The 72,089-nt window shown below is 40.7% G+C and overlaps 1 protein-coding gene across 1 annotated transcript; it reads left to right on the top strand.

Moving 5' to 3' along the window:
• The first annotated feature begins 41,857 nt into the window (after positions 1 to 41,857).
• On the top strand, positions 41,858 to 47,684 carry zfp64 (zinc finger protein 64 homolog (mouse)). Its single transcript, XM_079239718.1, has 6 exons — positions 41,858 to 42,001; positions 42,121 to 42,288; positions 42,361 to 42,507; positions 44,422 to 44,484; positions 44,561 to 44,812; positions 46,178 to 47,684. The coding sequence occupies exons 1-6, from the start codon at positions 41,980 to 41,982 to the stop codon at positions 47,479 to 47,481; spliced, it is 1,956 nt and encodes a 651-aa protein (XP_079095844.1). The 5' UTR covers positions 41,858 to 41,979; the 3' UTR covers positions 47,482 to 47,684.
• The last annotated feature ends 24,405 nt before the right edge of the window (positions 47,685 to 72,089 follow it).

Here is a 72,089-nt window from a genome sequence, read left to right as displayed (position 1 = left end):
TCATTTGTTCATTCATCCATCCATCCATCTGTCCATTCATTTATCCAGCATCCATCCATCCATCCATCCATCCATCCACCCACCCATCCATCCATCCATCCATTCATTCATTTGTTCATTCATCCATCCATCCATCTGTCCATTCATTTATCCAGCATCCATCCATCCATTCATCCAGCATCCATCCATCCATTCATCCAGCATCCATTCATCCATCATCCAGCATCCATCCATCCATTCATCCAGCATCCATTCATCCATCATCCATCCATCCATCCATCCATCCACCCACCCATCCATCCATCCATTCATTCATTCATTCATTTGTTCATTCATCCATCCATCCATCTGTCCATTCATCTATCCAGCATCCATCCATCCATTTATCCAGCATCCATCCATCCATTTATCCAGCATCCATTCATCCATCATCCATCCATCCATCCATCCATCCACCCACCCATCCATCCATCTGTCCATTCATCTATCCAGCATCCATCCATCCATTTATCCAGCATCCATTCATCCAGCATCCATCCATCCATTCATCCAGCATCCGTTCATCCATCCAGCATCCATCCTTCCATTCATCCATCCATTCATCCATCCAGCATCCATCCATCCATCCATTCATCCATCCATTCATTCATCCATCCATCCACCCATCCATCCATAATTATGGAGTCTCTCAGATGAGAGTTTAATCAGCAAATGAGAGGCAGGATACATCCTGGCCAGATCACCACTCCATCGTAGGTCCATCAGAGAGAGAAAATCAACCAGTCACAATAACTCCTCAGGTGAATTTAAAGTAACGTTCGTGTCTTTGGACTGTGGGTGGAAGTCGGAGTACACAGAGAATACTGATTGATTCATGGGAAAAACATACAAACTCCTCATAGATAAGGCTGGTTTGAACCCCTAAAACTCAAATGTTTGATTCTGCAACAATAAACAGAATGAAAGAATTTAATACTTCCTCCTTTTAATGGTATTTTTATTGGTGTATTATTGGTCTCTTTACTCTCATCAATATACAAAGTTTAATTTGTGAGTTTAGAAGTAACCCTTACATGAGTGTTTCGCGCACTGCTGTTTTTTTAACTTGGCATGATCATATTCTCTTCTCATTTGATATTTACAGGGAGGGAGGATAAATTAAAGGTTGTTTCCTGATTTTTTATTTGTTGCATGGTTGGCAGCCTTAACATACATGTGATACAGAGAAACCAACTGAAGCAGGTGAGTAGGCTCAAAAGTAGTTTGTGTACATTGTAATAAATTTGAATCAGTTGGTGCAACAGGTCCTAAAAGGTCCACATCCTTCAAAATCCTCACCGCTGCACTTTTCTAAGATAAATGTTTTTGGGAGGCATTTGTCTGAGGGAGTTAATGACTTCTGAAGCCATATTAAATGATTTAAGCGGTCAGTATTGCAGCGAGTTTCAGGGATTAAACATATTCCTCCAACATCTTCCTTAAGTCCCGATGACATCTTCTTGTGGAAGGATTGCATTGCAGTGGCATCCGTATGTGTCCGCTCCTTTTAAACGCCACCCATGTGTGGCCACAGCCCCACTTGACAATGACACAGAGTGATGCTCCCTCAAAAGCAAAGAGAGAGAGAGAGGGGGGGGGGCGCGGGGGGGTGATGAATCACGTCCCATGGAGGGAAAATGTGTTAAATAGAACTTGGACACTGCAGCATGATAATTTTCTATCACAGCAGCCTATAAGTATCTGACAAGCCCTATGCTGACTCAGCAGTCTGTTACAAAATGGCAGGCGTGCCCTTTTATCTCGGTACATGTTTCACAGCAATTGGACAATCAGCCACTGCAGTGAAAATCCATAGTATTGATCGGCCTGTATCTTCTCTATAATTCTCCTGCAGGAAATCCCTGATGACAAATTATATCTGCACCAGTTTTTGATTGGTGCTTTGATGTAAGCGATCTCCAAGGGCAAGGAACTGGTAGAGGCTTTATTAACTGAGCCTAACCTGGCTCTTCCTTGTCTCCCTTCTGCCCAAAGTCGGACCTTCTGTCAGACAGGCTGCAGGCAGCCAATCAGAACCGCCTCAGTGAGTTGGATTTTACAGCTGGACGTTCAGGCCACCCAGCGTCATCATCCAGAGAAATGCAGGCTGTGAAGGTGACTGTCTGCCTCCTTTTGTCTAGACTTTAGGAGCGCAAACACACACATGCCAGTACAAGCGTGACATAAATCAATCTTGAATCACATCTCACGTTAACTTTTTGCTGCTTATTTCCAGATCAGAGGAAAGTCATTGCTGTATTTCATTACAGTTTACAACATGTACACTGCATTTTTACAAGTCAATCCGGTTACAGTCGCTGCTTTTTATCATGGCTTTGTAAATTGTGCTGCAGTGTTAAGTTTCAATTTACAGTCAATGTAAGCAGCCACTTCACTCATGCAGCTCCTGTTCCCATAACGATACCGCTACAGTGGAGCTAGCCATCTCCTCCAATCTGCTGGGAAGAAATGTAAATTAAACCTGATAGTGTTTTCTATTGATTCTCCACAAGCACACACACACACACACACACACACACACTGCCTTCCACGCTTGATCTGTATAACAAGCCTTATCATCATGCACTATATTCCACTGCCTTATTCTCCCACTCAGTTGATAACCCTGACCACAATGCATGGCTAAACACGTTGGAGAGCACACATCAAGAGTCCCTTCTAATCCTGCCGGGGTGCTTAGCAGACGTCAAAATTAGCAAAAAACTTTTCCGAAATCCGCTGTCATAAATCCGATGAATTTTGAAAAAAACAAAAAAAAAAAAAGGGGGGGAAGAGCAGAGAGAAAGCCTTTTATTGGAGAGTGGAGTGAGTGTGAGGGGAGTGGATAATGTTGGCCATAATCCAGCCTCTGACAGAGGAGGAGGGCGAGCCAGCATCGTTTACAGTGAGGCATATGCTCCCTCCTTTCACACAGACATGAACTACAGCAAAGCAACCCTTTACCAGCCAGTCAGAGAAGGATAATCTTTCCCCCTCGTAGCACAATGCAGGAGATTACATGGAAAACATGTCAGTCTGCACAGGATTTGCTAGACACTGGATCTCTTGTCCCTATCGATTTGCAGGCTGCTCATTCATGTTTTCACACGGGTCTCACAGCCAGAGAGGCCAAAAGCATATGGTCTTCTTCCTCCTGCTTGCCTATCTGTTCTCTGTAGCTCGGTGCTTTTACATACATGATCTCAGCAGTGTCAATGCACCAGCTGCTCCCTGTAAATGTGTTTTGTAATCACAGGACAAGTTAACCCCGACACCGCAGCCTGCAGATGTTGTAATCCCTGGTGCTGTTCTGTCCATGTTGATTTGCTTTGGCACTAGCACAATCATTGTCCTCATTTTAGGGGGTTACACTTTTCCCTGAAGCTTTGCATTATTAATTTATTATTATATTGCACACCCTAATACAGACAGTAGTGGCTGGTTGTTTACACACTGCTAGACTCAGGTGGTAAGGACTTTGACAAACAGGATGCTGTCTGCTATATTTTCTCATACTCATGAAAAAAAAGGAGAAAAAAGAAGTTGTAGCGCAAAAAAGAAACCTCTGAATGCTGAGGTGAATAAGGGAATAAATGTTTGAGTCCTGACATGCAACTGATGATGATGAGCAACATCCATCAGTGAAAGCCTGAGATATTGGGCAGGTTCAGAAGGTTAAGCTGCTTGATGGGAGAAACACAGTAGGACTATTGTTCAGAGGACGGGTCATGGTTCATTGCCTTTTAGAAAATGTTCCACTTTTCTTACTGCTGCCAATACACCGTGTTCCAAATGATTCTGTTTATGCTGTTTTATTCATTTCTCGTAAATAATGTTTTAAATTCTTGCCTCACAGCAGGAAGGTCGCTGGTTCGATCCTCGGCTAGAGTGAGGGTCAAAAAGTGGCCTTGTGTGGAGTTTGCATGTTCTCCCCGTGTAAGTGTGGGTTTTCTCCAGGTACTCCAGTTTCCTCCCACCGTCCAAAGACATGTTAGGTTGATTGGTTCATCAAAAATTGTAACTAGGTGAGTGTGAGCATGAGTGGTTGTGTGTCTGTTTGTGTTGGCCCTGCAATGGACTGGCGATCTGTCCAGGGTGTACCCTGCCTTTCGCCCAAAGACTGCTGGGATAGGCTCCAGCTCCCACCCAACTCTTCATCTGACTAAGCGGTTTGGATAATGAATGAATGAAGTTTTAAATGACATTTTTTATCACTAAACCTGGACACCCATGGATAGCTTCTGTCTGGTTTTCTTCCTGTTAAAGGGGAGTTGTTTCCTTCCCACTGTCACCGCGTGCATGCTTAGGATGGGGGATTGGATCAAAGTCATGACTCGATGCAATCAGTTGGTTTCTATTATAGGATAAGTATGAATTGACTGGAAATGATGTGTATGATGATTCGTGTATGTAGCGTGTCCTGTGACAACTTTGTTGTGAAGTGGCGCTATACAAATAAAGTTGAATTGAATTGGTTCTCATTCTCATCTGCTGCCCTACCAATACCTGCTGCTGTTGAACACTGTCCTGATGAAAATTTCCCAGGATCTGCTTTTGTCTGAACCCACTTACTCTCTGAATCACACTAAGCTTTTAACAGTGCGACGATCTCACACATTTTCCTGAATATTTTTTTTGCTTTCCCGAAGACTGCATGGAAACTGGGTTTTTCTCAATAATGTTCAACGACTTTTCCTTTAATGAAGCTCACCTGGAAACAAAAGATCAAACCTGTCTGAGATGGTTATCAATGATCAAAGCAGACAGAAAAAACAAGCAGAAAAACTCATACAATCCAGAAACTGCGCATGTAATTTCTACATGCAGAAACATCTGCAACACAGTGCAGAGCATAAGTCACACTAGATGTATCTGATTGTGAGTATTTCTCACATGTTTGGTTGTGTGCAGCTGAACTCCTTCACATGGAGCTATTGGAGAACATGCACAGAAAACTATTTACTGCATTGCAAGCAACCATATTGTCCGGAACTTTAAATCAGAGATCAGCACAACAGCACAACCAGGCAGGCTATTGCAATAGGGAAGAATTTACTAGTTATTAGTTGAAACTGAAAAACCAGTTTAAGAAATCATGCTGTTATTAATTACCTAATGATTTGGTGTGATATGCAAGTACACACTAATATATTTCAGTTCATATTGTTTTTAGTTTATAGTATTTCATGTTTATTTTATATTAAGCATGTTTTGCATGTTGTATTTTTGTCTGTAGGTTTTTTGCTTATATTCTGTATGATGTACATTATATTGTATGTGTTAATTGTGAACATTGAGTTCTCACCTCACTGTAATTCGCCAGACTAACTGGCAACCCATGGGCCCAGCAGGCTAGCGCAGCATCACCTTCACTGAGCAGGTGGGCGTGCTGCTGGGGCTTGATCTGGAGCCTAACCGTGTTCCTCAGAGGTCACTGTTCTGGGGGCCTACCAGGATGGCTACTCTCCTTTCTCTGCCCAGCTCTTCTTTCTCAGTGTACATGGTTCTGGTAGCCCAAATGAATTGTGGCAGAGTGGTACGACCTTCTCAAAGATAAATTGTACAGAAGATAAATCGAGAAAAAGTTAACTTTTGTTTAAAAATTATACCATACAAGGCCACCTGGGGCATAGGACCCCAGGAAATAAATGCAAGGTTGCTCCTGTTGAATGAGAAGATATGTGTGAGGCAGTTAAAACTATTTAATACAAAATTTAAAGACTAAAGTTGGCTAGGTATAAAACCAAAATTAAGACTTACAAAACTAAGAAACCAAGTGCGATATGAAATAAAGAAACCAGGGCAGCTGGGACGACCAACGGAGAGCAGCCTACAGGGAAGGAGTGCCCAGGTGAGCTACCACTTCTTACCTTGTGAACACAACACACTTCACAGCAAACTACAAACATGGAGCCCTCGTGGGCCCAGTGCACCAAAACAAACCAAAAACATGGGGGGTCCCCAACCACGAGTGCCTAGACCGTCCACCTAATGGTTCCCAGCTGCCTAAAAGAAAAGAAATCAGTTCAAACCAAAGAGTACAAAGTCAACTTGCAAATTTAACTAAAGCAAAACGAATACATTAACAAAAGTATGCCCCATAAAACAGCAGCAGGTGGACCTATAGACAGAAAACACAATTAGTAAAGCCACTAAATTGGTTTCATTCATTTCATTTCATTCAGGCAAAAAAAAAAAAAAAAAGGTCAGCAGGTGTCTGTTATCCCTGCTGATTAGGGGGAGGGCCCAACCTGTGCCACATGATGCCCATGTGTGCTAACCACCACAGAAGCAGAGTTCTAGAAAACTTTGCTCTACCGGTACTCTGGCCTAAGTCTCAGCACCTCAGCTTCTTTAGGATCATGGATCCTCTCCAGCTGTTCAGCATCCCATGCTGGCATTCAGGTCCTCTCCAACACTTCAGCTTCTCTCGTTACCTGTGTCACCTGCAGCACCAGTTTACTGGGTTTCCCTCTTGAGACCCGTCTCCTGGGCCCTGTTACCTGGACATGTTTTTTTTGGCTTGGCCACCTAGGATGTTTTCCTTCCTGGTTCTCCTTCTAATGGATGTTTTTCTTCCTGGTTCTGGTTCCAATGGAGGTTCTAACCCTAACCCTCATACAGTCCTCAGGATGGAGGACTGACAAAGAGAAGGTTTGATCCAGTCCGTAGGTGTTATTTGGTAATTTTGTCCACCAAGGTGGAGTTTATGTGTTCAATTTGTCTGTCTGTTACCAACATCACTCAAAAACTTATAGTTGGAATTCAGAACAATTTTGGAGATAATCTGGACCCAGGATTTTTTAAAAGATTATTTACCAATAGAGGTTGTTTTACCATTAGAGCTACAAACTCAAGAATGCCCACAATCATTGGCAAAAGAAATTACAATGGCTTATTGGAGATCTGTGCTCTCAGAGTGCTTTTAGTAAGTTTAATGAACTGGTAAAAGTAAAGACAGTTGCTACAAACTGTATCATTGTAAATCATATAATGGATTTGTTTGGACTGTACTTGACTGCATCTGTAAGTTTACCTTGAGGTGACTCATGAATTGAATTGGTCCATCAGCAACCTGGTCATGGGCATGCTTGGTTTTTGATATGCACTGGGATGGATGCTGCAACATGAGCTGATTAACCCTTAATGGTGGCTGACAGAGAATAGAGTCAGGTTGCACCAAACCTTGCAGCAAATAAGGTTGAAGGCAGGTCCAAATTGTCCAGCTGAACCCAAATGACCAACTACAATACCGAATTATGTCAGAGTGACAAAGAAAGTCGGTCAGATTACTAAATATTTGGCGTGAAGGAGAAGTGGCAGCGGGGTAAGGAAAAAGAGAAGCTGGCAGAGGTAGTGTGATGTTTTGGGAAGGGTACTGCTGAGGAAACCTTCCATGCGTTTACATGGGAGTTTTAATTCCTGTTTAATTCCAAATAAAAGTTTATTCCACTTTAAACTGATGAAAAACAACCATGTAAACACTTAATTCCTAATGCTAATTTCTATTCGGGATTAAACTTAATTCCAATGTAAGTGTTTGGTTTATTCGCATTTTATTTTCGGACTATTTAATCCTCTGTCATGTAAACTTTAATTCCGCTCTAAGTTAATTCCGGTCGTTCTGAGCATGCTCGTTACCTTGTCCTGTCCCGATGACGCGCGTTGTTTTGCCCCCCTTGTTCGGTGGTCTGTCTGACTTGTGTTGAGCTGCTACTTCAACATTGTAATAAAAATCGCGACAAAACTGTACTTATTATGTAGTTTTTAAAAGTTACGACTGAAAAGTCGAGAAGCAGGAAGCCAATTTTGTTTATTTCCGGTATATGTCGTACGTCACGTGCCCCCTCTGTCCAATCAGAACCCTTCCCAACCTGCCGCTCTAAAGAGGAATTAAGTGAGGACGTGTTTCATGTAAACATTCATTCGGAATTATTATCTTCATGTAAACTCGTAAGAGAATAAGTTAATTCTGAAGTATTTAATTCCGAATGATTAATTCCAAATTAAAAAACACCATCTAACCGTACCCATTGAGTCCTGGATTTGTGGACGAATTTAGATAAAGCTTTTGGTACACCTGGTATCAGTAGCTTCATTCATCAGGTCACTCTTAGTGTTCAAAATATTAATAGAAAGCTCTATGTATTAACATGCTATTTAGTATATATCACTGCAGCTTTTTTAACATTAAGTTTTAAAGCATAACATCACCTCAACAGCCAGAGTCAAAAGGTTTTTTTTTGTTTTTCTTGTTTTTTTTTTTTATTGTTTGAGCTTAAGGTGCTGTTTAAGGTGATAGTACCTTGTTTTAACATGGCAGCCAAGCCAGAAAACATGGAACCAGCACGTGGTGGGTCCTTTAGCTGCCAGGCTTTGTGAAGTTTATGTCTCATCATGTCAATATTAAAGAGACAGATACAGTTGTCAGGAAGGGAAGCATGTAGTTTAACATAATACAAACTACTAAACTACGAACACACAGAACACTGTCTGTGCTTCTTGGTCCTGAATGGATAGCCCTATGTTTTATGTAACATTGAAGAGGATGGATGAAGGCCCGCTGCAAGAGTCCACTGGACTCAGTGCCCATTTTAAGGAGCAGAAAACAAAAAGTCCTCACTCATGCGTTTCTTGGTGATCAATATGCTAACTCTAGGAATGCTAAAATGTAGGCAGATGCTTGACAAAGATGGATAGATTTGCACCGTCCGTGAAATGTCACTGATTCAGTGGAGGATGTCACCTCAGGATCGCTCGGCTGTGTGATAAGCCTGACACATCAGCTTGGGGTGGAAAGTGGCGTGGCGCCGCTCTCTCTCCCTGTCAGAGCAGACGGATGACAACGGCCACCGCTGCTTCAGGTCCGGTGGGACCCAGGTAAAAATGAACACAATTAAAAAAAAAATGGATGAGTTGCAATCTGTGGAGAAAAGTCAATGTGTGAGGTTTCGGGTGGTTAGCGACAGACCGGTCACAGAAAAACAAAATCATTAATTTCAGGAGAGGGCTGTCAATTCAGATAGAAAATAACCCTGAAACGAAGTTTTCTCCGTTGTTTTATTTGCGTAATGTGTTTAGTTTAGGTTGTTAAATTACTGAACATGCTAAGATAAGTCCACATCCTGACTGACATGCATCATTTTTCTCCTCCGCCCATCAGACTCCCCTTGATTTTTCTGATGATGGGAACAAAGCTCTGTCATTTTCCATAAATGATGAAATTGCCCAAGGGAATGAAGCCATAAAGAGGGCAATAAAGGTTTTAATTTCACTGCCTTCCTTCTGAATTTGACCCTGTGTGAAGCCCATACTTCTTTATGCCCCAAAGCTGGTGCTGAGAGTCTTCTCTCTATTTGCTGGAGATCAAAGGTCTTTCCCACAACAAGCATCATTGACAGTGTGCTCTGGCATATGCTGGGCCCATCTCTGGGACCTCGGGGAAGGCGAGAGAGCTTTCTAGCTTACTGTTTTCCTCATCACTCTGTCGGAGAGGCTCATCTCTGGAGACTGCTGGTCAGTTTGTGTGGTCAAAACAAGAAAGTTGCACCAGAGGGGAGATGGCAAACAACAAAATGGTATTTTACACTGACCCAAAGCTTGACCTGCTGTCAGACTCTCCACCTTTTACCTCTCCGATGCTCCCTTTTGGCCGATTTTGAGTGAATGGTTTGGTTTTGTTTTGTCCTTTGTTGTTCCGTTTTCCAACGAGGCATCAAGGATCGTAGCTCATGTCTTGTCTTAAAGACTTTGATTGTAATCCTGTTGCTTTCCACGGGCTGACAGAAAACAAAGCACCATCCACCCACAGGATCCTGGGTAACTAATGGCCCAGGTCAAAGTCTGTCCTTTTATTTATAATCCTCAACAGCATGAAATATGAAGGGCTGGATTGAGATGCATAACTTCAGCCCCTCTTTTTGAAGCAGGAAGCCCTCAGACACCAAAAATGATGAAAAGCTTTTGCTGAGAGGTAAACTATTAATAGACTCCTCTACCTGAAACTGTCACAGTGATCCCTGCTCCACAGCCCTGCATCCACACCAGGAGCTGCTTCCAGGGGCCTGTTAGGGGGCTGCTGAGGATGGACTATCGCATATGCTGAGGTGCACATAGCACCTGCCGTACAGATGGCACTCAACCAGCAATCTGGATGTTTTAGGTGTTTCGTATTGTGCTGATTCTGGACAGAATAATCGCAAATCTGTTACAAAAGCCGGGAGTGTTGTCGAGTCAAATAGAGGATGATAATAAAACAGGAACGCCTGCATTTTTCATGGCCAGCTAATTAGCCGCTTCCCCCTAAGAAGCACAATCAGAGCTCTTGTGTGTGTCACTGCCGTCTGCTGTGTACCATGAATAAAATGCTCATTTGAAATATTTTGGGGACAACTTTTGGCATGTAAATCAGCCAGCAGTACAGTTAAATCAGAGAAAAAGTCACTGCCGGCAGCAACAACATTCTGCAAATGATCATTTATTACCCAACACTATTTTTAAGGGAGGAATGGCAGCCTCCCTTTGTCAAGTCTAACAAGGGAATAGCTTTCAGGTGCTTATACCACTATAACTCATCTCAGTGACCTTTTGAGCAGGAATTAGGGCACTTTCATCCTTGCTCAGGTGCTTGTTGGAGTCCATTAGCATTTTTAAAAAGCACTGCAGAGCGTTAGTAAAAAACAGGGAATCTTTCATTAACAGACCTGCTGAACTTTAGTATGTTGGGTAAATTATGAAAAATCTCCCGATGGCTACAGCTCTGCTGCTGACTTATGTTTGAAGCACCAAAACCAACTCGCAAGTTGAATCATTTGGTTTTTATAACTCTGTCCCCGTGTCTGAACAGTATTTCATACAAAAAGCTAAGATCTGCAACGACTTCAAGCACACGTAGCAATCATGACTTCATATTTCCATCATTTCAGCTGTTCAGTACCTCTGTTATCATTATTCTTCCATTCAGCAGGCTCCTCCTTTAGGGAAATTACACGGACGACCACCTGATCCCAGTCGTGGTGAATGCTATTCTACACTTGCTGGCCAAATTAAACATATGACTGAGATTGCTGAGAGAGGCAGAACAGTCTTCTAACCCATTCTCGATTTTTGAAGCCTCTAAATAATTCCTAGATAAAACAAAACACAACAAATACCTTGAGACATGTGCTACCCAGTGAGTTAATCCTACAAAATGAAATAGAACTTTATTTTGTAGCTTAAATTGAAGCAATACTCTGATATTAAAGTGTGAAAGAGAACACAAACACTGCAACAAATTACAAAATGCCAGAGGGACCAGCGACAGTATTACAGAAGACAACCAAATACCATTTATTTCCAGAGTGCAGACCACGCTGCTCAATATTATCATTATTGACGATAAATTGTAACATGCAAGTTAGTTTGAGGTGCGTATCAAAGCATGAGGGGCATATTTCACAACTGTACGATTTCACTAATATCATGCAAAAGCAGCTCCATGATTTAGTTGAATGAAGGTAAACCGTTTGGTTTGAGTCGCTTCAGAATCCTGATGGCCCAGATTGTGTTGGGACGTCATTCCTGCCGACTGCTCCGCGTTTTGTATTACCAGCATCCCTGTGATCAAGAGCATTCTTCTAAAAAAGGGTGATATCTGAGTGCAAATATCATCTTTATGAGGCCATTACTTATTAATCTTTATGTTCATTGTGAGGCCGCTAAGTCGTGTCACCCAGATGTCCTCTGCAAGCAAATGGCCCGACATGGTATATTGAATTACATGTTCCCCTGTTTACTGGAAAAGCAGGTCCTGGAGATAACAAGAAAGGTGATATTTACTGTAGCCTGCAGCTGTGTGACGTGTCCTGCCAAATCACAGCTCAGGTAGTCCAAGTGTCTTCATCCTGTTTGGAGGAGGGGATACTGTAACAGAGACACACAGAGGAGACGCAGCATAATTTAACATAACTCCGCTTGTGTTGGCCCTGCGATAGACTGCCGACCTGTCCAGGTGTACCTGCCTCTCACCTGCTAATTGTTAAGGTCGGCTTAAGCTTTCATGAACCTCTGATTTGGACTCAGTCTGCTTTGTTTTGGGAGCTGTGAATGCGCCGAACAAATTCTGAAAGAAGCGGACTTGGTCCACCTACAAACGCAGGTCTTGCCGTGTTTCACATACAGGAAGCGGATCCCTGCATTTGACGTAGTATTGTATTGTGGGTAAATACATAGCCATGGCGTTAAGCGTCCTCTGCCTCGTCTGTTGTTCATACTGTGTCCATTGTTGCAGTGTATTTCCGCGGTATACTTGCATAAGACACAATAAAAAACCCAAAACTGCGATAGATTTGTGCTTCATGTTTAACACGCAACAGTTTTCTTCTTCACATGTGTCTTTTCCTCTCTTTTGCTAAATACTAGTGAAGCACCACCTTTGGTGGGAATGGGGATATATTATTGTAAATGTTTGACGAAAGTGCAGCATGAACACAGTCTCGGTCCGCATGGGTACACCCTCCTACAACTGAACCAAGTCCCCAATCAGACCGAATCTAGCAGACTATCCTGATGTGAATGCTCCCTTAAACTACATTTTAATGTTTGATAAAACCACAAAACACTGAAACCTCTTGTCTTTCTCCTCTTTTCCAGACTTTCTAAGAGCCTCCCCTGGGTGCGTGGACAGTGGTCACAGTGTTAACCGCTGCAGAAGATGCACCCATAACTGCACACTGTGTTGGTCGGGTCCGGTCAGGTTCTGGTCAGGTCCAATCAGCAGTGCATCTTTCAGCGTATAGCACCCTAAGCAGTCGCCTGTTTCGGCTATGTCAAGAGAAAGCTCTATTCGCCTTAAGTAGGACTAAGATGGGTAAAAAAAAAAATGGACGGCTCAGACCAACCCTGCTCCAGAGAAAAATAGGTGTGTGTAAATAACACAAGGCTGATCACTGATATCATAAATAAGTCTTTAATTGATCAATTATCAATAACTCACTGAATGTATTACCTCACAGTTATACCTGCACCTGGCTCTGCTATGGACACACTTACTCCTGCCAGGCTTCACCGTAGTGAAGTCTTCATCATGAGACTCTTTTTCTTGTCCAAATTTGTTATCAAAGTCATGTTAAAAACCTGATCTGTCTCTGAGATGTTCTTTGTCAAACTCACATTTTTCAAGCAAAAGAAGGAAAATAATCCCCGTTTTCACTTTCTCTTTAAAATGTGTGGATTTGTATGGAAGCGTAGAGCTGTCATTCTCATTAAAAAAAAAAGGTTTGGGCCTTATTTCGTTATAACGTGATAGTTTTATTGTAAAAACGTGAAACATATCACGTTATAATGTGATAGTTTTATTGTAAAAACGTGAAACGTATCACGTTATAACGTGATAGTTTTATTGTAAAAACGTGAAACGTATCACGTTATAACGTGATTAGTTTATTGTAAAAACGTGAAACGTATCACGTTATAACGTGATTAGTTTATTGTAAAAACGTGAAACGTATCACGTTATAACGTGATAGTTTTATTGTAAAAACGTGAAACGTATCACGTTATAACATGATAGTTTTATTGTAAAAACGTGAAACGTATCACGTTATAACGTGATAGTTTTATTGTAAAAATGTGAAACGTATCACGTTATAACGTGATTAGTTTATTGTAAAAATGTGAAACGTATCACGTTATAACGTGATTAGTTTATTGTAAAAACGTGAAACGTATCACGTTATAACGTGATTAGTTCATTGTAAAAACGTGAAACGTATCACGTTATAACGTGATTAGTTCATTGTAAAAACGTGAAACGTATCACGTTATAACGTGATTAGTTCATTGTAAAAACGTGAAACGTATCACGTTATAACGTGATTAGTTCATTGTAAAAACGTGAAACGTATCACGTTATAACGTGATTAGTTTATTGTAAAAACGTGAAACGTATCACGTTATAACGTGATTAGTTTATTGTAAAAACGTGAAACGTATCACGTTATAACGTGATAGTTTTATTGTAAAAACGTGAAACGTATCACGTTATAACGTGATAGTTTTATTGTAAAAATGTGAAACGTATCACGTTATAACGTGATAGTTTTATTGTAAAAACGTGAAACGTATCACGTTATAACGTGATTAGTTTATTGTAAAAATGTGAAACGTATCACGTTATAACGTGATTAGTTTATTGTAAAAACGTGAAACGTATCACGTTATAACGTGATTAGTTCATTGTAAAAACGTGAAACGTATCACGTTATAACGTGATTAGTTCATTGTAAAAACGTGAAACGTATCACGTTATAACGTGATTAGTTTATTGTAAAAACGTGAAACGTATCACGTTATAACGTGATTAGTTCATTGTAAAAACGTGAAACGTATCACGTTATAACGTGATTAGTTTATTGTAAAAACGTGAAACATATCACGTATCTGAAAACGTGAACTTGGCTATTTTCGACTTTAGATGAGGAAATTGTGTGCGGGGTCGACAGGAGATTATAAATGGCTCATTTACAGGACTTGATAGAGTTTTTCTTCATACTTGGGTTGAGACATTGTGAAATTATGATTTCTTTGGAACACTCTGGATGACATTGTAATAAATATGCGTAGTTTTAAAAGGCATGGGTCTGTACAGAAGGAATAATGAGTCCGGGTCCAATCCCCATGACGTGGCAATGCAAACATCATCTTAGGTGCATTCAAGTGCCATCTATCCATCTGTCCTCTACCGCTTATCCGGGGTCAGGTCACGGGGGCAGCAGCCTAAGCAGGGAAGCCCAGACTTCCCTCTCCACAGCCACATTTGCCAACTCTGCGGGGGGGGTCCCAAGGCGCTTCCGGACCAGCCAAGTGACAGCCCTCCAGCGTTCAAGTGGTTATACGTTTTTACAATAAAACATATCACGTTATAACATGATACGTTTCACGTTTTTACAATAAAACGACCACGTTGTAACATGATAAGGCCCAAACTTTTTTCATGAGGATGACAGCTCTACGCTTCTGTAGAGTTGGAACTCTCTTGTTACATAATAATAAAGATGAAGTGTCCATCTTTGAGCTTGAACTTTAAACTGGAAGACATTGTGTCCCTCAAGCAATTATTAGACCTCTGAACAAGAATGGCAGATCTTAACATTCAATTCACAGAATTCTTTGCACAGATGTTGTCTTTATTTCACCAGAATGTGATTTCTGTAAAATTAGGTCATTGAATTAGAGCAATTGTCTGAAAATTAGGTAAATGATAAAGAGTTTGCATGTTTTTGTAAAAAGCAGCTTTTTAGTCCCAGTTTCTGACTAAAGACAGGTGAATTCAGTTGGATTTACAGACAACTCCAGTTTTAACAAAGTCAAGATATTGTGTAAATATAAATACAGAATTCAACAATCTTTAAATCTCATCAAGACACATTTTATTCCAAGTAAAATATAAACAATATTTCATACATTAAAAAAGACACATTTTACCATTTCATGGAAAACATGAGCTCATCTGACAGCAGCAACACATCTGTGAAAAGTTGGAGGAGGGGCAGCAAAAGCCTGGAAGTAATTTGTAGAAATCAAAAGCACCTGGAGAAGCACTTGACAACTAATAAAGTTAATTATTAACTGATCAGTAGCATGGCTGGATATAAAAGGAGCATTTCAAAGAGGCAGACATGAGTCTCTCAGATGTGGGAGAAGCCACATGCGAACAGAATCCAATAACACTGTCTTCTCTGGACCAAAGCTCATTAAAATGTTCTGAGTGAAAACCTGGATGAAGATGTGGAATAGTTTGTGGACAGCATGGACGGCGTGTCCTGCAGACTAAAGAGGAGAGGGAGCATCCAGCTTGTTATCAGCCTGCATCTCTGATGGGATGGGGTTGCATTAGTATCCATAATGTGATGATCTGTGAACAACATTCCTCTCCTACAACTTCATCAGCTGGTCTCCTTGCTTCCCAGATGTTTGCAAACAGTTGTTAAAAGAAGAGCGGATGCTACACAGTGCTAAGCATTGTGACAACCTCACCACTACTTTGACTTTATGCTGAAGTCTTTGACAGTGCCGTCCTCATCAGGGGCATGACTCACCTGGACCCAGTGTGCTCTGCCACCCCTTCGGAGCTCCACCAGCCTGAGCTTGGTATGATTTCAAAGGCTTGGGCTGGGAGATCACCTGGTTCTGTTCCGGCATGGTTCCTTTTGGTTTTTTTTGGTTTTGTATACATTTTTCTTGGGTTTCTTTAGTAAAATCTATTTTTGCAGCAAACCATGTTGTGCCTTCCTGCCTTTTTATTGCAGCCTTTGAGCCGGGCTGCAACAACATCATCCTGGAGCTACTTTTTTTGTTTGGTGATAACTTCCTGAACGTATGTAACCAGGCACAAAAATCTGTGCTGTTTCATTTCAAAGTAGGTTGGTCAAAAAAACAGTGAAGTGTTAAAAAAAAAATTGTTTTAAAAATATTCAAATTGTTATGTTTACATTATTAAAAACTGTAAAAATGTTAAATTATTTTAAAAAGAAAATGAAATTCATGATTTTGAATGTATTTGTTTAATTTTGAAAGTTCATGAAAATGTATGCTGTTTTACTTTGAAAGTCTTTGTAACAGGAAGTACTGACTGTGTGACGCTTTTTGCGGGTTGTTGATTGGTGGAGAGAACGAGAGGGAAAGAAGACGAAAAAGGTAGAGATGAAGCGGACATTAGTGGGACGTTATTTCAGGACAAAACCTGTATGAAAGTTTTGCGCAAGCTGTTGTAGCCAGTGTTACGGACTTTCTCCTCGTTAGTCATCAGTGTGGAACTGGAAATATATGTTTGGACAGCTGATCAGACTTCCACTCGAAGTTAGTATCGCTGTTTAAATTTGTTTCATCTTATCCGAAGTTAGTATAGTTGTTTAAGTTTGTTTCATCTTATCCGAAGTTAGTATTGTTGTTTAAGTTTGTTTCATCTTATCCAAAGTTAGTATTGTTGTTTAAGTTTGTTTCATCTTATCCAAAGTTAGTATTGTTGTTTAAGTTTGTTTCATCTTATCCAAAGTTAGTATTGTTGTTTAAGTTTGTTTCATCTTATCCAAAGTTAGTATTGTTGTTTAAGTTTGTTTCATCTTATCCGAAGTTAATATTGTTGTTTAAGTTTGTTTCATCTTATCCGAAGTTAGTATTGTTGTTTAAGTTTGTTTCATCTTATCCGAAGTTAGTATTATTGTTTAAGTTTGTTTCATCTTATCCGAAGTTAATATTGTTGTTTAAGTTTGTTTCATCTTATCCAAAGTTAATATTGTTGTTTAAGTTTGTTTCATCTTATCCAAAGTTAGTATTATTGTTTAAGTTTGTTTCATCTTATCCGAAGTTAATATTGTTGTTTAAGTTTGTTTCATCTTATCCGAAGTTAATATTGTTGTTTAAGTTTGTTTCATCTTATCCAAAGTTAGTATTGTTGTTTAAGTTTGTTTCATCTCATCCAAAGTTAGTATTGTTGTTTAAGTTTGTTTCATCTTATCCAAAGTTAGTATAGTTGATTAAGTTTGTTTCATCTTATCCGAAGTTAGTATTATTGTTTAAGTTTGTTTCATCTTATCCAAAGTTAATATTGTTGTTTAAGTTTGTTTCATCTTATCCGAAGTTAGTATAGTTGATTAAGTTTGTTTCATCTTATCCGAAGTTAGTATTGTTGTTTAAGTTTGTTTCATCTTATCCAAAGTTAGTATAGTTGATTAAGTTTGTTTCATCTTATCCGAAGTTAGTATTGTTGTTTAAGTTTGTTTCATCTTATCCGAAGTTAGTATTATTGTTTAAGTTTGTTTCATCTTATCCAAAGTTAATATTGTTGTTTAAGTTTGTTTCATCTTATCCGAAGTTAATATTGTTGTTTAAGTTTGTTTCATCTTATCCAAAGTTAATATTGTTGTTTAAGTTTGTTTCATCTTATCCAAAGTTAATATTGTTGTTTAAGTTTGTTTCATCTTATCCAAAGTTAATATTGTTGTTTAAGTTTGTTTCATCTTATCCAAAGTTAGTATTATTGTTTAAGTTTGTTTCATCTTATCCGAAGTTAATATTGTTGTTTAAGTTTGTTTCATCTTATCCAAAGTTAATATTGTTGTTTAAGTTTGTTTCATCTTATCCAAAGTTAGTATTGTTGTTTAAGTTTGTTTCTTATCAAGCTACAGTGCATGTTAGCCGATGCTAGTCCAGCGTGGGGAAATATTAGCCGCCAGAAGCTAACCCAGCTTTCATCCGGCCTTATTCAACGCTTCCAAAGTAGACGTCTGGGAAATCCAGCAACTGTCAGCGCAACCAGAAACAAGACAACGTTTGGAGAACAGATTCTGCATGGAGAAAGCCGCGCTCTGGACCGTCTTCACCGAATTGCTTCTTCTACTGTGATCTGGAGGTCGGAGGAACCCAGCATCACTCACTGTTTCTTCTCTATTAAAAGCTGTGAAAGTTTCTTCAAAAACTAAAGGTACCTCATGTATTTTACTTTCAACCAGCCATAAAGTTTTGGGCTGCACCGCTCCCGAGCTGCTCTTCAGGCCTGCACCTCTATTTTTTTGTTGTTGTTGTTTAAATAATCATATGCCGACTTGAATAGGTGTGTTTGGTGAGTGGGCACACTTGATTAAGTTTTTTTATTATTGCATTTCATTTTGAACTGACACTGAAAAGGGACACTGTGAATGCTTTTTTTTTTTTTTTTCTTTTTTTTTTTTTTTTTTTTTTTTTTGCATTTAACTATTGAGGAAATACAAGTTCCAGTTTTATAAGTTCATGTGTGTGTATATACTACATAGTGATCAGAGTCAGTGTTTGCACTACAATATAATACACGTCCAATTTATGTATTCAAAGAGTCCAGGGCCCATTCCAGGAGAAGGTTGTTGGTGGGTTACAGTCATAATGAAGAAATGAAGGAAATTCTCTCAATTTAATCAAGCTTAAACACATATTGTGATAAAACTGAAATGAAATTTAACATGGTAGTATGTGCTGAACACATAAATGATTTCACAACGGTGTGTTTGCGGCAGACGAGTGAGAGCTCTTTGTGGTTAATAAAGTGTTTTGATCATCATATACAGGAGTTGTGGAAACAGGTGCAGATGAAACAACTGGAACACATGGTGGAAGCCAGAAGCTCAGCACACCTGTTCCCTTCCTGCTAAACAGCCTCGCTGTGAATCGTCTCTGGAGCACAAAATAGCTCTCATATCACACACACACACACACACACACACACACACACACACAGAATACACAAAGTACACATTTCTCCAATTCCAATTGCACAAAGATGGAGAACAGACATTTGTCCCTTTTAGGGCCAATAGCAATAGTGATAAATGAAAGCAGGACTCTTTCTCTATGCTGCTGAAGATCTTAATGCATTTTCCTCTGGTGTGTGTAGACAGAGCACTCCACAGGGAGGGAGGAGAGGATAAGTAACTATAGGAGGTGGTAATGGTGTTGGTATCGGCTGGTGTTGTTTGCCCTAGCTGTATTGAAGCGATGGTCCCCGAGGAGCCTGGCACAGGGAGCTGGGTTTGTCAACCTTGTCTGGGGGACTTAATATGAAAACAACACTAATGAGAACCATTTCCATTGCTCTGTTTATTTTCAGAGATGCATTGAGCGGGGCATACACACGGCTCAGTGATCGCACGTTGCATTGCATTCATTATGGGGCCCTGGATGGGCTACTGATACATTACACACAAACACACTTATAATTGCATTTTTTTTTATTGTTCAGTGCTACTTTTAATGCTGCTCTGAAGCAAAATGGGCTCCATCTGACCAAACACAATCATAAGCTCGTGCATGTGGCTGGCATCTCTTATCCTTTTAGAAAATCTCACTAAAGGCACAAATAAATGATAGCGTTGCATTTAATAGGGACTCTAAGACTCATGTAATAAAAAAAATAAAAAAAACAACACATCTATAGATTCTATAGTGTCTGAAGAGGAATTCTCTTCATCAATAAATGACAAGCTTCAGCAGACAAGTATCATTTCCTCAAGCAAAATGAATCCTCCTGCGTCCATCTATTCACTCACAGACATGCCATTTTGAAACTCTCCAAAGTAACATTACTCTAGAGATTGAAACCACTATTTCATTGAGCAGAAAATTGCTATTGAATTTGGGGCTGAATAATTGGAAGCCATGTTCCAATGCAACGCAGAGAAAAGCCAGAGTTATGTTTTATTGTCACACTCAAACCAATGACATTCTGAAGCTGAGCGGCACAAATGGTATGGGTATTGTGAGACGGGACATTGCTTTCCTTTGTATATGAGCCATATCAAGCAAGGAGTTTAAAGGCAACTGGAAAGGATGCAATTCACTTTGAGTTGATAGAAGGCCATGAATGGCGTACGAGAATAAATATCAGCAGTTTAAGGAAAAGATACAAGCTTTGGGCTTTTTAGTTACATTTTCTGTTTCTGTCAGAGTCTATGACACGTGTCTATGTGTGTGTGTGAGCTTTGGATTGTTGGTTTTGGGGATTTGATGGGAAAGAGAAGAGGGGTAGAGGTGGTGGGGGAGGCTGTTTTCATTATGTTCTGATTGTAAAGCACTTTGAGTTGCATTTTCTGTCTGATAAAGTGCTCTGTAAATAAAGTTCTGATTTGATTTGATTTACATTGAAAAGAAAATCTGTTCTCATTAAAAACCAAACAAGGTAAGAAAATGATTCTTCCAAACATATTTTACTTTGACAAGTACAGATCCATCATTAATATGTTTCTACAAAGGGTCCTCGCCGCTGCTGGCACTCCTCTTCCAACATCTTTTCAGAACAAGAAAAATGCTTGTTTTTTCCCTGGTTGGTGTCATTTCTGTTTTGAAGGTTGGTGGCACCATCTCCGTCCCCACCCCTCCTTTCATCCGGTGATCGCTTCGTGAACCCGTTATCTTGTCATTGCTTTAGAGACTCCAAATGACCCTGTGCTTCTGCAGAAGACTAATTCATCCTCTCCTGGCCACTGGCAATACTGATGACCACCAGAAAGACACACACGTTCAGACGTTAACACACACACACACACAGTGATGACTGCTGTGCTTGCTGGTGTAATGTGCTTTGTTGTGTGAAGGTATCAATCAGAGGGGAGCAGATTATTAGAGTGTCTGAAAGAGATCAAACAATGTTGCCGTCTGCACCCACACATGGCTGATTTACAGGCAGGCTGATAAAGTACTGCAGCTCTCTGTCAGGGGCTACATGACGGCTCGCCGCGCTCTTAGGATAAATTATTGCAGAGGCCCGCGGTAATGTCTCTCCACCTAGCAACCAGCCGGCCCTGCCGCTACCAGGGGAGCCCTGCCTCGTCTGCCATAATGGCACTGTGTCCAGGGTCACTAGTTACTGTATCATAGCAGGCTGTGAGAGGGATGTATTACAAGTACACAAACAAAAACACACGCACACAAAAAAATACATATATATATATATATATATATATATATATATACAAATATATACATATATATACATATACATACATATATATATATATATATATATATATATATATATATATATATATATATATATATATATATATATATATATATATATATGTTGTATACATATATACAACAAACACACTCACTTGAGGCTTGTGTGTGTAAGTTTGGGCACTGTTTCTCATTTATCTCCTCACCGGCCAAGGTAAGCTTTGCCAAAAGACACTACAGGAGGACTGAGTGGTCACCAGGGAGGAGGTGATGTCTTCCTACAGTTTTGCAGAAAAGCAACATTTTGAAAAACCGACACAACACAGCGATGAGAGAGCGAGGAGCTGCCATCTGAAGTAATACTTGGCAAGAACAGAAATCCATTCGTAACACTCGTCTGATCGAAACTGTTGATTGTGATTAGCCAACTGGTGGTGGTATCTATCTATCTATCTATCTATCTATCTATCTATTTATCCATCTATCGATCTAGCTATCTATCTATCTATCTAATCTATTTGTTCTGATTTATCACATTATATTGAATATAATCACTCAGCAACAGGGTTGTCAGCTTTTTCAGATTCTGGTATCACTCTCTAGTCACAATCAGATATTTAGTTGTAAGTGCAACAACTTCTTCAGGTTTCCATGGCGCATGAAATGATTGGTGCATTACCGCCTCCAAGTGGTAAGGAGTGTAGCCCAGAGTGTCAGATGCTACAACTATGTGACTAAAGCTTTGTTCACATTGGAGGCAATAGTGACTCAAATGTGATTTGTTTTGGGGTTTTTTTGCACACATGTGACCCATATCGCTTCTGTTTATTATAGTCTCAGCAACACAAATGCATCTATTAAAATTTAAAATCCAGGCATTTTAACTTGGTACTAAATGAGATACATATCTGATCTTTTTACGGCAACCTCAGTCTAAACGGTCATGTTGCATTTCATTCAAACTTTGTGTCTTTAAGGGTGAGACAGATGTAACCGTTCAATGCTGAAGGAGACGGGACACGGTTGATGTCAAGCAGAAGTGGATTTCACTTACAGATGACACATAAGTTTTTTATATGCCGTTGTGCTTCTGGCCTTTTATTTACTCAAGACAGATTTTTTTTTCACTAAACAAGGTCACAGAAAGCAAACTTCACCCAAGAAATTGGCAAGAAAAAAACAGGGATGCAGAAAGAGAGAAAACAAACTATCCGGAGATGCTAAAAGATAGATGCTGTCGATTGAGTGTAATGAATATTTCACTCAGGCTTTCTCCATTAGAGCTTTTCATCCGTATCTTCCTATTTTTTTTTTTTTTAAAAAAGGGAAGGTTAGAAATAAAAACACAAACAACTGAAAAATAGATTTTATTTTCCTCTGTCGAGGTGGTCCATATGGTCAGGAGTTCAGAAAATGGCTTTGGCAAGTCGACTGCCATTTCAGCAGTGACTGGGTGATCGCCTCCTCCCTGCCCCGTCCCCTGTGTTATCTCGCTCAAAGCAGTGCCATCCCTCCATTGTAATAATGCCGCTTCCCAGCAGCCCTTGGAATGACCTTTCTTTAATTAACTGCATCTTGATGAGCAGATCTACATAGAATGTGAAGGTTAATTAATGAAGTATCACTGCTTAGTCTTAAAACCATCACCTAGCGGATGACAGCCAGCCCACCACTCTCAGTTTTACCCCCAGATCTCATTAGCAGTGGAAGGCCAATGGACAGCTCGACTCTGGCCAGAATCTCAGATAAATTCTGTCAAAGACAGGTCCTTTCATATCCGGCATATACGTAAGACCATATTCTGACTCTACACTTTGAATAATATATGAGAAATACTCCCAAACACACACGCACACACACTTAAATCATGTAATGTGTCCATGTTTTTCTATGAGGTATGAATCTGGTAAGAGGCTACATAAATAATTCAAATGAAGGTAAAATAATATTTCAATTAAGATCCATGTAATCTGTTTCCTGCAAACAAATACATGATGGATGGTGATGGATAATTCTTGTATTATTGCACAGCTTCATCTTGATAAGCTTTCGGTTTCCGTGTGATTTCATTTCAGGGTGCGTTCCGGTGTTGCTTATCGCTGGAGTTTGGAAAGAAGATCCACATTAGCACATGTTGACTAACTGCTAAAAGTGTCTTTGTGCGGCAGCTAAAAGACGGGACGATGACAGGGATCCAGGGTCTTTGGTTACTTCGCGTTTCGTAAAACTGCCTGCACTCACACAGCGTCTTGTCTGTCCTGAACGGATCACTGTGGAGGATGAAGAGATCACCTGAGCATGCTCAGCACTTAGAGCAGAGAGGAAAGGTGAAGATGCGACACTATCCGTCACCATGAAGTCTGGTTTTGTTGGTGCTGATTGCAAGATTTGCCTTCAGGGTATCACAGGCCTGGGAAGTCACCTGGGCTCATTTACCTGCCCACCTGGCCGGGTCATTGGAAAAATAAACCCAGAGCATCCAAGATTCCTACCCTGGCTTCAGTTTTTTGCCTCTTTTTATTCTGAGTAAGACCAGACAATGATCATTGTGGTTGTTGATGTTTTTCTACCCGGATGAATATTTTGTAGCTTCATCATTATGCTGCTGTAAATATGTCAAGGACACTGACACCTAAAAACCTTCAATGTGCTGCAGCAGTGTGGACACAGTCCAAACCCCATTCCCAGGAAGCTGGAAAATGCAACACAAAATTTAATCTGTGATTTCTTTCTTTCTTTCTTTCTTTCTTTCTTTCTTTCTTTTTTTTTTTGGGGGGGGGGGGGGGTCTTATATGACAGATACAGGTCTAAAGAAATAAGTCTGTAAGTGCAGCGTGCAACAAGGTTAAAGGTCAATGACAGAAAAATGTTAAAATTCAATAAAAACTGTGTTTCTATTGGTATCTAATGACTGAAGTAACTGCATTTATTTTCTGCTGTGGGTCCACATACATGAACCATATTTGGGTTGCCATCCCTACTACGGTGTTTCTGAATGGACAAACAACTCTGTGTGAAGTTCTAAAGCTGCAGGACCAGCTTTGTCTCATAGATGCCAGAGCACCGTCAGGGATAAGTAACTCCTTAAAGACACACTACAGAACTTTTGCCATTTTCCACGTCATGCACCCCCTATCAACGGCTAATTCTGCATCCATCTTGCATCCTATCTGACCTGTTAACTCTCTCCAGCCAGTAAAAGACGATCTTACAATGACTCCTGTGTTGTCCCTTTCTCTCTTTTAACCATTTCATGCATCGTGGCCACATGGTGGACCCCTTTTTACAAGCTTTTGTCTTGTATATTTATAAATGAGGATGGTATTTTGTAAATAAACCACTTCAGTGGATGTTAGTGAGTCATCCGATATGTTTCCAATCACTGTAGAATAAATAAATAAATTATATAATTGGACATAATGTAATTACGCAAGTTTGCCTTTGCAATAACTAAGAAAATAAAATGGCACAGCTATAGTTTAAAGAAGACTTATATCATATAATTATGGTTATATTTTATTTTGTAAATATTTTATAGAATACATTGAAATAAATCATAAATCATGACAAATTCTAAATATCACTAATAAACAAAAAAAAAGTATTGAATATGTCTGTAGAGGTAAAATACTGTATTGAAAAAAATGTTGCATTGTTATTAATTCATGCATGAAAGGGTTAATCTTCTTGTGTTTCTTTGCTGAATCAGTGGCGTTGCATGTTCACAACAGCCTTTGTGTTTTCCAGCATGAAGCGAAACTCTGCTGCAACGTCACACAACGTCCCAGATGAGGTACCAGTTTCTGAGCCTCGGAGCGCTGTTGCACAGCAACGGCTCAAGAAATGCAGATGATAGACGTCACTGTCTCATCGAGCATGTCTGGAACGTGGTGCTTTAAGGTCAGAAAGTTACGTAATGCGTCTTTAGCAAGACCATAGAATTAAACAGTACACATGTACACGGTGTTAAAGTACTTACCTGTAGTTCAGTCATTGCTGCACCTGAGGCCCCTGGTGACTGATTTTGGTCTCTGAAGGCCACCATCCTTTCATAACTGACCTTGGTATTAAATATTATTCCTATCCCTATATTTACCACCAGATTTCAGTCATTTCACACAGCGTACCTTTCAGTGTCTTCACCAACTTTTTTTGTCATTAGAAAACAGAAAAAAAAATTCCAACTTGATCTCAGAAACATTTTTAAAGATAGAGAAATGTTCCTAGAATATCCACGTCTGGATCCAGAACCTGAAACCGGATCACAGAAAGAAGACGTCATATGAAGTCTGAGGAAGTTGTCTAAAGAGTCTACGTTTTAGCTGCTTTTGGGAAATACTGATTACTGCCTTCATACGTCAGAGATGAGGCTCTTATCAGAGAAAGCTACAATGCTATGGAGTACTTTATTATAGTGAAGGTACTACTGATGAGGTGGACGTTGGACTTTTAGAGAGACACTTGCTATCAGCAAGGTGACATCTTTTCCTGGATGTCCGTCATTGTCCCAGCAGGACGATGGGAGACCTCATTCTGAATGAATTCCTACAGAAAATAGAGCATCACGAAGAAGATATCAGACAACAACATCCACAGACTATTAGCCAGCTGAAATCCAACATAGATTCCTCTGAAAATAACTAAAAATTCAGTTAATTAAAAAGTCGGATTTATAAGAAGCTGATGGAACGTGATGATGATCCAACTTTGAGCTTGGATTGTAGATTTCTGTGTAGCTCTCCCTCAGCAGAGACTCAGCATGTAGAATGATGATGGAGGCTCTCTTTGTAGGCTATGGCCCGGCACTGGGCTGCACGAGAGGCACAAAACAACTTCCAGAAGACAGCAGAGTTTGACAAGTGAGTATTTCTTTTTTTTTTTTTTTTTTTTAATCCAATATCTGCAGAGTCAAGAATAAACTCTGGCAGTTCTGCCCCGGCCATTTGGATCCAGATAAGCCACAAACACAAACCCAGCAGTCCCTATTTGTGTCTGTAAGCACTTCAAAGTTATTGATTCCTGGCGTTTGCCACCACAGTGTTCTGACAGCAGACACAAGCACATATGTTAAAAGTGACGTGGCTGCCTTCATGACAAGCTAACAAAGAGTGATACCCCCCACTGTTTCGTGGCTGTCTGTGCTGTTCTGGAACAAAATGAGAGAATAAAACAGAGTTTTCTCTACTTTTGTTTTACCTATACCTAATTTGTATCAGGACTGACAATGATTCCTGCGCTTCATTTATGGATCAAGTCCCACAAAACGACAAAGAAAAAAAATCCCATTTTGTTGCTCATAAATTGTTAAGATTATGCCAGAGTAAACTCGCTCCCTAATTGGTGTAGCTTTTTTGGCTAAGCAGTGATACAGTGTCACACCTTCAGTGATGACTGTCAGGTAAACTTTCCATACAGAAGTATTTCTCCGTTGAAGCGTCTATCTGATTTTGCTTTCAGCACCTCGAATGACACCCCACTAAAAGCTGGCACAATACGCTCCCCGCACACAACGCTGTCACCAAAGACAACTTGGGAGAAGCGAGTGTTTTGAGAGTTTGAAACAAAATAGCTGGTGCAGCATTTCCCCGTTTCTGTCTGAAATTCTTGACACCAGAGGATTTACAGTGAAGTGAAGTGAGGTGGGTGCTGCAATGGAGCGAGCTGTGGGGGCTGATTTAGCAGGGGCGGGGTGGAGAGGTGGGGGTCCACGCTACACTCATGCTGACAGGGATCCTCCCTGTAGTGCATGCTTTTTTTTCCATTAGTTCCGTACTCAGTTTCTTGCCCTCCAGACCCACAGAGTGAGGAAGATTTAAGTGGCCAGTCAAGTGAAATCCCCAAGGTTTGGCAGGTGTGAGGTCTGGCTTCATTATCTACAGACACCTCTGTCCAATTATGAGCCTTGCTCCCTCTGTGACGATGATGATGCTGTGTGTGTGTGTGTGTGTGTGTGTGTGTGTGTGTGTGTGTGTGTGTGTGTGTGTGTCTTTATGTGTGTATGTGTGTGTGTGCAGGGCATGAAGAAGCCAGCCTCATAGTTATCTGTCTAACTATCAAGATTTCTTTCTCCATCATTGACATCATTGACAATTTCACACATAAAAAAAGTGCACACACACATTTGCACATCACGCATGCATCCCTTTGTGCACACGTCTGGATTAATCTCTTTGGATGCATCCAAACCCCAAATAATGGGCCTAATTTCCTCCTGTGAAAGCTGCTGGTGTGGTTCTGTTAAAGGTGATGGTTCAGAATGAAGAATAAAACACATCATGTGATCAAAACTGGTTCTGATCCATCTCTTTGGTCTCTCCATTTTGCTGACCCACTGGTTCCAAAATGTCAGCTGCTGCAAACTGGATCACCACTTTGTGAGCAGCTTCAAATGAGCACAAGGTCTCTTGCTGCAAGCCTGACGTTGGGCGCCCCCTGCTGGCGCGACGCCTGCAGACTCATCCTCACAAAGACGACTCCTGTCCAAATATTTGCTCTGTTGGAAATGTACTTTACATTTCAATAACATTCACAAAGCTTTGTGTATTTAAACGTGTACTACCTCCAGTCAGACATTAGAATAACAAAAGGTAAACATTACATTCCGTGTGTGTGTGTGTGTGTGTGTGTGTGTGTGTGTGTGTGTGTGTGTGTGTGTGTGTGTGTGTGTGTGTGTGTCAGTGTGGAAGCTTCTGATGGTTCTCAGACTTTGGCTCTGTCTATCTGATGCTGAGATGGCAGCTGTTGACCAGAGGAATTCATGTGTGTCTGCAGGATTTGCCTAAAAACAAATAAGGGTTACAATGTGACACGAACATGAAGGCTGCTGTGCATTTTGGTTTCTGTATGTTGCAGCAGAATGCAGAATGGAACACATTTATTTGTTTGTCTCCTGTTCATTATAATAATCCTTGAAATGGAGGTGGTGAAATTAACCTCCCTTGAAATGCAAAAGAAAAAAAAAATACATGAATTAATGATGAGCAAAATTACTCAAACTCTGCACACAACGACCTGCCGCAGAATGGTGAGCAGCAGGCCCCAAGGTGACAAAACTGGATAAATATTTTATGTCTAAATATGATTTTAGGGTCCTGAGTGTGCTGTCTGAAAATCCTGCACAGATCTTTGCAGCCCCTGAATAAACCACTAAGCTAAAAAGAGACCTGGAAGCTGTGGATGTTGTCTGGGCAGCAGCAGGACTCCGAGATCAGGTTTTAGAGGTTTGTATCAGTGGAGTGAGAAGACGGTGTTGTTCGGGTGCCCTCAGGTGGAAGCTTGCTATAATTGCTGTTGACAACCTACAAGTCATTGTGCAATTAAAGCATCTGCCGCTCCTGTGTGGCAGCGGGCTATGATGCCTTGTGACAGCTCGTAGCCATTAAGCAACTGTAAGCAGCTGGCGTGCCTCGGTGGGGGAAAATAATGTGACAGAGCCCCCCCACCCCATATTGTTGCCCTTGTCTCATTGGGGAAACGGGGGACATTACATCACTCACCGAATACATGGTTGTCTCATTTAATGGGAAAGGGGCATGTCTACAAATATAGACTGTTTCTGAGCACCAGAACAATTTCCTTGTTCAGTGACAGTAGATGGAAGCCAGATACTCAACAAGTCGGCATCTTCAGACGGTTTAAAATCAGAACCAGTTGCAGGCTTTCCCTCTGTCTCCTTGTCTACCACCCCTGAAACCAACCTTGCTGCAAGGCGAACCATACAACATCACCTCTTCACACCAATTCTCATCCTGGTTGAACAGTCTCCATTCAGACTGTAAGCAGTGACAGAGCTAGGCTTTTATATATGGGGGGCCAGGGGGTGGTTTCAGGTGCAGTGTGAAGCTTGATGTAGTAGCAGGGGGATTAGTTCTGGTTTACTGTCTGGTGGACACAGACTGGATGCTTGTGTGACCAGCTCCATGCTGGGAGCTGTCGGGCTGCTGATACCTGGCCGGTAGTCTGTCTTGACCTGATCTGTCTTTCCTCTTTACTAGAAAGAAATATCTCTCTTCATTCATATATATTCCTCTGGCTACAGGATAGATTCACATTTTCATGCTGTAGCTACTTTAAAACTAACTAGCAGCCTTGCTAGCTTGCTGTTCATATTTAACTGGTTCATGTAGCGCTAGCTTAATCACAGCCAAGTAACGTGGATTCCTAGACACTCTTTAAGCATCTTTATAGTTTATTTTCAGCTCCAATGTGAAAATCTGGGTTGACTGATTTGATGTGAAGTTCCTAAATCTACTCCCTAAAACCTAAATATGACATGGTTTCCCACATTGTCTTTAAACTAATTTAGTGCTAGAATATGGCATACTAACCAATAGTATATACCATATACATATATTCTTTATTAGAAAGTTGAGAACAAAAAACAGGAAAAGATCTGTTCAAATCTAGTAAAAATTTAATTTTATTTTGGCTACAGTGCAGCGCTGAGCTCAGGGGAGAGATCATCCAGCCTGAGACTTGAACATTGAATGTGATCACATTTTATCTTCTTAGGCCGAGAGACTGCCTCGTACGATGGGAAGGCTTCGCATGCAACTGAGTGCAATTGGCCACTTATCATTAATTAAATGATAAGTCTGATTAATTCCCAAGTTAATTCTAAGTTAAGCTAAGCGAGCTAGCCTAAAGCTAACAGGAGCTAACCAGCTAACGGAGGTAGGCAGGCTAAACTTTTGCCACACTGTAAGCCGGATGAAAAGCATGGTCGTGCTACACTCTGCCCTCTTGCCACCTGATATTGGATACCTGTCAATTACAAGGACATGACCTTACTTATGCCAAATTTCAAGATTAAAAAACATCTAAACAAATGACTTGTAAAAAAGACTTCCTCCAAATTATGTACTTTCTATTTATATAGTGTAATAACTTATTCAGTTTAACAGTTATTTGTTTGAAACATGGAATTTATTTTTATTATTATTATTAGTTTATAATTCCAGGATTACTTTTTTCTTAAAAAATTTATGGGACAGGAGATTTGTTACAAAGTGACACTCTTTGAGTTCTGCACCAATTTGGTCCCATTGATTCCCATTATAACCATGTAACATGGATATACTGTTATGCTGACACAGCTGGGATAGGCTCCAGCTTCCCCATGACCCTTCATCGGATTAAGCGGTTAGGATAATGAATGAGCAGGTAACCCACTGCTGATGTGCTAGATCAGGATATGGTGTTCAATGTGTGTGAATGCTGAATGAGGCGTGTATCCAATGCAACAGTCCTCACAGATATCAAACTCATGATACTTAGTTATATCTGGTTCTTTGCTGACGTCACTCTATGTGTATCTTCACTTGATGATTCTTGCTTATCTGACATTTTATGTTCTGGGAGAGTTCTTAGCTAGAGGACACAGTGACACAAAAGTGAGATACATTCCGGACACATTCATAGCAGAGCTAAAACAGTTCAGAACATTACTAATTGTTACGGGATAGGATGCCTCATCTGAACCTGGTCATGTTCTTTGATTTCTCAAATGCCTTTTATACAATTCAGTTGCCCTGATATGTGAGTAGCTCCATAAATTCCAGGTGGAAACGTCCACAACAGCCTGTATTCATGACTACCTAACAAGCAAACCACAGTTTCTGAAACTGAAAGTATCTGAGATTAGGGATGCACCGATACCAATATCAGTATTGGCTCAATACCAAGCATGTACACTCGTACTTGGTATTAATAAAAGTGTACTGATACCACACTAGTCAAGCTAGCACAGATGTGTCTGATGACATGCTTTGGACATGTTTTAAAAGAAATAAATGTCTTGAATGTTAAAATGTGACATTTTTTGTTACACTAAGAGCGAGATCTTTGTTTCAAAACCACACATTTATAGTTGTATTTAGGTTAAATATGTCAAATCAGAACAAAACTGGTTGAAATAGTTAGATCTGTAATGTTATTATATTTGTATTGGTGAGGTAACTTCAGAAAGGATGGATCATTTATTACAATCGAATGAAATCTTACCCAGTTATAACAGCAATACTAACCATAGTTAAAATAATGTTCACATGAACAGATTTGGTATCGGTTAATATCGGTATCGGCAAATATTCAAATTTCAGATATTGGTATCAGAACTCCCAAAAAGTGGAACGTGCGTCCCTATCTGAGATTATGTTTAGCAGCACTGAAGCACTGCAACGAACCATTTTGCTTCACAACGTACATCTCAGACCTCTAATACAACCTTGAGTCCTGTTGTCTGCAGAAATATTCTGTTTATTCTGAAGTTGCCGGGTGGATCAGTGTTAGACGAGAAGCTACTGTTATATACTGTTATCCTGACGTGATAATGTTTTAATAAAAAAATTGCTTTTAAAACTAATGCTGTAACAAAAAACAGGTTTATACTGGATGACCCCCTACCTCACCCCCAAGCCACCAGGTGAGTTTTATCATACAGAGTTTCAATGGAGGACTATTTTTTTTACCTTACAAACTGCACAGCAATGTAAAACTTAGAACTATAAAATGGTCTTGGTTTGTATGAATGCACACAAAGGGGTGTGAATCGGGGTGAGACTATATTTTTATGTATATATATATATATATATATATATATATATATATATATATATATATATATACACACACTACTCACAAAAAGTTAGGGATATTTGGCTTTCAGGTGAAATTTATGGAAAATGCAATATGTTCATGCTACAGTGATATAACATCATAAAAGTAAGACATTTAAGTAGAAGGATGCACTACTGATTTCCTCATCTCAAAAAATTCATTCAACACAAAAGGTAACAACAATGGTAGTTACACCACAACAAAAAATTTGAACGTCTCAATATCTGGTCATGAGCCCTTGAGCATCAATTACAGCTTGACAACGACGTCTCATGCTGTTCACAAGGCAACTTATTGCCTGCTGAGGCATGGCATCCCACTCTTCTTGAAGGGCAGCCCTCAGGTCATTGAGGTTCTGGGGTGCAGGGTTTCGAGCCTCTACACGACGGCTCAGCTGATCCCACAGGTTTTCAATGGGATTCAGGTCTGGAGAGAGTGCAGGCCGTTCCATTTGAGGTACACCAGTCTCCAACAGCCGTTCCCTGATGATGCGGCCTCGATGAGCAGGAGCATTGTCGTCCATGAAGATGAAATTAGGCCTGTGCTGTTCATGTAGGGGCACAATCACTGGATTAATGATGTTATTCAGGTAGTATGGGCTTGTCACTGTACCATTCACAAAGTGTAGGGCAGTTCTGTACCAAGTGGACACCCCTGCCCACACTGTAACACCGCCACCACCAAAAGCTGGCCTGGTGACAACAGTGGCTGATGCATAGCGCTCTCCCTGACGTCTCCAACATCGTTGCCGGCCATCATTTCTGCTCAGTGTGAATCGACTTTCATCAGAGAACAGCACTGAGGCCCACTGGTTCCTCGTCCAGCGTAAATGCTCCCTGGCCCATGCAAGACGATGATGCCTGTGCCTGGTGGTGTGGTCAGGTACCCGTGCAGGTCGTCTAGCACGCAGACCATGCTGATGGAAACGGTTTGGAATGGTCTGACGTGACACTTGGGTGCCTCTCACCTCTCTTAAACGTGCCTGGAGTTGAGTGGCATTCATCATCCGGTTTCTCAGGGCAGTGTTCACAATGTAGCGGTCATCAGCACGGGATGTGGCCAAAGGACGTCCACTTCTAGGCCTTTCTGTGACTCTTCCAGTCTCTCCATATCTCTGTTGCAACCTGCTGATGACACTCTGTGACACTCCAAGCTCAGTGGCCACTTCTGTCTGAGAACGTCCTGTTTGAAGCATCGCAATGGCAACGGACTGTTGTTCCATTGTTAGGTGTCGTCTTGGTCTCATGATGTCAAAATGTGAACAGCATGATGAGGACAACTGTTTAAACACCAGCTCTAATTGAACCAGGACATTTATTGGTCAATTCAAGGATCACACACCTGCCGTGATTTTTGCCGTTAAGCTCCTTGTTAGAGAACAGCAACTTGTGCAAAATTTATTGAAACATTTAACAGTTGGACATGTGCATTTAAAAGCTTAGAGAAGATCACATTAAGTTCACCTGTACAGGTTTGAATGCATTTTAGGCTTGTTGTGAAATTTCACCCAAAAGCTGAATATCCCTAACTTTTTGTGAATAGTGTATATATATATATATATGCACATGTGTGTGAAACTTGAATTACAAAAGGCAAAATTAGCTTTATGTCACATTATAATCACACATTTTGGATATACTTTTATCCTGGCCTAATACTAATATCATTTGAGAAATTCAAAATGAGAATTATTAATGTTTTTAGCAACACAGAGCCTTCTCGCTCCTATTGGATGCACGTGTAGTATGTTTATGCAGGTGCTTGATGTTAATGCAGCTGCATGTTTGAAGTCTGAGAGTCGATTGTAATGTCTGACTGGTCATTTCTTCATCAAAAGGCTTAAGGTGAAGAATTCATGTAGAAGAAGTCCTGTGCTGCCGTGTTGCAGTCCTCTGAGAAAAGTGAGGAAGATACTTCTGAGAGTCAGGAGGAGGAATTTCTGAAAGTAACAAAGAAGCCAGGAGAAGAAGAATGAGGCAGAGAAGAAGGAGGAGTGGGAAAAATAAGTAGATGAAGGACTAGAGTGACGTCACCTCCTCATGGAGGCTAAACAAAAAGGGAAATCTTGTTGTCTTCCGCTCACGTAGAAACCATTGTGGGTTGTACTTCAACTTACAGATCAACTACAGTAGCACACAATCACCACAGATCATTTTTATACACCTCCTTTTCCTTGCTGAGGATTTCCATGGGAAGGTGATGGCCTTTGTGGGGATTTTTGGGTAAAATAAGCTTGAGCTCCCCCTGCAGATCATAAACATTAATGCAGAGAGATGTTTTCCTATGTGTAGGTTTCTTCAATAAATGCTCATAGACCAAAAAATAAATAAATATAGATGCCTCATAATCAATGGTTTTATAAATAATTCACCTAGTCGAAGGTTAGTTCTGAAGTTGTTCAAGATCTGATGTGTAAAAGTTTTTAAAAAATGTTTATATGTGTTTAAATGTGGCATTTTTACTACACTGAAATGAGGGGTGCATGTTTGGTTCCCATACACAAATAGTGTAAATATTTGTTCATATCGCAAAAAGTAACAAGTTCTCATCAGTTATTGACCTAGTCAAGGCTGTAATAACATCCTGTCAAATATTCCCGTTTGGATCTTATTAGTGGGGGGGTGGGGCACATTTTGTGTTTTGCTCATTAGAAACAGTTATTGGATTTTATGACAAAAAGGGCATAAAAAGCACAAAATGTATAAAAACTAGTTAAAAACCTTAGTTAGTTCTCAAGTTGGTAAAAAGATCTGATGTAAAAAAAAAAGTGGAAAAATATATTCATATACAACATTTTTATAACACTTGTATGAGGGTTACTGTTTTTGTGCCCAGAGCAGAGTGTCATTTTTTTCTATAAATGATATAGGCGTCAAAATAGGTAAATCTGTGGTTATATGACAAAAAGCGCACAAGAAAAAAATAAATTATATATATATATATATATATATATATATATATATATATATATATATATATATATATATATATATATATATAGTTTTATAAATATAAAATATATATATATATATAGTTTTTATAAATATAAAATATATATATATATATATATATATATATATATATATATATATATATATATATATATATATATATATATATATATTGTTTTTATAAATATTATATATATATATATATATATATATATATATATATATATATATATATTGTTATATATTGTTTTTACAGGTAAATGACATTCCTATGACACTTTTTTGAGGGCAAAACAACAAGCTAAAATAGCTACAAGCATAATCTAGATCAGTCAGTGGTTTCAAAACTTTTTCTGCAGCATCCCATTTTAATCGATGACATCATGATAATTTTTTTTTTTAATAATTTTAATAATTTTAAACTTATTTTATTAAGCTTTATTTCTTTGTTGATTTTAAGTTGACAACAAACAATGACATTAATCTGAATCACTGAAACAGATGGCGCTGTTGGGAAACAACACAAAGTCTAGTAGTGAGGGTCTGAATCTGTGTGTCTGGGTCTGCAACCACATGCTTCTCTATTTCAGAGGTTCAGCTCACGCTTTTAGCTCCTACCCTAAGTGTAAGGTGGTCCAGAATGATGCAAATAAAAAACTCTGTCTTCACCCTGACACTGATCCAAGCTGGGATACACTTCACTCAGACAGAGATACTGCTGACCACATGCTCTGAGTTAAAGAAGTCTGTTTGTCTGAGTTCACATCTTGTAGACTTTTTGACCTGAAGCAGAACAAGCACAGATGTTTTCCACTAAAAGGAAGTTCTGCTTCCTTCCATGTTCTACATCCAAACAAAGATGAAGGAATGGATCAGGAGATGGTCCCCACTGATGAAGCACTCAGTGGAAATCATTATAAATAAGAAAAAAAATAGATTTTCTTTTAAGGAAGCCTGAGGACACTTTACACAAAGGATGAGGAGAGAATAAACCTCTACATGGTCTGACAGACTGAAGAAGATTCTAACATCAAGAAGTCCTGTCAGTGTCTAGAGAAGTCTGGTCTGAAAGTCAGCGGATAGGGTCTAACACACTCCAGCTGGAGGCTGGTCACACACTCCAGAACATCGCTGAAGACGGAGACAGGTGAGACATACATGGATGCCACTAATCAGGTGGATGAAAGACTGGAACATCTGTCCTGAGTCTGGACTGAAAACAGTAGACACCATTAAAGACGGAGAGTGACAGAAGATCCTGTGGAAGTTCCAGATCCCGCCTGATGTCTGCAGAGAGAGCTGCATGTAGAGATCCTGCATGACAGAGATATGAAGACGAGGGAACATGAGAAGCTGGAATAACACCTGGAGCAGGAGGAAGAAGCTGAAGAGGAGGGAAGTCAGCAGTGGTGTTGTGTGGCTATGAGTCCAAACTGGGAAAGTGGCTTCAAGACATCCCAGCAACACCATGAAAGATCTCCATCATTACAGAGAACTCTCAAGACACCAGTAAAAGATGGGTGGACTGGAAACCAGAAGGACTACCGTCCATCCACAAGAGGTCAGGTGAATGGTGGAGCTTCGTTGCACTTTGAGTGGCACGTAGTTTGGATTTCCTTTGGTTTGATAAATAAATTCTGTGTCAGAAAAACAGACGGAAACTAGAAATGAGAATCCCAGCGAAGCGATGCGTTCGTTCCTTACCAGAGGAAATGGAGGTCGTTCTGATTATTCCTCGTTTTTTGAGCAAAAACTGCAAACATTTTGCACTTGCAGCTGTTTTATGTGCACTGTTGACGTTGTTAATTTAACGTAAGAGAGCTTTGGCTTTTTTATGAAAGAAATGAAATGAAAAATACTTGATTAACCCCCAAAGGGAAATTCACTATTGTTGTAGATAATTAGATAATTAACTAGAGGAGGCCTTGTTCCAGAGGCTGATGGCTGCTGGAAGGAAGGATTATTATTATTATTATTATTAGGAAGAATTGTAAACGTGGAAATCTTTTTTATGAGTATCTGTGATGATCACAAATGAACAATCTGCAAAATTCCACCTTCCAAATGATTACACTGCAAAAACTTCAATCTAAGTAAAATTTAAAAAATGAGTATTTTTACTTGTTTTGGGAAGTCTTGACAAGCCAAATTTCCTTGTTCTGTTGGCAGATAATTTATCTGATTTTAAGCAACATTTACCTAATTTTTGTACATTTTTTTTCTTGTTTTTTAAGGCTGCGTTTTTGCAGTGTTCTTCCCAGTTTTACACGGGTCGGTTCTGAAAAGGTTAAACCTGGGTTCTGCAGATCCAAGCCCACTTCTGTAATCACAACACATAAAGGCGAATGCTCCACAATGCATCCGCCTGGAACTGCTTCTTACAGGCGTGTTGCTGCCATCAGATTCACAGTGAGTTCATATCATCCATGAATGGTAAAAATGTCTCAGTTTCATCAGCTGATGGGTTGATTCTGTTCTACTGGGAATAAATATGAGTTGATGAGATCTGGAAATCATTTCACTCTGTTTTTATTTACACTTCTCTCAGAGTCCCAGCTGCAGTTGTAGATGGTCTGAGGAAGGAACGTCGGACAGAAACAATCCTTTCTGAGAACTTGTAGGAAATCCAATTTTTGCAGTGTAGTCAGATTAATAAACAAGTAATCAGTGTTGAGAATGAGTGAATGTATTTGTTCGCTAAAGCCTTGATGGGAATATTATCAGTGGCATGTTTTATATCTGGTGCCAGATTTTGGCTTAATAATTAAGTCTAAATGAAAGTGAAAATCACGCTGGATGACGGACTGACATGTCTTGAGTCTGAGGAGGATTAATAAGACTGGAAAACTCCTTCAGTCAGATTTGTTTATTTATTTCATTAGCTCCCATTCTGTGTCATCGCATTTGAAAATGCAAAGAAAGCGGGACTTTCTTGTTAAAATGACCTAAACAGATTTGATGTGGACGGACTTAAATCTGCTTCAAAGACAGCAGTAATCAACTCGTCACAGTCTGCGGACGGCCCTGCAGCTGTGTGTGTACCTCCTGTCTGTCTGGAGGATTTGCTGTTTCAGCAGGGAAGGAATCAGTCGTGTGCCTTTGCCATGCGAGAAAGTCAGCGTAAGGAAATTCCTGAGCTTCACAGTGGCAATCAGGCAGTTAAGGAGCTGCCACTGAAAATGGAGCTGCATGTCAGTCACTTTCATGGCTTATTCGCTGCAGCACGACTGCTCTGGTATAAAAACGGGTTTTCTCCTTCACTCCCCCCCCCCGCCGCCCTCCCACCACCCAGTAAACGGCTCTTACTTGCAAATGGTTGAGTTTGTACATTTACATGGTCAATAACAGCAACTGCTACGTCAGAAAAATACCTTTCACATGAGAAAAACCTCCTTTCTCAGTCGCCATAGCAACCACAGGACACACTGTGGATTTAATCAAACTGTTTGGGTACAACTCCTTACAAAATAAAGCTTTCAGGTGATTGTTGACACCTGATGTCAGTAACTGCAGGTTAAAGGTCCCACTTGTTCAGAACTGGGACACAAACAGCATTTAGACAGTGGTTTTCTTTCTTATTTATAATATTTTGCATAATTAGGTGGTCAGTTTACATCGTTTTATGTTTGTTTATTGTTCTGTTTGGTTATTTTCTGTAAGGTTTTTAGCATTTTGCCCTTCATCGTGGTCCAGTTGTAATCTCTTGATGTTTTCCCATTTTTAAATGAGGAATTTAAAGACTAAATCTTTTTATATCCAAATTTGAATCAACTCGCTGGGCTTCTCTGGGATGTCAGAAATTATTTAAGCATCGCATTTATTTACTTTTTCTTTCAGAGTTCAGTAACACAGACACACACAGATCCTCTCTTTTACACACATGTCATCACACTCACATTTACACACTGCTTGTAAACAACAGCAACAAATAAACATACCTGGAGATAAACACATCTGACTTAATGCTGAGATGAGGGAACGTTATCTTGGGTATCTGTCCACAGGACCCCCCCTTGCCCCCCACCCGTCCAAGGACCACAGAGAGTGACGCCACAGGCACCACCCAGACCAGGGCTGCAGTGCAGGACCCCACCAACAGCCCCCAGTGAGATGATCCTGCAGCAACGACCCCACAGACGAGTACAAATAAATAAAATTTTTAAAAAATGGAACAAATAAGAAATGAACAAGGGAGAAAAGGCACATACATTAGAAGAAATAAGTAAAAAGTAGCAAAAACAGACTAAATTAAAATAAATATTTATATATGTTTATATTATAACTTTATACTTTTTAATATTTTATTTCTTTTTATACTATTCTTTTTTTTTGTACAACCCGCATCTTGGGGCGGTCTGCACATGAATTGAATTGAATTGAATTGAATTGAATTGAACTGAATTGAATTGAATTAAATTGAACTTAACTGAATTAAATTAAATTAAATTAAATTAAATTAAATTAAATTAAATTAAATTAAATTAAATTAAATTAAATTAAATAAAGTTTAGTTGTAGCTAAACTAAAAATGTGGGTCTTGAGCTTCTTTATAAAAACATGAACAGTCTGCCGCCCTGAAGTTCTCTGGCAGGCTGTTCCACAGACGACGACTGTAAAAGTGGAACAAGGTCTCGTCATAAGTTTCAGTTTGAACTTTAGGAATCTCAGTGTCTGCAAGGGACCACAACTTAGAGGTGGCCTGAGAAATATGAAGGGTCAACACCACTAAGACATCTATAAACAACTAAAGAAAACCTTCAAATCAGCCCTGAAGCACACGGGGAGCCAATGTAGCCATCTTAAAACCTGTGTAGTGGGTTCCTGCTATCTGGTCCTCGCGTGCCGCTGTAACCTGCAATTTCACGTAAAAGCATAACATTGCTCATTTTTTGTGAGTATTGAAACCATCTAACAAGTTTTTAAAATGCGTAAACATATGCATATATTTTCATTTTAATATTTCTGTGAAATATTTTTAGATTTTTAAATGTTTTGCAACTTCAGTAAAACTTTTTGCAGAAATAAAATGAAAACATGTAGTTGTCTCCTTAATGTCTGCACGTTTTTTGAATTAAATGAAAGCAAAATAAATCCCAAAAAAAGGGGGGAAATGAAGCAATAAAGTCAGAAGTAAACAAGGTGAAGTCGTGTTCAGTTTTTATACTCCTCACATCTGGAAGAAGCTCCCAGAATGCTGCAGGTCTGCTGAATCTCTCAGCTGCTTTAAATAAAGGTTAACAACTGTTTTATTATCAGTGCTTTTTGTATAATAACTATTACTTGTAATCTACTCTTAGTTTTTCTCTTTTTATTTAAACTTGTTTGTTTGTTTCTATGCTTGCTGCACCCTGCTGCAATGTTGTTGTTGTTTGTTTGTTTTTTTTAAATTAAAGCATTTAAATTGTCTTCCACATGAACTATGCTAAACAAACAAACGTGCCTTGTTTTGCCTTAAATATTAGAGAAATTAATAATAGTAAATAAAGATGGACCATACATAAACAACAAAAATAAATACATAAATATCAGACAATAAAGTCTAAATAGCTAATATATATATATATATATATATATATATATATATATATATATATATATATATATATATGAAATTATCCAGTTGAAAATAAACAGAAGTCGTAGTTTCTCACAAACCTGCAACAACAGACAAAGGGGTAGGTGATTTTTTTTTTTTTTTTTTTTTTTTAATTGAAATGTATTTATAATACAATACAACAGATATACAGAAGAATTTAATAACTCACAACTCAAGCTCAGGGGCAGCATCAAAGATCATTATGGGTTTAACAGCTTAAAATTTGTGCAAAATTTCATGTAGACTTCATGTACATGTGCACATACCATAGGAAAACTGACATATTTGGTTTTTGCTTTGCAAATTTACAACAATGTATGTGAAATTTAGCAAGTAGAGTGAAGAGGTTAATTACAAATCTTATTTTGTATGGAAGGCGACAACTAAAACACCCAAATAAAACATAATCAGGCTTCATCCTAACTTGATACTCCAGCTTCCTACTGAGGTACAGACTAACATCAGTCCAGACTTGACAATAAGAGCACTCCAAGAAAAGATGACATATAGTCTCATCCGCTTATTGACAGAAAGACAAAAACATTTTTATGGATTTTTGCCAGAAAAAATTAACTGGATAGCACCTGTGGAGAATTTTCAGACACTTATCGCACTTTGTTGTTAATAAAAAATGGTCTGGGAAGTGACCAGACCTTTCAACAAATGTAGAAACTTTTAAATCCAGGTTAAAAACATTTCTTTTCTCATGCGTCTATGCATGACATCTGCACAGTAACTTTGACTTAATTCTGCTTTTAATCATTTTAATATAATTCATGATCTTATTATGATTTTGTTATTTTTTTATGCTTTTTTTCTGTAATGCTTTTAATGTTTCATGTAAAGAACTTTGAATTGTCTTGTACATGAAAAGTGCTATACAAAAAAACTTGCCTTGCCTTTTTCCAGTTTATAATCCTTATTCTCGCAGTTTACAGCTCAGATCTCTTTTGAATTAATTCTCCAATGTATTTGTTATTAGTTTTTATACTAAGAAAGGACTCAGAGTTCCCAATAAAAAGTTGCAGCAGAGCATCAGGTAGGGCAGTTCTAGGTGATGTTTGCTTCCTGGGTTAGGTGTTTTAATTTCCTACACTCTTAAACGCAACACGCACCGTAGCTTGGAAACGCTTGCCGCAAACCAGAGACGTAGTGTCGTAAAGGCGGTTTGTGTGTTGGGAGAAGTGAAGTGTTTTTAAAAAGCTGTTCGTGTTTTACATGATGTGACTTTAGGACGAATTTAAATTAAAACTCCGCATTTCCACTCGACGGAGGTCAAATGAACTGATTTAGATCAAAACAAGCTCCAAAATGGCAGCATATACCACTGAAGGTAAGGAAGCAGCCAGTTCCTCCCAGACCAACCAGTACAGACTTCTTACTGGACCTGTTTATGCTGTTGTTGGTTCTGTCAGCCTAGCTGAAGTCTGAGCTGTCCTCTGTCCTCTGCAGTGGACGCAGGACATTGCGTCGTGGTGGAGGTGAGCCCAGACATCCACATCTGCGGCTTCTGCAAACAGCAGTACAACAACTTTGAGGTTTTCCTCGCGCATAAACAAAACGGGTGTTCCCTCCCCACGTGCGACACGCCGGCCACCCCCGTGACAGCCTCCTTCCCAGGTAAGCACCGTGTTTCTGCATCTAACGCCGCGCATTTCTCCAGCAATCCATCTCATGTTCTTGTCTCCGCAGATTCCAGGTCTGAGCTGGTTTTTGAGGAGACCTTCCAGACCTGTGTGATGAGAGGTGTCAAAAAGAGTCTGACCAAAGCACAGAAAACACCCTGCAAGAAGCTAAAACCTGCTCAGACATCAAAAAAACACTCCTGCTGTTTTTCAGGTTGGTACGTCCTGCTGGTTGATCATTTCCACTCCTGCAGCCGGGCGCCATCGGGGTCTTCTGAAATGGTCCTGAGCAACAGTCCTGCATCTTTCTGAGAGTTTTTCTGTCCTTTCCTTTGACTTTTCCAAAGGAATGTGTGTTTTCTCTGCTCAAACTACGCACAGAAGCGGTTTCGACTGGATCTGTTGGGTCTTTGATACCAGCAGCATGTCATAAACACATTATTTGTTTTTATTTATGTAGTTTCAGTTGTGAAAAGCTGCAAAGATCCGACATTTTGACAGACAGAAGAGAGGATTTTAGCAGGGACACGGGGATTCCTGCAGAGAGTTTAGCCAGAAACTGGCCTTGTCTCAACAAGGTGGCAGAAACTGGACAAACTGGAGGACAAAAGAAGAAGAAGAGGCGGGACTAAAACATAAAGATGTGAATCTAACAACAACTTGCAATTCAATTAGATTCAGAATCAATTCTGGATTCAAACAGTTTTTTTTTTTTATCTCGGTGTTAACTTCCCACGTAGCTTCGTTCTTCTATAAGATGGAATTAACTGAGAAATTATTCAGGCCGATTTGGTTTAAACTGCAACATGTACAAAACTTTTTTTTTTTTTTTTTTTTTTTTTTTATTTCAATGAGAAAAAAACAACAACACAGCAACCAGACCATCCTTCTACTGCTCTAATGTCCAAGAAGACAAGTAAAAAGATCAATAAAAACAATAAAAATGACAAAAATTTTATAATGGATTATTTTTATTTATTTGAAAAAAATGTGATTTTTTTTTTATTTTTTTTTTATCAAAAATATACATTTTCATCATTGTGAAGCAAAAAATGCAGATTTTTTTTAATTTTTTTTTTCTTTTCAATTTGATTCCACACTCCTATTTTTAAAAAAACTATCTACTGCAGATGAAAGTCCTGAAGAAATTGTATCAAATCCAGCAAAGACTTGAACCTGAACCAGAGAAACTGGTCTGTAGCTTCAGGGGATCCATCTACACTTGGTTGAAGCCTCATCAGAAATGGTTTCCATGGAAGAGCTGCTGTCAAGAAGCCATTTTCAAGGAAGGGAAACAAAGAGAAAAGTGATTGTTGTGAAAGTCAGCAGCAACAGTCCATGATAACACCATTCTATATTACATTTCCATCATAAAAATATCACCATCACTACTATGTTGCTAAGAGACTTCTATTTTGACCTGGAAATGATGATTAAGGCTCTTCCTGTCCAACTTTCCCCAAATCAGAGCTTAAATTGACGTTAATATCCAATCAGGAGCAGCCAAAGATCAACAAGGGATCAGAAAGTTGCACAGTGGCGCCAGAAACCAACCTGGTTGGATGCAGTTTTGTGAAAAATGTAGATAAATAGTCGCATAAATAGCGAAGAACATCTGGAGGAGAAAGTGTAAATATATGCTGTTTTATTCATGGTTTAACGACCTCTATTGAAACGGTGATATTTACAATATTTTTGCCTCAAGGTTCTCCTGAAAAAAAAATGTCTGCATGTTGACTGGGATTAAAAAGATTTAGCCACTGCTAGCTAGCAGATTTACATAAAAAGTTTGTAGTTTTAAGAGTTAAAGTTCAATAAAACTTCTACTAAAAGACATGAATTACCGAGCATCAGTCTTACAGATCTGCACATGTGAAACCTCCCCTGGAAATCTCCTGTAGAGAGAGTTCAGCCTGTAGAAGACGCAGTTTTCACTTTCAGGCTCCTTAGAACTGGACCGACTGGATTTATATTTCTGTTTACATATTTTTCCAGTAAATATTCAGCTGTTTCTTGATGGTCTATAAAGAAATGAGGGTTTGTTAAAGACTGGTGCAGAGTAGCGTGGTTCATTTTATATGAAAAGGTTCTCTCCCCAAGCATAAAAATGTTTCCTCTTCTTCTACAGGTTGCACTTTCAAAACCCAGTATGGCCAAAAAGACATGGAGCGGCATCTGAAAACACACACTGGTATGTGCGAACAGGCTGCGAGCATCTCTTTCCCCACCTGCCAACGCCCGCCGTTAACAGCGTCTGTTTCCACCAGGTGAAAAGCCTTTTGAATGCGAGCTGTGCCACAAGCGCTTCAGCCGGCGGGACAAGCTCAACATGCACAGCCGCTCGCACACCGGCGAGAGGCCGCACAAATGTAAGCACTGTCCGTACGCGGCGGCAGACAGCAGCAGCCTGAAGAAGCACCTGCGGATCCACTACGACGAGCGGCCGTTCAAATGCCAGATCTGTCCGTATGCCAGCCGCAACTCCAGCCAGCTCACCGTGCACCTGCGCTCCCACACCGGTAGCTCTCCACACATCTGCACTGCTTCTCAGCTGTAGAAGCCAAAGATTGATAAGAAAGATGGACAGAGCCTTTGGTGGTTAAAAGTGAAGCCTATGTGGAAGTGCATAAAACTGCAGTTCCACCCTTCATCCACTAGGGGCTCCAAAAGAGAGCAAATCCCTATAGACTCCCATGTTGAAAAGACCAACTTCACAGCAGAAATAAACATGTTTACAGCCTGGATCAAAAATCCATTTTCGGTTTAATACTGTAAACATGGTTTACCTTCATGACAACTGTGGGGGGAGTGAATTTTTTTCTAACTCGCCCGTTTTAAAGTAATTTAATCTCGAAGTTCGGCATATTTAGGGGCGGGTCCGTTTGATTGACAGTTACCGATATCCAGCTTCAAATAAGAAGAACAACGTAGAACAACCACGGTTTTTAGCCGGTTAACAACGTGACTTAGCCTTAGCCCGCTTACCTCCATTAGCTGGTTAGCTCCTGTTATCTCCAGGTTAGCTCAGTTAGCTCTTAGCTACAGAAAGCTCAAAATTCCCTCCATTTCAATCATCCACCATGACGCTCAGAGCCCCCCTCTCAGCTCCAACTCGCTGTGGGAACCAAAGACCGTGAATGAAAGATGGACGGAGCGTCCGGGGGTTAAAAGTGAAGCTAATGTGGAAGTGCATAAAACTGCAGTTCGCCCTTCATCCACTAGGGGCTGCAAAACAGAGCAAATCCCCATAAACTCACCTGTTAAAAAGACCAACTTCACGGCAGAAATAAACATGTTTACAGCCTGGTTCAAAAATCCATTTTCGGTTCAATAGGTCAGGTTTACCTTCATGACAACTGTGGGGGAAGTGAATTTTTTTCTAACTCGCCCGTTTAAAAGTAATTTAATCTCGAAATTCGGCATATTTATGAACGTGTCCTTTAAATTGACAGGTACCCGATCTCCCGCTTCAAGTCAGAAGAACGTAAAACACCTGTGGTTTTTAGCCGGTTAACAACCTGACTTAGCTTTAGCCCGCTTACCTCCATTAGCTGGTTAGCTCCTGTTATGTCCGGGTTAGCTCGGTTTGCTCTGAGCCACAGAAAGCTTAAAATTCCCTCGATATCAATCATCCACCATGATGCTCACAGCCCCCCTCTCAGCTCCACCTCTTTGCCCATATTTGTATTTTCCGGGTGAGACGACGCGCATGCCTCTGCCAAGATGGCGATGGTAGGAACCGCCCACCGAGCTTCAATTCAGCTCTTCAGAAACCTATGGGTGACGTCACGGAGGCTCTGCCCATCTTTTTTATACAGTCTATGGTGGGAATGCTTTTTTTTATTGGGTTTTTTTTTTTTTAACATGTTTGTTTGTTCTCGAAGGAGATGCACCTTTCCAGTGCCAGCAATGTGATGCAAAGTTCAAGATTAACTCTGACCTGAAGCGGCACGTCAGGATCCACTCCGGTGAGAAGCCGTACAAATGCGACTTGTGCGAGTACCGCTGCGCCATGAAAGGCAACCTGAAGTCACACGTTCAGATTAAACACGGCACGGAGGACTCCTTCCAGTGCCTGCAGTGCGACTTCAAATGTGCCAGTAAGACCAGTCTGCGGCAGCACGCCAGGCAGCACCAGCCCACCCAGCCCATCCAGTGTTCCAAGTGTACTTACTCCTGCTCCAACAAGGGGGCGCTCAAAGTCCACGAGCGGATCCACTCCGAGGAGCGCCCCTTTAAATGCGACTTCTGCACTTTCGCCTCCAAGCAGCTCAGCAACCTAATCATCCACAAGAAGAAGTGTCACTCAGACCAGCTGGAGAGCGGCGGCGGGGGGAAGGCAGGCCGTGGGGGAGGGAAGAGTTCTGCCGTCGAGCCTCCCAAACCGCTCGGCTCTCGGTATCGAGCCAAGCTGGAAGCAGCGCGTGCTTTCTGCTGCGACACGTGTGACGCTTGCTTTGTGAGGGAGGACTCTCTGCGCAGCCATAGGAAGCAGCACCGGGAGACTGAGAAGACCTCGCAGCTGGTGGCTGATCCGGTCGGACCAGACGTTCCCGTCCCGTCCGGATCGGCGCCGCCTTACGGCAACACGCAGCTCAAGATCATCCTTCCTCACGGTTTGGGTCAGCAGAACCCCCTGATGCCAGCGGCTGGGGACGGACAGAGCAAGAGCAGCATGGTGCTGCTCAGTCCGGAGCACCAGGACATGGTGGTCAGCTCTATGATCCAACAGGTCAACCTGCTGGCGCCGGTGCCGCCGTCCCACGCCACAGGGGCTACCGGGGAGCCCCAAACAGTCCTGCTGACCCAGCTCAGCTCAGACGACGCAAGCGGTCCCCTCCACCAGGCCCTCCTCCAGACAGCCATCAGCGCTCCGGACTCCGGCGGCGCCCAGACGTTGATCACTGCCTGCGCCGAGCTGGAGGGCTTCAACACCTTGATCCAGGGGGGCGGCGCCGAAGTGACCGTGGTCACGGTCGGGTCCGCGACTGCACCGGATCCGGGCGTGGCCGAACCGGTGAAGACGGAGGAGAGCGCCTCGCCCTGTCAGGAAGGCACGTTGCTGGTTCCCAACATCAGCCTGAGCAGCCAGAACGTTCTGATCCACGGCGTGCCGCTCATCGTGTCCGCTCAGCCTCAGCAGGGCTCGTCGCACACACTCTGCACAGACTCACACACTCTGCAGTGACGGAAGCATTTCTGACACACACGGCGTGATAAGCTATTTCCCCACCACTGAGGTTCCGGTCCTGTCGACTGGAACGCCGCAGCTTCAGGACACTATGGCTTCGCTACGCCGTTGCTTCGCTACACCGTGACCTTGGTATGCCGTCTCTTCGGTACGCCGTGGCTTCGCTACGCCGTTGCTTCGCTACGCCGTGACCTTGGTATGCCGTCTCTTCGGTATGCCGTTGCTTCGGTATGCCATCTCTTCTGTACGCCGTGGCCTCGGTACGCCGTTGCTTCGGTACGCCGTCTCTTCGGTACGCCGTCTCTTCGGTACGCCGTCTCTTCGGTACGCCGTGGCTTCGGTATGCCGTCTTTTCGGTATGCCGTTGCTTCGGTGCGCCGTCTCTTCGGTACGCCGTGGCTTTGGTACGCCGTTGCTTCGGTACGCCATCTCTTCGGTACACCGTCTCTTCAGTACGCCGTCTCTTCGGTACGCCATGGCTTCGGTATGCCGTGGCCTCGGTATGCCGTCTCTTCGGTACGCCGTCTCTTCGGTACGCCGTCTCTTCGGTACGCCGTCTCTTCGGTACGCCGTCTCTTCGGTACGCCGTCTCTTCGGTATGCCGTCTCTTCGGTACGCCGTCTCTTCGGTACGCCGTCTCTTCGGTACGCCGTCTCTTCGGTACGCCGTCTCTTCGGTATGCCGTCTCTTCGGTACGCCGTCTCTTCGGTATGCCGTGGCCTCGGTATGCCATCTCTTCGGTATGCCGTTGCTTCAGTATGATCGCACCAATGGCAAACGACACTTCCATCTGATGCTTTTGCCGTAGTCGATCTGTACGACAGTCTGAATGAAATGAGAAATACTTTGTTGATCTCAGAGGGAAACTGCAATGTAGGAGTTGTAGTTGTAGTTTTTTAATTAATAAAAACAAGAATAATAATAAATAGAAACTTCAATACTTCGTTGTGGAGGCCGATGCTGCTGGCAGGAATGGTCTTCGCCACCTTTCTGTCTCGCAGTCGACTTGATGAAGCCGAACGCTGAACACACTCTGAAGTTGTATCAGTTATTTTCAGGAGCATTTTTCTCTGGACAATCGGCTCCAGCGGCACCAGTCAGAACCAGTTAGAACCAGTCACAACTTCCTGTTCAGCCTGTCTCTGATGCTGCTGCCCCACTAGATGCTGCAAAGCTGGCTGCACGTCACCCAGCAGAGTTACAGTTGAGGTGCACACATTGAAGGATCTCTGTCTACTCTGTCCCTTTTTGTAGACCACAGGTGTTAAACTCCAAGTCCCAGACGGCAGACAGTATTTATCTCCATGCTCCAAAACACTTGAACAGGTTTACAAGAAGCTGTTAGATCCATTTCATTTGAATCAGGTGTGTTTGTGCCTGGAAACACCAAAAACCTGCTGGATACCGGCCCTTGAAGACTGGAGTTTGACACCCCTGTTCTAGATGCTTCTGTATTGCATTTCCAGTCCAGCTGAACTACCAGGTTTTTGTCTTCCTCCAGGATGTAAACACTGCTTATTTACTCCTGTTCCTCATCAAGTCAACTATTAGTTTTGTTTCTGTTCAAGAAAATGTGATTGCTTTCGCTCTGACTTGCAGACTGACTGACCAGTTCTCTGGACTCTGCTTCGTGTCCGTCACTGATACACCCCGCAGCTGCAGAGTAATCAGAGTATTTCTGCAGGTGACGGCACTAAGAGCTGTACTGGAAGTCTGAGGCGTTCAGTGTGAAGAGGAATGGTGGGAGTACAGTTCCTTGTGGTGCACCAGTGCTTCTGACCTCCATCTCAGACACACAATCTTTTAGGTCTGTGTCTCATCTGCAGATATTTTCTCACGTTTTGGCTCTTAGGAGAAAAAGTTTTGGAACTGAATCAAACGCACAACAGAAACTATTTACATATTTACACTTTTTCTTATTTTAAAAAGTTATTTTTTCTGCTGTTTACCTACTACCCTCACAAAACCACCCTCACTGGGCTTCATAAACACCTTCCTGACTTTATCCCAGCCATAGAGGACCCTTACTTTAGTTCTTTGCAGACGCACTTTCTGCTTGCTTAGCGACCTTAGGCTTGTCCTGATTGTACATTGTCATCAATTTAGGCTTTAAGTTTGATCAGAATTGGTTCATCGTCATAATTTCCAGGTCAAAATAGAGATTTCTTTGCCATTATGAACAAAATGCGATAAATAATGGCGTAATCATGGATCACTCACTGTTGATTTGCTATATAGTCTCTCTAATGGTACATTTTGTGGCTGTATTGTCAACCTGAACAGGTTATAAATGCCTGGAAACCTTCCGTATGTCACCTATACAATGAGCTATCCATTACAATTGACCCAGTAGAGTTACACAGTACCATTACAATTTCTGGTAAGTTCCCAGTGGAGTTAAAGGTTTTGAGCTGCAGTGTGAACGTTTCAGGTTCTACAACAATGTTGATGTATTTTTCATTAATAAATAAGGTTTAATACAGCATCAGCATTCATGTTGATTTTATTTCAGATAACATGAATTATTAAATGGAAATAATTTCGAAAACATTCAACCCGAAATAATCCAAATAAATTCTGTTAAACTGGAGTCGCTGGAGCCTGCAGTGCTCTGGTTTGTCCATCAGGTGGCAGCAGAGCGACAGCAGAAAAGTTACAATGCAGCGTCCGCTCAGTCAATGTGTGTGTGTGTGTGTGTGTGTGTGTGTGGCTTCTTTCAATAGAATATTTCCAGGTCTTCAATATGACTCTTGTCAATCACAGAAAAACACTGGAGCACATATCAAGGTCCTAAAAGCGGAGCTGCTTTCCTCATAGATTTTCCAATAAAGTGCCTGTTGTCTTCTTCTCGGACCTTTTCTACACACACACACACACACACACACACACACACACTCCAGCACTTAGCATCTGCGTTGAGTGGATGCTGCACCTGAATGGGAGGCTCCATTGATTTCCCTCGCGGCACTAATGGCCCCTTGCATGCAGCCTGCTGCATTTCCCGGCTCAGCAGGGCCACAGTGAAGAGGAGGCCGCTTGATGATGAAGATGTTTGTCCGTACAGAGTCGGTTTACCTTTCAGAAAAGACTTGCGACAGCATCTACATTAGATAAGGAGCCCTTTGACCTTTTCAATATATTAATTAAGGACGCCTTTCAGAATATTCCTCTGCATGCACGCCTCCATTTCAGCCAACGTTAGCAGAGATCTTCTATAAGAGCTGCTAACTTCATGGTGAATAAGCAGAATATTTCTCCAGTCATGATGAGCCATGCAAGTGAAGTACAGCTGGTTTGGTTTGACGTGCAGGAGAGCAGAGAGCTCCACGCTGGTATGCGCATTTGGCGACCTGTGGGTGAACTGCTTTAGGCACATGAGGTCAGGATCTGCGAAGCTGCTAGTGGTGGACAGGAAGAAGTTCTTTTCTGGAGCTACAGGAAGCTGAAATGGTTTGTCCTGTCTGTGGCCCAGAGCCAACATGGTGGACCTCAGTCTGAATGGTGACCCGGATTCATCCAGGCTGACCCAGACGACCCACCTGAAGGGCTTTGGGGACAGTTCTGGATGTTGCATCACATTTATTTCTTTTTTTTTTTTCTTCAAATGGAGCTGATATAAATTCATAAACTCTTGAAGATGAGTGTTTGGAGGAAAAAGAAGTGCTTTCTGGTGGATCTCTTTGATCTATTATCTAGCAGACTTCCAGGCCATAATCCTGAGAGCCCATCCCACCACCACACCCTCCCCAAGCCCTCTCCTGTTTCCCACATGTGACATCAGACCAGTTTTAAGAGCCTTTTCTGCAGACTTTCTGCGCTGCTATTAGCCGGATTTTCTCCTAGCAGGAAGGTGATGGCATCAAACACACATGTAGCTCCATATAGCGCCAGAAAATCCTGACTAATGCTTCAGCTTTGCTTCAGATTGAGTCTTGAGAAAAGCAGCAGGAGTTTTAAACAAACCTCTTTATGCCGTATGGCACCTCTCAGTTCCTTCCTTCCTGTGTTTGAGATGTCGGCCTTTGAATGGGGTCATAAACGTCTCCCCAAAAAGCAATTTCCACTCCCAGCTGCTTAAAGAAATCGTAAGTTGCGATGCGGTCCTCCTTCCAGAGAGGAGCAGCTGAGGGAAGAAGAACACTGAGATCAGATTATCTTTTGAACAGAGGTGGGAATAAATCAGTAAAAGAGAAAAATTCCTCCAGCTACAATCAACAAGACATTTCTGACCTTTGCTTTGTTTGCACACAATGTGCTATCTGATCAGTAAATGGGATTGAAAGCCTTAATGAAATTAAGTGATTGGTAAAGTATTGATATGGATTTGTTTTTCCGATGCAGGCATCTTTTTTTCGGTGTGACTCTATTGACGTCTTAAGTGAGTTTTGATTTCTCAAAGCTCTGGAGGCCTTTTATCTTGTCTCTAGTCAATGCTTTTTGTCTGTGTGATAGAAATTCAAGATGATGGAGCTATTTGATCAGCAGTTTATACACCGCTTACAAAAACACTCCTTAATTTGGCTTTCTGAAGGCAATGTGATTATTTGGTGAGACATTATTAGGCCATTGTGACATCCACAGGCTGATCAATCAAATCACTTCACAGCAACCTCTGGTTTTAGGAGCAGATGCATCGTTTATGTCCCAGTTTTTTGTTCTCTCTCTCTTTTTTTTTTTAGAGCAGGCTTATTTGAAGCTGCTAAAACTCAAATTCTTTTGCAGCTTTGTTGGAATTTGAGGGTGTTGTTTCTTTGTCAGGAAGCATCTCTCTGACGGGCCTTTTGTTGTTGTTTCTTTAAGGCTGAAAGCAGTTTACAACCAGTCCTCAGGGGGCAGAAAAATAAGTATAATTTTCAACCAGAAGGGCACGGCTGCAGCCAGAGCTCCAAAACCCATAAAAATTCTTCAGTGGACACAAGAATGCTACAGTATGCCCTGACCCTCTGCACACAGTCCTTTTATTCCTTTATGACAATGTGGGCTGCAGCGTTTAGCAGCGAGTGTGATCTGGTGAATGCAAGTAAGCAGCCATCAGCTTTTGTGATTCAAAGACAAAGACATTTGGCTATTGTTTTCCTTGTCTTGTTTCTGTGTCACTAACCCTAAACAAATGAATGTTTGCATGGTTTTGGCCATGCATTGAAGGGAGAACAATCCCTCAATTGTTTTTATTAACCTGCCTGTACATGGGACAGCTACAGTACAGAAAATGTGTGCACGCTAGGAAGCAGCATGCTAATATGTAGCATCGCCAAATGATGAGGTAAATCTCAGCTAAAAGACTTTACCAGGAATTGGCAACCAAACCAAAAACAGTTAAACCTCCAAGCTGTCATATGGGAATGTATGAAAAACATGATCTCTGCTCCAGTTTAAGCAAACCACACAAACAAGGTGTCATGAAAGCAGAATATCTGCTGAATGAAGGTCCTGTTAGTTTCCATGGATATGAAGGACTCGCTAGTTTCCGTGGAATGAGGGTCCTGCTAGCTTTCATGGAGATGAAGACCCTGCTAGTTTCCATGGAGATAAAGGCCCCACTAGTTTCTATGAAGATGAAGGTTCTGCTAGCTTTCATGGAGATGAAGGTCCTGCTAGTTGCCATGGAGATGAAGGTCCCGCTAATTTCTATGGATATGAAGGTTCTGTTAGTCTCCATGGATATGAAGGCCCTACTAGTTTCCATGGAGATAAAGGCCCCGCTAGCTTTCATGGAGATGAAGGTCCTGCTAGTTGCCATGGAGATGAAGTTCCCACTAATTTCCATAGATATGAAGGTTCTGTTAGTCTCCATGGATATGAGGGCCCTACTAATTGCCATGGAGATAAAGGTCCTGCCAGTTGCCACGGAGATGGAGGTTTTATAGGAAGTATTCTGTCTTCCTATCATAAACTATATTGGGCTTCATGTCTTTCTGGACCCTCATGGTGTTTCTAAGGTGGGGTATCTCTGGATTCTCCTCACTCTGACCACTGGTAGAGGTGTCCATCATCATCATCATTATCAGCTGACGGTTTCCCAAGCTGTATACATGCACAACACCTCTTTTAAAACATTGTTTTTCAACCACTGTACTGTGGCACACTGTGCCATGAGGGATCATAAGGTGCACTATGAGAAATTATTTCTATTCAAGACACTTTGACAGGATGGACTGTATATTATAAATATGACCATTTTTTTACCAAAAGTTTTTGTTTGTCGTGTTTCTTGTGATTTCTTTCATTAAAAAAGTGTATTTTGCCTTAACAAAGGTTGAAAAGCAGTGTATTAAAACACCAGGAAAACTTCTTAGGTTCACGTTTCACCTTCTACTGTAGCACAGTTCCTCATCTGACATGACTTTATTTACTGTTAGGACTACTTTACTCATTCCTACATGGATTAGGATGTTATTCTCTGGTAAGAAATGGGTTTCTTTTAGGAGATAACCATTTATTTTTTCTAATACATGTGGATTTACTCCGAGTGTGAGACACAGCAGTAACGCACTTCTGTAGTTATCTCGCATGTCTCAGCTGTCTGCAGAGACCAAGATTATCCACACAACAGTGGTTATGAAGATATTCTTCATTTATTGTAGGCATGTCACATCAGACAGGACGTAGAAAAATTGGCCTTGTCGAGATGTGCTAGTTTCCATATTTTGTGCTGTGTGGCTGGTCATCAGGGTGGATGATGCAGGACTTTATACTCAGTTTTGTGCCAAACTGATCGTTCTGACACGTCAGCATGTTGCTTTGTGTTTTTTCTGCACACAGTCAGGTTTTTTTTGTTTTGTTTCCATCAGGCTGCTGTTGTAGGGAGATCAGATTGTTTAAGCTTTCCATAATTCATGTGGCCCTGTGAAAACCTGACACAGAGCAAAGGGGAGCAGTTGGGAGGAGGGGGACTTTTAAATCAATACTTATGTGTAAATTTGGGGTTGTTGCATAAGAGCACACAGAGCTGCTTACAATTTTAGAGATTCCTCTGGTTTCAACAGATGGCTACGAGCAAGCTAAATATTTTCTTTGTTCACACATGCCTTATCCTAAAACAACAAACACGATGGAAATCTGATCTTTACACATACAAGCCGTTGTTGTCTGTGTGTGTGTTTGTGTGTGCACATGCATGAGTATGAGCTTAAGTCTGTGTTTACCTTGCCTGCTTTCAGACTGCACACACACACATTGCTGCAGCATTAGTTCTTGTATGATCGGGAAGATAAAGCCCAATCACTCCATAAACCATCATTTGTTTGTGTTTCTTTCTCCACACATGCATTTTTCCTGCTGTTGATGATTCACTTTGCAACAAGAATCGGTCAGTTTTCCCAGAAACTCCTGCTCTCGGGTTTTAGCTGTACTTTAAGCAGAACTAAAGAAGTCCCGTGTGTTTGTAGGAGTGGGAAAACTAAAGGAATTGTGCCTCCATTCCTCTTCAGATTGGTCCTGCTGCTGCCACCATAATGTCCACTCAACCTCATGATCCAAGTCATAGCTTGTCCATATTTGCTGTTTGTTTGACCCCATAAGGGCATGAACCCTCGCTGATCCTTCATCTGAGGACAAAGCTTATGTTTGCAGTGACATCATAAATGCCGGCACAGAGACAACAATGGCTGATGAATTTAGTGGGAGTCGGGCACAGTGGACAGCAGAGACACAGCTCGAAACTTCCAGTGTCATGGAAAGTTTTTAAGACAAAGACCCACGCCTTGGCCAAACAATACAGAGCACTCCCAAAATGAGAGATCGGATTGCAGTGGTTGTTGTAGGGACAGTGTCAGGGAGGGACGGGTCCCTGCCGGGACCACCGGATCATAACGCGACATGTTTCCATGAACAGCTCTGTGGCTGTTGGGGACAGTAAGAGAAGGGGCGCTGCTCCTCCAGGAAGAAAGACGCTTTGTTTTTATAGGCTGCCTGGAATGTGTTGAGGATTGTGGACATCTGCCTCATTAGCATATTTGAATGCACCCCCCAGCTATGACTCTGCTGGTGGTCTGATAGAGTGTCATACTGTTACTGGTATTCGACACAAACCACTGAGACCACTGTGGTTTAGATTTATTAAACTCACACATCTGCAAATATTGAGCGAAAAACTTTTTTAAAAATCTGAAAACAAGATAAACAAAATGCTCTAAAATAAAACTGGTCTCCTGATGGACTATAAGATTTTATGAATTAGTTTGTGTGACCACAGTTATGATGATATGAGTATTTCTTTAATCTGAATTACAGAAAATTGACTTGAACTGTTTAAGTCTGCAAAGTGCTCTGAGGTGGCTTGTTGAAAATTGACACCACACAAATAAAGTTGAATTGAATTGAATAAAACAAGGTGATTCATCTTAATGCAAGATCTCTTCATAGATTTATAATATCAAAATAAAAAGCTGCAATCAATTTATTATTATAATTTTTGCAGATTATTTTTTATTTTGCTGTTGTTGTATTTTTTTTAATGTTTATATAAATGCAAAGTAAATATTAACATTAAAACAAGCCTAACACACCAAAACATATCATTCACTATAAATCACACATATATTTGTGCATATATATTTTTTAATAAATATGTATATATATATATATATATATATATATATATATATATATATATATATGTATATATACATATTTATTAAAAAATAAATATATATATATATATATATATATTTATTTATTAAAAAATATATATGCACAAATATATGTGTGATTCATAGTGAATGATATGTTTTGGTGTGTTAGGCTTGTTTTAATGTTAATATTTACTTTGCATTTTAAGTTGTGTAAAGCACTTTACACTGCTGTTTTTAATTAAAAGTGCTATTTAAATAAGATTTTGATTTATTGATGGATTGATATATAATCATATATAATCATAGACAGAGATTTTTAAAAGAATTTTCCATTATTATCAAATGTGTAATTGGTGGGAAACTAATCCTGTAAGAATCATTAACAGGATGCTTTGGGGGGTTTTGTGTGACTTTGTCGGAATCAGAGCTTCAGAGAATGTTTTACGATATTTCTCATTTCTCTAAACTTTAGAATATTTTTCTTAATTCAGGAATTCAGGAAATTTTACAAATTGTAGTCATTTTCTTACACTGGGAAATTATTTCACAGGTTTCTTATCTGAATCTTCTCTGGCTAAGTGTCTTTTACCTCATATTAACACGACCCGTTCTGCGGAGTGCAGCCTGGGAAGTTTGCTTGTGAAGTGCATGGTTTTGTCTTTTTCAGTTGCACAACTCAAAGATGATAAGTTGCAGTTTTATAGTCTGGCTCTCCTGCAGCTTATTGGTGTGAAAATACCTCAGAGTCATCGTGAGGTCATTAAAGATGCATCCCACCCATGCCCTCATACTGGCAGCTGGATTAGCATTTTCTTTGTTAGGTTAATTGCATCATTGTGGTTTCTTTTTTTTTTTCTTTTTTTTAAATCAAGTTGGGATAACAGTGAATGAGTGCATGATCACTTATGAATGAGATTTGTTTTCTTTACATGTAGATGGATTTGTTAGTTTTTCTCAGGAAATACTGAATTGTCTTGGTTACAACACATGCAAACTGGTGCCAAACTGTTTCCAGTTATCTTTCTGTCAGATTAATTAGTCTGTGAATAATGATGCAGCATTTCTTAAAAACCATGAGATAAAAATCAAGTTGCAAAGTCCTCTTCAGACAGATATCCTCTATTAAATAGAGCAGGCTCATGTAACCCAACACCTTTGAGGGAATGCACTCAATCAGGCCTATTGTTTCTGCTCACATACAGTTCCCTGCATGAGATAAGTCTGGCCTGGCCACGGTGATAACAACAATACCTTAAAAGCCAGAAAGAAACATGAAGTGTCAACACCTGGGTTTGTGAGCCCCCCCACCCAGAGTCATGTCTCAGCGGCTCACAGCAGCTCTTCGGACTCCTGCTTTCTGTCCAGACTGACGTTCAGGGTGGAAAAGGTGGGATTTAATTCACACAGCTTCTGGAAAAGGCCACTTAAATATTATGGCGGAGAGGATGTGAGTCAGGATGCGGAGAATGCTGCTTACTGGGCCATTACTCCAGTTGAAAGGAAGAGGAGGAAGTTAGTTTGAAGATTTGTCAGCATCAGATCTCTGTTTTAGAGAGTGGGGGGGGTTGACGCTTTACCGCAAAGGAATGTGAGCAAAGACCTGGGTGATGTGGATTTGTATCCCATGTAATCGCCACATTCTGTGTGTGAAAAGTGCTGAAAATAATCTGACGCCAAGTTCAGAATAAACTCCCAGAAAGTTTGGCACAGTCGGGTTTCTCGTGATGTCAGAATGAAGCTAAAAGCACCGTAACCTTCGCAGGTGAGCTCAGCTCGACCTTCTCTCCACAGAATCCACACTTCCCATTGTTTCAGAACATGCGGCTCCCATTACATGATAAAAGACAACAACCCGAACTATAAATGTTCTGGTTGAACAGATGTCTTCATCATCATCTTCACATGTAGGCATCAACCAGACAGAACCTAACACATGGAAACTTGTTGTCATTTTATGTTGTTGTTACTTTTTGTTTCTATAGATTTTATTTCTGTCACATCTGATGCATCAGAGTATAATAAACATTTCCCAGGAGTCGGATAGTCCTGCGTTGTAAGTAGTTAATATTTATCATTACTCTGTTTTGTAATATTTTACTACAATTGAGACACAAATAAACCAAACAGTTAAAAAAGGAGGAAAGCAAAGTTTTTCAGAAGTGACATTTTCTGGATCTTATTAGTCTCTGACAAGGTTTTGGATGAATTCTGCTCCTCTTCTTCCTCGCTTTTTTCGGTCAGGGCTGCCCAAAGTCCATCCTCCAGAGCTGCTGTCCAGCAGGGTTTTGTTGTGTCCCTGCTCCAACACGCCTGGCTTCCGTTAAATGGATCCCACAGCCAATGACGTTCTGCACGATGACTGATTAGTTTGAGTCAGGTGTGTTGGAGCAGGGATACATGGATCTGCAGGATCGTGGCCCTCGAGGACCGGAGCTGGACACCCCTGCTTTAAGTCATCAAGGTTTGCAGCGTTTGTTTCTGCAGTTCCACCACAGTATCTTAGAGCACGTTCACATCAGCCTTTCTGATCCGAATCCGAGTCTGTTTGCTCGGAAAGTCGCTTCGTTTGGGAAAATGTGAAAGCGCCAAATGAATTCTGATTTGAATCAAAGAAGCGGACTCGGACTGCCTACAAATGCAGGTCACGGCCCATTTCAAGAGACAAAATAGGGAGCGGACTACAAAAAAAGTAACTTCCTGCATTTGACGTAGCGTTGCATTGTGGGTAAATACCATAGACTGTATATAAAAAGATAGGCGGAGCTTATCTTGGCAGGGATATGAGTGTCGTCTCGCCCAGAAAATAAAAATATGGGCAAAGAGATGGAGCTGAGAGGGGGGCTGTTAGTGTCATGGTGGATGATTGACATCAAGGGAACTCCGAGCTTTCTGTAGCTAAGAGCTAACCGAGCTAACCTGGAGATAACAGGAGCTAACCAGCGAACGAAGGTAAGCGGGCTAAAGCTAAGTCACATTGTGAACCGGCTAAAAATTGCGGTTGTTCTACGTTCTTCTTACTTGAAGTGGGAGATCGGGCACCTGTCAATCAAAAAGACACACCCCTAAATATGCCGAACTTTGAGATTAAATTACTTTTAAACGGGCGACTTAGACAAAAAATTCACTCCCCCCAAAGTTGTCATCAAGGTAAACCTAACATATAAACCTAAAATGGATTTTTGAACCAGGCTGTAAACATGTTTATTTCTGCTGTGAAGTTGGTTTTTTTTAACATGGGAGTCTATGGGGATTTACTCTGTTTTGCAGCCCCTAGTGGATGAAGGAGGAACTGCAGTTTATGCACTTCCGCATAGGCTTCACTTTGAACCTAGACTCCGTCCATCTTGACATTAAGGGTCCTCTGCCTCGTCTGTTGTTCATACTGCGTTCATTGTTGCAGTGTATTTCTGCAGTATACATGCATAAGACAAATAAAAACTTAAAACGCCGTTAGTTTCATCTCCATGTTTAATTCCCAGGAGTAGGAAACAGTTTTTTTCTTCATGCCAGTCTTGTTCTCTCTTTTTCTAAATACTACTCCGGCACCCCCTTTGGTGGGAATGTGGATATATTATTCTAATGGTTTGGCTGGTTTGACCAAAGTGCAGCATGAACACGAGCTCTGTCCGCATGGATACACCCCCTACAACTGAGCTGAGTCCCCAATTGGACCAAATCTAGCAGACTATCCGGATGTGAATGCACCCTCTGTCAGGTTGATGGCTGGACCTTAACTGGACCACCGTGAGACCTCCCCGTCCTCTAGCCTGTCTGAGTAAAACAAGCCAAGACCATCAACCTTCCACCAACATGTGTAGAAAGCCTTTCTCCTCATCGTCAGTCATCATTCTAACAGGAACGCTGCATTTTCTGTCTGGAACATGTAGTCTGGACTCTGAAACTACACTGAAACTTGGTTTAATGCTGATGTGTGGAGACCAGAACGTGTTTGGCCAAGAACTGGTTTCCTCACTCCAGGATATGCAGAGCCTCAGATAACCGAGGAGACATCAGATCGTGTTTTATTTATTACTCCTTAAACTTTGTTTAATTCATTAAACTAGATAACCGAGAGAGAAAAGAAGAGAAAACTGAACAAAAAGAACTAAGAGATATTTTTGTTTGTATGATTGAAAAAATAGGAATGATATTTGAGTTTGTTTATTTATGTTTTTTTTCTTTAGAATTTTTCTTTAACATGGGAATTATTGATCATCCAAAGTTTTAAATGTATCACTTTAAAAAGGTTTTGTCCTGAATTTCCACTTTCACTGGGCCAACTGATGGCTCGAGAGTCTGAGATGGAGCTTTTGAGGGGTTTCTCAGGGGTTCTGACCTTGGCCTGAACCCGATGTCCGCTTTTGGGAAGACGTCAGCATTTACATCATTTTAAAATCTTTTAAGAAACAAAAGGACGCAGACCGCCTCAGAAATGCAAGAGGGCGTGCTTCCCTCTCCCCCATAACTGTAATTTCAGACAAACTTGTTGCTCAGTGCATAACAATGCTTTATGTACGTCTAGAACAGCAGGTTTAGTCAGAAATCTGCGGAGCAACAAGTACATCAGAAACTGACCCTTTTCCTCTGCTAACGCGCTCCGTCTGCTCTGTTATCTCATCAGTGGTGGCGGGAGCCCGATGAATCCATCTGCGCAGCAAACGGGTGCTAATCCTTGACAACTGTGCCCCGCTGGCACCAGATCTGCTACTGCTGCTGCTGGCTGTTCGATACAATAGGCTGCTCCCCTCTTTTGTCCTTGAAATTGTTTTAATTAGCCCCACGGATGAGGGGTGGGGGTTGCAAGCATAAGACTGACTCAATAGGATTGACAAAATCACATGAGCATGATACCACAGGCGTGGAGATGACAGACATGTGCTGAGTAATGAAGCTGATTAAAACCACAGAATCCCTGCAGACCTCAGTTCATAAAACAGGATCATGTTTGATAGAAATCAGTTTTAAAAAGTGCAGGAAAACCTTCGGGAATTCTTTCTTACAGCAGAATAAAAAGGTCACTTCCAGCAACGTGTTGCAAAACGCTGGAACCTGTTATGCTGCTTGCAGTGTAGGTGTGTGGACTTGTGTGTGGACAGGCATGTGTAGAGGCCACCCCACACACACACACACACACACACACACACACACACCACGACGCTGCAGAACTCCCAGCACACTGCAAAAATGAATTATGTTAATCCAGGGAAATAATTACACCTGTTAGGATTTCCTGAAAAAATTTTCTGGACTTGAGACATGTGAGACAAATATTCAAACAAGTTGTAAAACTCTCATTGAGTAAACAAAAATCCTTTCAATGCTTCTTTCAGAATAGTTTTTTGGTTTTATTTACTGTTTTTCCAGACAATTTACCAAATGCAACAACCTTCTTGCACGGGTGGATTATTTCACCAGGTTTTATAGTTTGACTCTTCTCTAGTCGTGCTTCTCATGAAGACAGCTCATCGTTGCAGAGTTTCAAGTCTCACTGAGATTATTTCACTTTATATACGCGTAAAATAACCTATTATAGGATGAAACTAAGTCAGAAACAAAAGATGTGATTAGAAACCTTCCACACTGTGCTCTTACTGAGCTCAGAGAGATTTTTGCTGGGATACGATTGGACGGCTTGTTGAGGTTTTTGGTTATTTTTGCAGTGCAGCTCTGCCAACACAAAGTGACTGCTGGAAAAGTCTTGACTTGATCCAAGATCCCAGAGGACCATGTGACCTTTAAAAATGTTGCTTTAATCCAAGCTCCAGGTCAGTTGTCCGGGATCTGGCTCGCTTTGCGCTGGCAGATGAATCCAGGGAATCCGTTCGGAGAGGCAGCTCCTCTGTAAGGACAAGAACCGCTTGTCAAACAGCCAGCTTCTAAGAATAACAAACCCAGATAGGCTATTTATGTAAATGCTCACACCCCCTTCCAAATTCTGCTCTCCCAAGTCAAATACCCATCCCCCCCTCATGTTCTCCTCCTTCTCTCCTCGCCCCATGGGAGGAGGGGTGGTGCAGGGAGGGAGAGAGATCCCAAACCATCTGAATCCCCTTTTAACTAAAAGCACCCAGAGAGGAGTAAGGGGGCAATTATTCCACCATGATGCATTCCTTTTCCAAAGAGGACAGCATCACTGCTCAGCGCGTGGAATGCAAGCTGCGCAACGGCTCACATCCAAAAACAGCAGAACAGGTGCTGGCAAAGGTACCTGGAGATATCTGCTTTCATTTTCCCTCCATGCTGAGAGAGTTTTGTAAACACATGGAGGTGCTTTCTGCTCCCGAGCCGCTTCGATTATGGATCACTTCCATAGTAGGCAGGTTTCCTGCTCCTATAAACAGCCTTAATGATGAAAAATACATCTGGACCTCTGAATGGAATAGCCTACAATTAAGTAAGATTAATAACAGCGTGCTGCGATGAAGCCCCTCCTCATGCAGGGTCCCCGAGGCAAAACTTCTGGGAGAAAACAGTGTTTGTTTGTTTTTACCCGTCATAGTTGTGCTGATTAAAAGAAATGTTGGGGACTTCACCCTCCTGTCTGAGTAGTCTGAAATCCCCCCCTCCAGTCTAAAATAAAACCAGCTGTTTGTCAGTCTCAGATCAATATGTCTTAGGTCTGTTTCTCCTATTATTTTGTATCTTTATTAACATTGTTCATGACTAAGACCGCTTCCCCAGAGCCCACTTGTAGATTAAACTTCATGGATCGCTCCAGACAGCCACGAAGCGGTGTTTAATGGAGCTCATCGTCCTCCACTAATTCTCACCATTTCCTCTGAAACTAGACACTGCTGTCGATGCATCATCAGCACCTTTCTTCGGAAGTGACTGGAGCATGGAGAGCGAGAGCTTTCGCACTTCTTTTTAGGAGAAAGACAATGAGCCAGATTTCTAGCCGAGCAGCTGTGTGCTGGAAATCACTTAGTTTAGCCCAGTTCTTCCCAAAGTGGCTCTCTTCCATGAAACCAGACACAATTCTCAGGTGTGTGAAGTCACAGGATGTAAAGATTCAGCTCCTTTTCTTTTACCTCATGTCTGACTGAAGGATCCTCTGAGCTGTTTCAATCAAATCCGGCAGCTTTTGGCAAAAGGAAAAAGATCGAGGTGGCATGTTTGAATTTATGTAGTTAGAAGTTTTTATTCTTTAATATGTTACGTAAAGACCCTGAAAGCAGCAGGACGCGCTGTGTGTGCAGAAACCTGAAGGGTGAGCATTTCCAGGAGACATGTTTCCATTCACTATCAAAGTTCATCTGTAGCAGTCTTTTTAAAAAATGTTTAAAATAAACTAAAATTTAAATAAAAAACAATAAAACAAAAGAAAAGAAAAGAAAAGAAAACAAAATAAAATAAAATAAAATAAAATAAAATAAATAAAACAAAATAAAATAATGTGACCAAAGTATAGTTCGTTGTGTGGTTGTAATTCAGCAGAAGTGTTGGAAAAGCAAATAAACAAATAAATGAATAAAAATAAATAAATAAACATACATTAGCAGTGGACAGTGCTGGTTGGACTGGTTCAGCCAGGAAGTAGCTGCTGAGTCACATCAGCTTAAGCTTCAGTCTGACGCAGGTTGCTGATTTAAATGAACTTCATCTACGTTAAACCTTCTCATCCTGTAAACAACTCAAACTGGTTTCACACCACAAGGCACAAACATGCACTCAAAAACTTTGCAAGACTTTTTTTTTTTTCCCTGTAAACACAGGCAGAATGGGTCTGGTCTAGGAACGGGGAACTGAACTACCAACTTTCCAACCTGAGCGTTGGTGGACGAGTTATTTTTTTTTATTCCAGTATTTATCATTCATTTCCATCTTTCCTTCATTCTGTCCGCTGAATGTGAATCCCTACATCGGTGGAAACATGCGTCACATGAAACAACCCTCTAAAATTACGTTTCAGCAGGTTTAATAAACCATATTTCAACAAGTTCCAGTGCTGAAAAATCTTCCTCTGACTATAAGACTTCCCAGACAGTCAGATTAAGTCTTGTTAAGTATTCGATCCGCCCACAGTCACTGGGAAACTCCTCATGCTTCCTCTGGTTTCTAACTGTTACACTCCTGTAGGGGGTTTACTTAGTTTAGACCTGCAGAGTTGCGGTCAAACTTAACCCTGGTGTAGGACCAACAGAGTCTGTTATGATGCACAGTTTAGATCAGGTAAATATGTGACGAACCAGTACACAAGTTCAGGGGTTCCAGTTCAGCCAGCCTTCTAGCTTGAGTCCTCCAGTCTGGTCTACCTGGTTGGATGTGGTATTTATGTCAAATTATATGTTTAAAAAAAAAAAGTAAAAACAAATTATTGCAATGTCAAAGACAAAACTCATACTACATCAACTGGACAACTGTGTTCATCTCCAAGCGAAAGGCATGGAAACTTTCTGGCTAGCGGACCTCTCGCGCGTGGACAGGTTAGCCAGAACTCAGGATGGGCTGGAAAGGTCCGGATAAGAACTAACAAAACCATGTAGACCAAATGGAGTAAAACGGCACTTTCTGTCCTCGAACCAGAGACAAACCAGCGTAAATGACCATGCTGGGTGTAGCCTCAGACTACCAGCAATGTGACCAAACCTTTGTGAAGGTTATATGTTTGTTACCATGGGAACCAACTGAAACACCTTATCCTCTTACTTTCATCACCATCTATGTTATTAATCTTTCTGTACAACTTGTTTATATTAATGTAATTTTTAAATCTTCATTTTTTTTGTTACTCTTATTATTTACAACATTTTTAAAACAAGTTTAATGCTGTTTAGTTTGCCTTTTAGTTACGTTTTGTCCCCAATGCAACAGTGTATTGTTGTTATTAGCGTAAACCTGTTAATCCCATTTCATTGCACTGTACTGTCGTATTTTGCAATGACAATTAACATTATTCTATTTTATTTTATTATTGTGCTTTTATCTTTTCTTTTTTGCTTTAAAGAAATATTTTTACTTCATCATTATATTTAAAATGTTGGGCTAAGTGAGATATTTCTGAATTAATGACATGAATATGATGTTACTCAGGTACAATAAAGCCAACGTACTATATGTGGTTAATATGGGAGGTCATGGGATGGGGATTTGTTGGAGGACCTAGGCTCCCCTGAAAAGCAGAATTTTCCTTAAACCACTAGATTTCTACTGAAGGTCTAAGAAATGGCTGATTGTTGGACTTTCTGCGCGTTTATAATATGAATCACCTGTAAAGCCTTTCTTTCCTCTGCGACATGAAGGACTCTTTATGTTTGCTTGTTTTCAGTTTCAGTGCATTGTATTGGAGTCTTTAAAATCGCTGAACAGAAGTTTTTTATGACCTTGGAAACTTATCTAAGCTTTTATAGGTTAGAGAGCTGGAAGAGTTTCCAGAAACCCAAACATCCTTGTATTTCTCACAAAACCAGTGCTGTTATTACAACTTAATCTCCTAATGGAGATAAAATAAAGTAAATCTTTATCTCAATCTTAAACCAAAGTTATTGGTGATCCTTATAGATATTGTGGTTAGAGATATCCTCCGACTGGCCACACCACACTATCTTCTGTCTCAACTTAGCCCCCCCATCAAACATTTTCTGGCTACGGCCCTGTTCAGACAGCCGCCTGCCGGGTCCACACTCCACACGCTGGACGAGTTGGACACATAACAGCTCATCACGCTGGGTATGAAAAAAGATCCTGAACTGCTGTTAAATCCAGTTTCCTGTGTTTCATGTTTTCCTGTGGTGGAGAAAACTGGGGACACAACTGGAAACCAGTACTTCTGAAGCTAAAAACATATCCCACTAAATCATGTTTCATCTGAACACAAACAAGGTGTTTCTGAAAGGGAACAGATGTCAGCTGATGAGCGGCTTTAGCCCAGTGTTACTGTACTGTAAAAATATTCTCTCTGACTTTCTTGCTGAGAATGTAATAAATAAAATCCCCCAGCGTGTCCCAGTTGCCTCAGCTTTTAAAGGGAAATCTGAGAGCATGGATTGAAACCTGTGCTGTGTTTGTCAGACCAAACTCCTCAATGTCTGTATCGTGTTAGCAGGCAGATTCTCGGCAGTCAGCTAAATGCATCGGTGAGATAAGTCCAGAGCGAGCCTTTCATCCCCTGGACGTTTGGACGGAGACACAGACAGGTCAGGGTTAATGACAGCCTGTCATTGCACCTTTAATGTACTATGTGTTGAGTAAAGGCTCTTTACTCATCCACACAGGGAAAACAGCTCAGACAGACTCTATGAAGGGTTTTATTTTTTTCAATTTTTGTTAAAAGAACAAATGAAGAAAAGACCTGAAGTACACAACTGCTGTTAGAAGACACTCTGCACAGATTTCCTGCAGAGGAAGTCTGACTGTAAGGGAATACTTGTTAAAGACAGAAGAATGTGCTTTAATTTGTCAAAGGGATCTGAGCTGACAACTTTAGTAAAGTCCACTATAACAACCTTCCAGGGCCCCTGACCCAGGGAGGGAGTGACCTCTGACCTTATTTGGGCCTCTTTTATGAGGACTTTTTTCGGCTCCGGCCAGATGGCTAAACTATCAAAGGCTTTTTTTATGAGAAAAATCTGCAGGCAGGAGTGGAGTAGTATATTTATCTCATTGTGTGGAGAGCGAGGCGCTGTAACTTCCGACTGGGTGGGTCACAAAAGGATGGATGTACAGAAGCCACTCCTTACTCCTGTGTATCTGAGGAGCAGACCATTCATGTCTTTTATTCATATATATATATATATATATATATATATATATATATATATATATATATATATATATATATATATATATATATATATTTATATACATATATATATATATATATACATATATATATATATATATACATATATATATTTATATACATATATATATATATATATATATATATATATATATATATATATATATATATATATATATATATATACACATATACACATATATATATATATATATATATATATATATATATATATATATATATATATATATATATATATATATATACATACATATATATATATATTTAATTTAATTCATTTCATTGAGACAGTGCAGGTTAATAACCATCAAAGCGAGCTAACAACCTTATTAATATTCTACACGAAAGATGATTTAATAAGTTGGGAGAAAGAAGATTTTTTAAGGACGGGCCAGAAGAATGACATCATTGGCATGATGAAACACTGATATTTTGAAAAAAAAACAACAAAAAAAAAACAAGTAGATCAATAATAAGTGTGAGTAAAAGTGGTCCAAGAATAGACCCTTGAGGAACCCCAAGAGAACAAGCAAGCTAAGGAGGTTTGAGGCCATTAAAACACATTATTTTATGAGTGAATAAAAATAATTTATTGTAAACAAAAGCTTCATGAGAAAAACTTTGATGAATTAATCTAATTTTAAGAATATGGTGACTGTACCAAATGTCTTCTTGAGTTGACTGATTTATTAAATCGACGTTCATCCGCCTGGTTATAAACATTTCCAGTTGTGTCTCCGTTATCGGCAGCTAGCTATTGACTCAGTCCTCCATCCTCGACGCTAACAGCATCAGCAAACAGCAAAAGAAAAAAAAGGATATTGATTATATGTCTGTGTGGAAGGAGACCTCCTGCTGCTCTTCTGTTTTCAACATAACTCCATTTTTACTGCTAATGTAAAAGCTGTGTATGAGCCGTGCTGCCCTGGACCTGACGTGACAGTTGCTGAAGATCACAGATGAGCACAAATCTGAAGAATTTGTGCTGGAAAGAGAAGAGTTGTGTGTCCCAGGGTCACTATAACTTCCTCAGCTCACATCAGTCATGTGGCGTATTTGTGAGCGATGGTCTGCTTTGTTGGATTGAGTTTCTGGGGAAGCGTTTAGGGCCTCTCTACAAGCCACGCAGTACAGGAGCCGCTTCAGCTGAATGCTTGCTCTGCATGTGATGCTGGCTGAGGGTTTCTGGTATTTTTGGATTAATTAATGAATGAAGAGAAAGTCTTTCGAGCTGAAGATAGCCAACTGTTTGTAACGTCTCTGAAGGAAAACAACACGCACAGTTCTGCCTTATACATACATGAAGTGTCTCACAGCTGTTGCAAACATTAGCTGTTTGTTGCTCTCCTCAGAAACAGCTCAGCTGCTCCCTTTGAGCCCACTCATCACACAACATCCGTATGAACAGGAAATAAATAATTCCCAGCCATGTGTCCCACACGACTAGGAAAGTTTTTAAAGTAATTGCACCACAGGTTTTTTTTTAATAAACCTATGATAAACTTTTCCTAGATATAAAAAAAAAAAACAGTCAGTGATAAATCATCTGAAAGCATTTGTAGCGTTTAAAGTCGCATGTAATCCTTTCTAACCAGAGTAACCCAAGCTGTCGCTGGGCGGCTTGTTTTAATGTGGCCATTCCTTCTCCTGATTGCACTCAGAGGTTGAAGGAGATCTGAAGTAACTGGAAGCAGTTAAAATAATAGGAGCTTACCATGTGTTTGAGGTTATAAGAAGGGAAGGAACGACCTCCTTCCACATAGAAAAGTGGACACTGCAGCATTTGACCTCATCATGAAAACCCAAAGAACATGTATGATGATAAAACATCCGTTATTACATGTAGATTTTTCTATATCAGCTGCAGAAGCTTTTCTCCCCCTTCAATAAGAACCCACATTCAGGATTTTTCTCTGTTCCATCCAGAAATGTCCATTTCTACAACCCCAGTTAAAAAAAAGTGGGACTGATTGTTTTTGAAATCTTATTAAATAATATTTTATTCCCACGAGAACATAAACAACATATCAGATGTTAAAACTGAGTCTTTTTACCATTTCATGGAAAGTATGAGCTCATTGTGAATCAACATATCTGTAAAAATCTGGAGCAGGAGCAACAAAAGGCTGGAAATGACACGACTGAAGGAGCGTTGGACACCTGATTGGCTACAGGTCACATGACTAGAGGTACATTGCTGAGTCTCAGATGGAACGGTGGACAGAGGTTCATCAGTCTGCAACAATCTGGCTCTAAACAACAACAGAAAAAATTTCTTCATCCTAAAATTGTAAAGAATTTGAAGATCCCAACACCTGCAGTGTAAACTATCAAAAGATTTATAGAATCAGGAGGAATCCCTGTATGCTTAGGAAAAGACTGGACGCTGGTGATCTTGGGGTTTTCAGGCAGCTCTGCATTAAAACCTGACTGGATTCTCTACTGGAAATTTATAGCATTGAACTCAGAAAGACTTTCAGAAATCACGGTAACGCAGTTTACCCTGAAATCCACACATGCAGGTTAAAGCGCCATCACCGTTTTCTCTGGAACAAAGCTTATTAATAAATAAATCATCTTACTTTATTAATCTCATTTGGGTTATTAAGCTCTGCACTTTACCTATTTCTAGCAGAGTTTTACTAGAGAGCAGCGGACTGCCATATTTCAGCACCGGGGAGCAGTCGGGGGTCAGGGCCTTGCTCAGGGGCCCACAGTAGTTCACCTCTGTTGCCAGCCCAGGGACTTAACCCATAAGAACCCAGAATGATACACATACAGTTTCTGAGACTTTTAGAGTCACTTTATGGTCAAATATTTTGCTCAAAATCCTGTTGAACTTCTTCTTCTCTGACGGAAACCAGAAACCAAAAGATTAGCCGATAAGAATTTTGACATTTCACGTGGTAATAAATGGTATATATCCCAAATACTTTTTTTATTTGGGTGAAGAAAAAAGTAAAGATGTTTTAACTGCAAAAACTGAAATCTATAAGATTAAAAATCTTAAATTGAATTACACGTATGCTTATTTTTTTTAAAGGTAAGATAATTCTTAGTTTTTATGCCAGAGAATTCTTGTTTTGAGAGTATTTTTACTTGTTTTGGGAAGTCTTGACAAGCCAAATTTCCTTGTTCTGTTGGCAGATAATTTATCTGATTTTAAGCAACATTTACCTAATTTTTGTACATTTTTTTTCTTGTTTTTTAAGGCTGCGTTTTTGCAGTGTTCTTCCCAGTTTTACACGGGTCGGTTCTGAAAAGGTTAAACCTGGGTTCTGCAGATCCAAGCCCACTTCTGTAATCACAACACATAAAGGCGAATGCTCCACAATGCATCCGCCTGGAACTGCTTCTTACAGACGTGTTGCTGCCATCAGATTCACAGTGAGTTCATATCATCCATGAAATGGTAAAAATGTCTCAGTTTCATCAGCTGATGGGTTGATTCTGTTCTACTGGGATTAAAATATGAGTTGATGAGATCTGGAAATCATTTCACTCTGTTTTTATTTACACTTCTCTCAGAGTCCCAGTTGCAGTTGTAGATGGTCTGAGGAAGGAACGTCGGACAGAAACAATCCTTTCTGAGAACTTGTAGGAAATCCAAACGCAGCTGAAACATGACACAAACTTTACAAAAGGTGATACTAAGAACGGTCCAGGCTTCCTGTTTGCTTTCCCCTGCAGGGCGGCCACTCAGCACGTGTGCACACACACATGCACACACCCACCTGCCTTCAAAAAATACTGATCTGCACACATGCATGCTCCACATAGCTGCCTCCACCCACTTTCATTCACAAGCAGCAGCGTGGTGAGGGGGGCGGAGCTCGTGTTTCCCCACATTTGGATGAGTCACCGCAAGAAGGCAGCTGCTCTTTGAGCTGCTGTGGGACAGTTCACACAAACACGCCAAGGCTTCACTCCATTTTATCACCGCTCCTCCATCTGTGTGCTCTGCAAATTATCTACAACCACACTCAAGGTGTGTGTGTGTGTGTGTGTGTGTGGTGGGGGTCTTTCACCTTCTGATATTGGATATTGTCTCCTCTAGTTTTTCTCCTAAACCTCCACAAGTTTAGATCACAAAGACCCCCAAGTGCTGGCCAGCCCACCCTGCAGATGGCCAGAGGATCAGAGGTTGTCAGCACGCTTAAACGAGCCAAGAGTCGAGGCTTCAGCACTGCGGGGGAGAACCGAGCGTGAATGGGGTGTTTCCAGCAGCCTCTATAGCCCCCCACTGGGCATTTGTAAAATGATTTGTGGCAAATTTGTTTAATCAATATGGATGCAGGGTTTGGGGAGCCCCCTTTCTCTCCCTCCTTCCTTCCTTGCCTGCAAACGCATCATGCAGCAGGAACACTTCAGCTCTGTGCGTCTACAAAGTAGAAACATACCTGGCAGAAGGAGTCATATAAGTTAGGACTGTTCCCAGGGAAGAGAAGCCAGAGGACGTTTCCGTGCGTGTGTGTGTTCCAGACATGTTGATCCATGAAAGTCATGAACAAACCTGATCTGAGTTCCATCACTTTCACTCTGTGAGGTCGTGTGTCCAAGCTTGAAGAAGATCAGACGTAGACAGAATCAGCAGTCCTGGGATTTCCTTAAAGATGAACATTTTATTTTCCAAAAGTTGTCCATCGTACAGTTTCAAAGATTGGTGGGCAATCAGTCACCAGTTTCACATCCTTCTCTCTCCTCACGAGCTCCCAAAACTGACTACTTACATACCCCATAAGACACAACCCTGGTTTGATTTAACTGCAAAAACTGAAATCTAAGTAAGATTAAAAATCTTAAATCGAGTAAACATATGCTTATTTTTTAAAGGTAAGATAATTCTTAGTTTTTATGCCAGAGAATTCCTCTTGTTTTAAGAGTATTTCTACTTGTTTTGGGAAGTCTTAACAAATTTTCTTTTTCCGTTGGCAGATAATTTATCTTATTTTAAGCAACATTTACCTCATTTTTGTACATTTTTTTCTTGTTTTTTTAAGGCTGAGTTTTTGCAGTGTAGCTTAAATCATTTCCCCATATCACTATCCCCAGCAACCTTATTCTACACTAACATTAATAAACAAACCAAATTCCTGAACAAACAAAAATACACAAAAGAAATACCAGTTCTAATACATTATTTCTAATAAGCCAGTACTTAAAGAAACTACAGAAGAGGAAATCCTCCACTTGGATTTTCCCAATCAACTAATCTAGGAAGTCACTCACATCTGCAATAAGGAACTGCTGGGTTGGTCGTTCCCCAACAC

Source organism: Telmatherina bonti, assembly GCF_933228915.1.
Source record: "Telmatherina bonti genome assembly, chromosome: 4".
Classification (NCBI taxonomy): Eukaryota; Metazoa; Chordata; class Actinopteri; order Atheriniformes; family Telmatherinidae; genus Telmatherina; species Telmatherina bonti.
The sequence above is the reverse complement of the archived record's forward strand: the minus strand, read 5'-3'. Positions and strand labels throughout refer to the sequence as shown.

What these genes read in the sequence shown, in the direction of transcription:
- zfp64 (XM_079239718.1), top strand. Translation starts at nt 41,980, where the DNA reads ATGGCAGCATATACCACTGAAG. An exon ending in GGCAGCATATACCACTGAAG is followed by an intron (nt 42,002 to 42,120) that starts GTAAGGAAGCAG and finishes TGTCCTCTGCAG; the next exon opens with TGGACGCAGGACATTGCGTC. An exon ending in CGTGACAGCCTCCTTCCCAG is followed by an intron (nt 42,289 to 42,360) that starts GTAAGCACCGTG and finishes TTGTCTCCGCAG; the next exon opens with ATTCCAGGTCTGAGCTGGTT.